The sequence below is a fragment of the Giraffa tippelskirchi genome, chromosome 13, assembly GCF_054371585.1.
Source record: "Giraffa tippelskirchi isolate mGirTip1 chromosome 13, T2T-mGirTip1v1.2.pri, whole genome shotgun sequence".
Classification (NCBI taxonomy): Eukaryota; Metazoa; Chordata; class Mammalia; order Artiodactyla; family Giraffidae; genus Giraffa; species Giraffa tippelskirchi.
In genome coordinates this window covers 95,272,282-95,336,445 of record NC_137287.1, presented here as the reverse complement: position 1 = coordinate 95,336,445, position 64,164 = coordinate 95,272,282, and the positions used below count along the sequence as shown (strand labels likewise).

The 64,164-nt window shown below is 47.7% G+C and overlaps 1 protein-coding gene and 3 long non-coding RNA genes across 7 annotated transcripts; 1 reads left to right on the top strand and 3 right to left on the bottom strand.

Annotated features, from left to right (window-relative positions):
• The first annotated feature begins 8,430 nt into the window (after positions 1-8,430).
• Positions 8,431-51,434, top strand: STK35 (serine/threonine kinase 35). 3 transcript variants are annotated; one of them, XM_081560947.1, is made up of 4 exons: positions 8,605-9,149; positions 9,742-10,342; positions 21,810-22,559; positions 46,944-51,434. In XM_081560947.1, exons 1-3 carry the CDS (start codon positions 8,844-8,846, stop codon positions 22,520-22,522), a joined length of 1,620 nt encoding a protein of 539 aa, XP_081417073.1. In that variant the 5' UTR covers positions 8,605-8,843; the 3' UTR covers positions 22,523-22,559; positions 46,944-51,434. The 3 variants fall into 3 exon arrangements, with proteins under 3 accessions (XP_081417072.1, XP_081417073.1, XP_081417074.1); XM_081560946.1 differs by lacking the exon at positions 46,944-51,434 and having other exon boundaries at positions 8,431-9,149; positions 21,810-22,707; XM_081560948.1 differs by lacking the exon at positions 8,605-9,149 and having other exon boundaries at positions 9,634-10,342.
• Positions 11,021-16,054, bottom strand: LOC145533478 (uncharacterized). Of its 2 annotated transcripts, XR_014074110.1 has the most exons (3): positions 15,815-16,044; positions 12,671-12,814; positions 12,126-12,421 (listed from the first exon to the last, which is right to left on the bottom strand). It is a non-coding gene; the product is annotated as an uncharacterized LOC145533478 (long non-coding RNA). The 2 variants fall into 2 exon arrangements; XR_014074111.1 differs by lacking the exon at positions 12,671-12,814 and having other exon boundaries at positions 11,021-12,421; positions 15,815-16,054.
• Positions 27,056-37,769, bottom strand: LOC145533476 (uncharacterized). Its single transcript, XR_014074108.1, has 4 exons — positions 37,598-37,769; positions 33,412-33,629; positions 33,006-33,236; positions 27,056-28,848 (listed from the first exon to the last, which is right to left on the bottom strand). It is a non-coding gene; the product is annotated as an uncharacterized LOC145533476 (long non-coding RNA).
• LOC145533477 (uncharacterized) lies at positions 38,721-47,978 on the bottom strand. The gene is made up of 2 exons (XR_014074109.1): positions 47,752-47,978; positions 38,721-39,247 (listed from the first exon to the last, which is right to left on the bottom strand). It is a non-coding gene; the product is annotated as an uncharacterized LOC145533477 (long non-coding RNA).
• Positions 51,435-64,164: the final 12,730 nt, after the last annotated feature.

Below are 64,164 nucleotides of genomic sequence, written 5' to 3'. Positions count from 1 at the left end.
GCTCAGCTATTTGTTGTGAATTCTTATTCTGTGGTAGCATACAAGAGATAACTCCTTCATTTGGGACTACATTATATTCAAATGTGTGGCTATATGTAACTAATCCCGTCTCTGACCTTTCTAATATTTTACTATTACAAATGACCAGAATAAAAATCCTTGTAGCTTATGTACTCTTCCACGCATGGGCATGTATTTCTATAGGATAAATCCTAGAAATGAAATCCCTGGTTCAAAGTGTATGAATTTTTAAATATATTAATAAACAATGAATTTTCAAATTCCCTTCCTAAAAGGCTGTATGCTTCACACTTTGATCATTTTGTGTACTTTGGTGCCTTCCAGTCATGTACATTTCAACTAGACTCCTCAATAGTTTAGTTTAAATGTCCCACAGTAGTTATAGAATCAAAGACTTTGCCCTGCTAGCTCATTGTATCGGAGAAGGCAATGGCACCCCACTCCAGTACTCTTGCCTGGAAAATCCCATAGACAGAGGAGCCTGGTAGGCTGCAGTCCGTGGGGTCGCTACAATTCGGACACAACTGAGCGACTTCACTTTCACTTTTCACTTTCATGCATTGGAGAAGGAAATGGCAACCCACTCCAGTGTTCTTGCCTGGAGAATCCCAGGGACAGGGGAGCCTGGTGGGCTGCCGTCTATGGGGTTGCACAGAGTCGGGCACGACTGAAGCAACTTACCAGCAGCAGCAGCAGCAGCAGTAGCTCATTGTACTCCTTTACCTTTCGAAGAATCAAAAACAACTCCTGAGAAATTAGCAGCAAATTTTCTGCAGCAAATACTCAGATGAGAGCTGAACAAAGAATTTCTATGCCATTCCCAGAAGAGAGAAGTGGAAATTCTGAGCACTGAAGTGGCTGATAGGAAGAACATTTGAAATGAGAACAATCCATTAAGTTTGGGAGACAGAGTGGCTGTATCTGCTTCCATCTTTGTTTTCTGACTCATATCCTCAATAAATAGACAAGAGGCCCCCTCTGTTGAGTCTCACTGGATGTAAAGTCTCCAGTGTAGCATCCCCAGGGTGTGATTTGGGTACCCTCTACTTGTAGCCCTCCAGATGCTTCTAGGCAATTCAAGAACAAGAGGTGGGTATTGCGGCCAGAAGCTGAACAGCGCCATCAAGCTGACAGGCTGTTTCAGTGGTGGCTAAATTCACTTTTATTTTTAATTTCAATTTTAATCTTAGTAATTAATATATATAATGTTTAAGAGTCAGTTACTGCTACAAGTTAGATACTACTACAAGGCTTAAAATAAAAATCCCTTTCTCACCACTGAGACCTATCCTATGAAGCAACAACTCACTCTGTGGTTACTTTCTGGAGGTGAGGAGCTGCCTAGGTCTTAGTTGTGGTGCTCGGGGGTGGTATCTTTTGTTGAGCTGCACAGACTCTCGAGTCAAGGTGCGTGGGCTCAGCAGTTTCAGTGCTCAGCTTAGTTGCCCCGTGGCATGTGGGATCTTAGTTCCCTGACCAGGGATTGAACCCAAGTCCCCTGCATTGCAGGGTATCCACCTGCCACCTGGGAAGTCCCTGCTTACTTCTTTATACCTGATTATGGTGTCATGTTAAGATTTTAAAATTTTAGACTTTTTCTATTTCTTACAGCTATAAAGAATAAAGATACAGTTTTACTCTTTCTCTACACACACACACACATATACACCCACGCATGCACACACTCGCACATACACATGCTCCCACTCCAATTTTCCCCAAATAATTATATCATAATTTCTGGTTAAATCAATGTACTGTTTTTACATTATAATGACAATGTAATATTATTTCCAGCTGAGTGTTATAGTTTATGATGATTACAACGTTTTTCTTAAAAATTGTTTTTATTTTCTTGGCTTTAATAATCACCTCGTGACTTATTTGTTCAAGTTTTCAATGTAATAGCTCCAATTCATCCCCAGAGTCTTTGCCAGAACTCCAGTCCTCTACAACTGCATCGTTATTATGCTCAGTCCAGGGGCAGTATAGTGTGTGCATTAGTTTTCCAAGTCTGGTTCCTGGACCAGCAGCATCAACATCAGCATCACCTAGGACCAGTGAGATGTAAATAATCAAGCCCAATCTAGGACTCACTGGTTAGTGGCTCTGGGGGTGGGGCCCAGCAATCTAGGTGATACTGAGGTGCACTCAAGCTGGAGAACCTTGGTTTGTATACCAGTTGTTAAGAGTTTAGATGGAAACAGTGATAGACTTTATTTTCTTGGGCTCCAAAATCACTGCAGATGGTGACTGCAGCCATGAAATTAAAAGACGCTTGCTCTTTGGAAGAAAAGCTTTGACCAACCTAGACAGCATATTAAAAAGCAGAGACATTATTCTGCCTGCAAAAGTCTGTTTAGTCAAAGCCATGGTTTTTCCAGTTGTCATGTATGGATGTGAGAATTGGACCATAAGGAAAGCTGAGCGCCAAAGAATTGATGCTTTTGAACTGTGGTGTTGGTGAAGACTCCTGAGATTCCCTTGGACTGCAAGGAGATCAAACCAGTCAATCCTAAAGGAAATCAACCCTGAATATTCATTGGAAGGACTGATGCTAAAGCTGAAGCTCCAATACTTGGGCCACCTAATGCGAAGAGCCGACTCACTGGAAAAAACCCTGATGCTGGGAAAGACTGAAGGCAGGAGAAGGGGACGACAGAGGATGAGATGGTTGGATGGCATCACCAACTCAATGGACATGAGTTTGAGTAAGTTCCAGGAGTTGGTGATGGACAGGGAAGCATGGTATCCTGCAGTCCATGAGGTCGCAAAGAGTTGGACAGGACTGAGCAACTGAACTAACTAACTAAGAGCTTGGATACCAAAACACAAGGCTGCTGGGGATCAGATTTCAGCCATTCAGCTTGTTTGTGATGTGACAGCTTTTGAGGTCTTGTCTTCCCATTCATAAAATGGAGTCAACAGTCTCTCCCTGTAGTTGCGAGAGGCTAGTTAGAAAGCATAACAGGCTCCAGTTTTTCTTGGTGACAGAGCTCCTTGAGCCTCAGAAATCCAGCTCTGTCAAGGGAGGGGAATTCAAGCCAACAGCATAGCTTCCCCCAGCTCTTCCCAGTGTCCCGGGCTCAGAGTACACCCTCTACCTGAGGCATCCACCTCAAGCTTCTGTCCTTCAGCACCTCCATGGTCCCCTCCCATACCCTGTATCAGCTTCTATCCCCTTAAGAACCCCCCTGAGCTGCCCTGTTACAATTGCCATTTCAGATAATTCTCCACCATGGCCCCCTGCCACTTCCTGCCCCCAACCCTCAACCCCCAAGCTTCCTCCTCACTCTCACTACCCTCTCACACAGCCCACTGGAGCAGCCTCAGCCTTCTGTCAGCTTCCATCCCTTCTACACTTCTCCACTCACCCAACCTTTCCATCTCAGGCCAGAGCCTAATGCTTTTCTCACAGAATCACTCCCCACCAACGCAGGGTCGGCTGCCCCTTGGGTATTCTCACCTCCTGAAGTACTAGGGATGAGAAGGGAGTATCATCATTCTGCTTCCCACTACTCTTCTCTATCCCCTGTGCTCCAGTTACACCAGCCTCTTCACCTGCTACAATCTCAGGGCCTTTGCACCTGCTCTTCCCCCTGACACAGAATGTTCTTCTAGTCAGTATGCATTTGGCTGATTCTTTCACTTCCACTAGGACTCTGCTCAATAGTCAACTCCTTTCCTGAAGCCTCCATTCTAACACAGAACCTACACCACCCTTTGCTCTTCCTTCACCTGCTTTATTGTCCTTTGTAGGGCTAATGTTATTTGGAATCACATAATCCCACTATGTCTTATTTTCTATGTCAGCCTGTCAAAGGCAGGGGTCTACTGGAAGGACCTAAAGCCTCCCTGCTTCTTCTCCCTTTTCCTTCATCTCTTCTGTCACTAAATATTGAGCTCTAGTCATGTCTGGCACTGTGCGAGGCTCCAGAGAACTGGAGGTAGGGCTGTTTGTTGACAGAGAAAGGCAAGGAAGAAGGTTTGCCATAATTGTTCAAGTAAATGCTTTCCTTGGGGAGGCTAAGCAGGGTAAGGTGGTGTGAAGAGCCTGAGGTGTCAGTTCAAATCCCAGTTAATCAAACTCCTCTCTTAGTCTCTTCATCTGTAAAATGGGGCTAATGATAGAAACTACCTCACAGGATGGGCATGAGAATTCTCTGTTAATTTCTGCGCTGGACAGAAAACTTTAATAAATATTGGCTACTGGTCATAATAATAATAGGTTATTCCTGTAACTTAAAAAAACCAAAGTGCAGGGAAAAACCATCAAGCCATCAACAATTTTTCAAGTAGCCTGGCCCTTCTCACAGCATGAAAAAGAGTTTACACTCATTATGGTTCTTCCAGAGCTTCAGATCTGATCTCTCTTAAAGTTCAGGTAGGAAAACTACAGGAAGGGAGACTCCACTGGGCTTGTTCAACACATGAGGCCAGTGAGGATAGGAGTGGAGCCAGAGCTGTGCCTGAGCACGATGCAGCCGTCTGCCCTTAGAAACTCTAAGTAGGACTTTCCTGGTGGTCCAGTGGTTAAGAATTTGCCAGCCAATGCAGGGGACTCAGGTTCGGTCCCTGGTCCAGGAAGATTCCACATGCTGCGGGGCAACCTAGCCTGGGCAACACAACTACTGAGTCCACATGCTGCAACTATTGAAGCCAGCATGCCCTAGAGCCCATGCTCTGCAACAAGAGAAGCTGCTGCAATGAGAAGCCTGTGTACTACAACTAGAGAAAGCCTGCCTGTAGCAACAAGGAACCAGTGCAGCCAAAAATAAAAGTTTTTAAAATAATAACAAATTATTTAATAAAAAAGAAGCTCTAAGTAAAGATATGGGTGTTCATGGTGGCACAGTATGGTTTGTTTTCTCATCTTTTAAATCAAATTTACTGCAATATAATTTACATACAGGAAAACTCCATCACCCAGAAAATTCCCTTGTGCCCCTAAGCAGTCAGTTCCCACCCAAAGATGACCACTGATATGATTTCTGCTACCATAGATCAGTTCAGCTTGCGTTTACATTAATGGAATTACACAGTATGTACTCTTCCTCTCCATCTCCATTTATAAAGTAGCTTTATTTAGGTAAAGCTGTAAACTTGATGTACAAAAACTGCACTTATTTAAAGCGGACAGTTTTTTTTTTAACATATTCCCCTCTTGAAAGTATAGTAAGATAATTTCATGGTCACGAACATATCCACCCCCTCAAAAAGTTTATCAAGTCCCTTTATATTCCATCTCTTCCTCCCTACCCCAACTATTAATCTGCTTTCTTAGTCACCATAAATTAGTTTGCATTTTCAAAAATTATATATAGAATTATCCAGTATATACACTTTTGTACCTGACTTCTTTCACTTGGCATAATTATTTTGATTCACTCATGTTGTTGTATCAATATTTCATTCCTTTTTTTTACCCAATGAACAGCATTTCTTGGTACAAGAATACAACAATCTGGTTATTCATTCAAATATTGTTGAACATTGGAATGTTTTCCAATTTGGGATTCTTAAAGAAAAAGCCACTATAAACACTCTAATGTAAGTATATTAATGAATTCTTACTGGGCTATAGTGTAAATATAAGAAACTGCTAAACTTTTTTCTCCAAAGTGGTTGTACCATTTCACATTCTCACCCACTGGCTTACATTTGACATCAATCATATTCCTGTCTCACAGCTTCTGTACTTATTTCCTCTTCCTGAAATGCCTTTCCACTAGCACAGCTAGCTTGAGGTTCCAGTTCATGTCACTGTTAAACACTTAATTGTGTCACTCTCCCCTCCACACCCTTGCCAAACTCATATGTGGAATTTACAGTCTCCTAGTACCTTTGCTGTTCATTCAGTCATGTCCAACTCTTTGCGACCCCATGGACTGCAGCCTGCCAGGTTTCCCTGTACTTCACCATGGAATTCACAATCCCCCAGTACCTTAGAATATTTGGAAATAAAGTCTTTAATGAGGTGATTAAGCTAAATGAGCCAGTTAGGGTAGGCCCGAACGCAGTATGACTGTGTCCTTTCTAGAGAAGGAAAAGATAACCAACACAGAGGAATGGTCTTATGCCTTATAGCCAGAAGGCAGCATCTACTAACTAAGGACAGAGGTTTCAGGAGAAACCAAAATGCCAACACTTTGATCCTGGACTTCTAGTCTCCACAACTGTGAGAAAATAAATTTATTAGGCCACCCAGTCAGTGGTATTTTGTTATGGCAGCCGTAGCAAACGAAACTAGAGGCTCTCCAACCACCATTTTGTAGCCACTGGAAAAGTGATTCGGGCAAGAATCATCAATGAATAGTAAAAAACAGTGGGTGAGGGTCTGCGGCAGAACAGGATAGTCTCAGAATATCTTCCCATGAGATATTTAATAACTAAAAAGGGGAAAACAGTAACTTTTCAGTGGAGTACCTTGGCAGACACCAAGTGATCAAAGTGAACATCATCAGTACTGGGATAAAACAAGGTCACGTGCCTCCTGATGTGGTCCATGCAGGACTCGACTTCTTTTGGTGCCATTCCTACCAAAAATGCATAACCTGATTCTAATCATGAGAAAATATCAGACATATCTAAATTTAGGGACATCTAGAAAACTAACTCACCAGTACTCTTCAAAAACGTTAAGGTCACAAAGACAAAGAAAAGCTGAGTAATTAACTGCTTTTCTGAAGAAACTGAAGAGGCATGGGGAATCCCTGGTGGCTCAGCGGTAATCTGCCAGCAATGTAGGAGACCCAGGTTCGATCCCTGGGTCTGGAAGATCCACAGGAAGAGGAAATGGAAACCCACTCCAGTATTCTTGCCTGGGAAATTCCATGGACAGAAGAGCCTGGTAGGTTACAGTCCATGCGGGTCACAAAGAGTCTAGCAACTAAACCACCATCACCAAAGAGGCATGACAACTTAATGTAAACATGTGATCCTGATTGGATCGTGGGAAGAGCTATATTATTGGGACAAGTGGCAACATTTAAGTATGGAAGATGTATTAAAAATCGTTTTATTGTCAAAGTTCTTGATTTTGATAGTTGTACCAAGGTTTTGCAAGACAATATTCCTATTCTTAGGAAATACACACAGAAGTATTTGGGATTAAAGGGGCAGGATGTCTGAAACATAAAGTGGTGTGGGGGGAAAAGTACACCCACGTCTATATATAATACATACACAAATACACAAGAGAATACGACAATGCAGATGTAGTAAAATATAGCAAATTATTATTCTGGTTAAAAATGTATGAGGATCTTTACCATGGTTGCAATTTATCTGTAAATTTGAAATTTTACCCCCAAAATTTATTTTAGTGATCACACCAACAAAAGTGGCCTGTCCCCAGCTCCCAGGCACTCTTTAACTCATTCTTTTCATCTATCGCACTTACATTGTCAAAATGATTGTGTATTAATTTATTTAATAATATCTAACATTTAATGTGTGCAAAGGCCCTGTGCTAAGTGCTTTAACCTTCTAAACTCAGTGACTTCTCACATACTGCTCTTCCCATTTTACAGATAAGGACGAGAGACACAAGAAAGTGTGTTAATTAATTTGCAGTCACCCATATGATTTGATGAGGCTCAGAACCTCAACTAAGGTAAAGATTGTCTTGTTCAGTGCTCTTTCCCCAGCGAGAATGCTGTGCTAAGTCACTTCAGTCTTGTCGGACTCTTTGCGACCCTATGGACCACAGACCACCAGGCTCCTCTGTCCATGGGCTTTTCCAGGCAAGAATATTGGAGTGGTTTGCCATGCCCTCCTCAATGAAGTCTTCCCCACCCAGGTATCAAACCAGCATCTCTTATGTCTCTTGCGTTGGCAGGCGGGTTCTTTATCATAGCTACCTGGGAAGCAACTTAAAAAACGGGCGCCTCACACATTATAGGCACTCCATAAATATCTGTAGATTCAGTTTACAAATACGGAGCACCTATTAGGCACCGCTAGTAAACAAGACGGAGAAGGCACTGGCGACCCACTCCAGTACTCTTGCCTGGAAAATCCCATGGACGGAGGAGCCTGGTAGGCTGCAGTCCATGCGGTCGCGAAGAGTCGGACATGACTGAGCGACTTCACTTTCACTTTTCACTTTCATGCATTGGAGAAGGAAATGGAAACCCACTCCAGTGTTCTTGCCTGGAGAATCCCAGGGACGGGGAAGCCTGGTGGGCTGCCGTCTATGGGGTCGCACAGAGTCGGACACGACTGACGCGACTTAGCAGCAGCAGCAGCAGTGAACAAGATATTTTAAAATTCCTGCCTAAACGGAGCTTACATTCAGCACTCTCCGCCCTGCATCCAATTAGCCACTTTCTATTTACATCTAAATATTTACATATTAACATTTTATATAAAATATACTTATTTAATTTGGGGCTATCAATCCTGCAGGTATGGCTCAGTCTACCCATTTTGCAGAAGAGGAAACTGAGGCTCCAAGTGGAGGCAATGGTTTGCCCAAGATCAACAGGTTTAATAGGAGACAGGGTATGGAGTCCAACCCAGTCCGGGCGGTTCCCAGGCAAGATCCATGAATCAATTAAACCGACCAATCAGTATTTATTAGGGCCTACTGCGTGCAGCTCTTCCCGCAGCGCGGCAGAAGAGAGGAGGTTGCGGTGGACAGGCGGCTGCGGAGACCAGAGGCCACAGCCGAATCGCGGGAATTTGGCGCCTATTTTTTGCTGGTTGGGTGTTCTCGCCTGTGATTGGGCCCCTGCCCCGCGTGGGTGCGCCGGGCTGCGGCTGGTCCGCTGACCCTGGCAGGACCCCGGCGGCGCAGCACTCAGCCGGCCTTCCGGGGGATGGGCCACCAGGAGCCTCCGCTGGCCCGACTGAGGGCCGGACGTGCGGCTTATATAAAAAGGTTACGTAAAGGGCTCAGCTGGCGCGAACACGTGGAGAGCCGCGGGAGCCCGGACGCCCAGCTGTCCCCCGAGAGCACTGTTGCCGTCACTCGTGCAGTAGCAGGCGCCGTCGCACGCCCGACTCGGGCCGCGGCCTCCCGCGCGGCTCCGTACCCGAGGCAGCCCTGTCCAGGGGCGGACCATCCCCAGCCGGGGGCCTTAGGAGGGAACCGCGCTGCCCGGAAGTGGAAGGGCGCCGGCCAGGTAAGCGCGCTGTCCGCGGCGTAAAAGCGAGCACCGAAGCTGAAACTACGGCTGCCGCCTCGGGCGTCTGGGAGGGCAGTTGGGCCCCAGGTTGGGCGCGCTCAGGGACGCCGAACTTTTAAGCCAACCCTGTACACCCGCAGTCCGGCGGGACTTGGGTCGGTCCGCGGGGCTCTGCTCGGGCTTAATTCAATGGACTGTTTACACCCGGGAGAACTCAGGGCGGGACGCGGGGAGGGGCATCCCAGAGGGAGCCAAGCGGCGGAAAAAGATTTCCACAGTCCGAATTGCTTCTGAAGGCGATTTTCATCAGTCGTGAAAACTGGGAGTCCTTGTTTTTCGTACTGCTACACGATAAATTAACTGAAAAGGCGGGGAACCTTCTGCTCTTTTTTCCGCCTCCCCCCTCTGAGCCAGTACCCCGTGGTTTCGTCTTTCCCGCTTTCCCCTCCCCTCCCCCGTTCGCTCTGCAGCCGTGGCTTCCGTCTTAAAGGGGCCGCAACGGCCGGAGGAGGAGGTGGGACGCCCTGAGGCCTACGCTCCAGGCCTCCTCGCCTCGGCCTGGTCGTTTAACCGATTTTTTCGCCCGCAGGTCACAATCCAAGGTCCCGCTCTTCCGCGTCCCGGGGCCGGACGGAGGGATGAGGCAGGGGGGTCCCGGGCAGCGCCGTTGCTGCTCCCCCCGCCGCCCGCAGCCATGGAAACGGGGGAGGAGGACGGCGCTCGCAGAGGTACACAAAGCCCCGAGCGGAAAAGGCGAAGCCCAGTGCCGCGGGCGCTCAGCGCGAAGCTGAGGCCGGCGGCGGCGGCCCAGGCCATGGATCCGGTGGCGGCCGAGGCCCCGGGCGAGGCCTACCTGGCGCGGCGGCGGCCGGAGGGCGGCGGCGGGTCGGCGCGGCCGCGCTACAGCCTGTTGGCGGAGATCGGGCGCGGCAGCTACGGCGTGGTGTACGAGGCAGTGGCCGGGCGCAGCGGGGCCCGGGTGGCGGTCAAGAAGATCCGCTGCGACGCCCCCGAGAACGTGGAGCTGGCGCTGGCCGAATTCTGGGCCCTGACCAGCCTCAAGCGGCGCCACCAGAATGTCGTGCAGTTTGAAGAGTGTGTCCTGCAGCGCAACGGGCTCGCCCAGCGCATGAGCCACGGCAACAAGAGCTCGCAGCTTTACCTGCGTCTGGTGGAGACCTCGCTCAAAGGTAGGAGCGCCGAGGGCCGCCCTGGCCACGCCGGGCCTGGGCCCAAGAGTCTGGTGGCCAGACCCAAACTGACCCATGGACCCCTAGAACTTGGTCCCAGTCCTGTCACCCTGGACCCGACACACCCTCCTTTCTGCGCCAGGCAGAAAGTCCGCCCTCTCCTCTCCTGATCCGAAATCAGTCTCCAGCCCGAAGGTTAGCTGGTATTTTCATAACAAGGGCTCATTAAGTGCTAACCATTGTGGTAGTAGTGCTCCTTAAATGTGAGCCATTATTATGAAACGTCTAGCACTTTGAAGGTCGGATTTGGAAGTGGAGGGGGTTGGCTTCAGAGTTAGTGGAGGAACTACCGAGCCCCCTCACAAGCTTGGGCCCCATCTCTTTCCCTCCCAAAGCAAACAAAAAGAAAACAACCTCAGCTGGACCCACCCACACCCACTCCTTGTCTGGTTCCAAAAATCCCCGCACCATCGGGCTCCACCCTGCAGACTCTGGTTCGTCTCTTTCCTCTGAGACCCCCAGCTCTTCTTCCCAGGGCACTCAAGCTAACTGGCGGTTTTTAGGCTAGGTCCTCTTGGGACCTGCAGCATAATAACCCCACAGGTGGGCCAGAACTGTCACACAACAACAAAGAGTATCTTTTTTCTCTTGTTTTACACGTTCTTAACTTTCTGAGGCTGACTTGTAAGTGGTTTTATTTCTAGAGAAGGTAGGGCTCAGTGAGGCAAAGGGGTTTTGCAGTCCTGGGGAGGGCAAGTCCTGGTTTGGGGGTTTTAACTGCAGTTAGGGGGTATGGGCATCCTGAGTGCTCACGTGTCTTTTCAGACTACAAGTAGCCCAGGGTCTGTTCCTAGTCAATGGGCTAGGAAGGCCTGAGGAGTGTTCTCAGGGGAGAGGTTACTAATCTGAGCCCCAGCTCTGCCCTAGATCTCTTACAGTGACTGGAGGTAATAACTTTAAAAGTAAATCCTCTCCTCTTTCTATAAACAGAGAAACTAAGGATTAGAGATGAACTTGAAGGTAAGTTGATGAAGGTTAATCAGCTTGTAAGGGAAGTAGGGTTGTCCTCCTGTTTTCTTTACAATTTTTCATAGCGTAAGGGATGTGATCCCAGATTTGTCTTGATTCAAGGTCTACAATGTCCTCTTCTCTGAAGATGAACTAGATCTGACCTTAGTAAGGATGGGTAGGATTTGGGGGATGGGGTCAGCTAGTGCATTTTGTTTGGAGCTTTTGCCTGATCTTAAGATTCTGCAGGCCCATCTCAAGAGAACTCCTTGGCCCACTTCAGATCAGTTTGATACCGGAGAACATGCTCAATATTACCTGGGGTCCTTTTTCAAAATAAGCTTCTACTTTTTATGCCCATCTCTGCCCCATCTGTCCTGAAAAGCCCGCTCTTTCTCCACGGTGAATATATTTTGAAAAGACTTTCTAGGAGATTGTTCCAGTTTCCCTGTATTCTACAAGCTCTTCAGTTCACTCTTAGACTGTCTTCTCTGTGGTTAATGAATGGTCTGGACTTTATCTTACACCACTCCTTGGGATGTAGCAATTTGCTTTGCCAAAGGGTCCCCTTCACCCTCAGCTCATCTGTCAGTCTTGAAACTTCAACCTGGGTTGGAAGTCTTGGCTTTGTCTCCTTACATGTACTGTTTTTTCCTCACTTGTAGAATTTGTCAACTCCACAGTAAACAGTGGCAGCCTAGCACGGGCTTTATGGGGTTTAGATTTGCTTTTAGACATGGCTTGTCGAAGCTGACTGCATGAAACATGGGACAAATTGTTTCAAACCTGTGGGGAGCAGTCCTTTATTCATTGGGTGAGGGTTCCTCTGTCATAGGGTTGCTGTGCCGCCTGGGAATGTCCACAAGTGCTCCAGATGAGACAGTCGCTGCTTCAATAAATTCAGGCTACATTGTGAACCTTCCAGTGTCATCCCCTTCAAGATTCACAAAGTTCCTGTACAAGTTTCCCGAATTTGACCATGGAACACTTTCTGTTTCCTGTGTTGTCTGCAGCGGCAAGTTGACAGAAACAGTGACATTTTCTTCTTCCCTTTGTGACTAAAACTGAGACCTAAAAGAAATGAAATATTTTGCTTTAGGCCACATACTTAATACATCCCTTTCAGTTATTTGAAGTCTTAAATATATGAGCCTCTGCTATGGGTCAGTTAATGTTCTGGGCCCAGGGAAAGAACAGTAAAGGCAGTGTATGTTGCCTCTGCTTATAGGCTGATGCTCAGAGAGTTAATTTAACAAGCAGTTAATAAGCTTGTATTTTGCTGTCAGTATTAAAGTGGAGAACAATAAGTATCCAGATTACCCCAAATTAAGTGTCCCTGACTTCAGCTTCCAAAATTTAGCAGTCCTGATATACCCTGGGGCAGATTCCTTCAGTTTGCAGATAATCTGGTTCAGCTCTGTCTGTAAACAGAATGTCCTTTGCCGTCGCCTCTTGACCAGTCTCCTGTAATTTAGAATAAATAACAGACTAAAAAGTGTTAATCTGTCTTAAAGTCTCAATGAACCAAACCCACAAACTTACTGAGGTCCGTGTAGTGGTATTTGCGGAGGAAAAAAAAAAAAGCACAACTCTTAGCCCCAAGGGAACTTAATTTGAAAAGTTTGAGGAGCTGTAGAAAACTCAAATGCTAATCAGGGTCACAGGAGGAAAAGGCAGGTTGGCTCATTAACAACAGCTTTGTACTGTGTTGTACAGATTAGCAAGAATGAGAACTAGGAGTTAGCAGGGAAGGTGGGCTTTGAAAGAAGGGAGCCTGAGAAACACATGGATAGGTAGAGAGTGCATTTTATTTCATAATTCGGCCAAATAGAGAATAGTTCGTCCCTGTCCCCAAGCCCCACTTCAGTATCAACTCTACCCGAAGACGTTTCTATAGTTTTAAAAAGTTATGTATGAATAAACCAGTGTCAGAGAAGGAGTAGAGGAATTCTTAATACAGTTCTTCATCTTGTCCAACTTTGGTAGACTTCTGTGTTTTATGTCCTTCCTTTCTCTCTGAACATAGACCAAAAGGTCCTACCCAGAGCATTATATAGAGAACAGAAGTTTGACAGTCAGTAGTGAGCCATCTTAGGTGTCTCATCTGGCCTTCTGTTTCACAGGGGAGGAAATTGAAGCCCAGAAAAGGGACAGGACTTACCCCAAGTGAGTTAGAGGTAGTATTCAAACCAGCCTGTCACAGGTTTTTTTTAAAAAAAAAAACAAATTAACAGTCTCATAAATTATTTGGTTGATGGGTTGGTGGCTTTGTTTAACTTTTAAGAACTTTTCATTAAAAAGGAATTTACAGTTTGCTTTTTATCCCCTTGTTTTCATTGCCAAAGCACCCTGTCTTTTGCACCTAAAACTAAATTCAAGGTTACTGCCACTTAGAAGATGTCAGGCAAGCCTGAGCTCACTGTCAGACTCAGAAATCTGATGCTCTCTGTAAGGTACACACTGATCCTTCTAAGAAATAGCAACAAAAAGGGCCAAAAAAAAAAGGAAAATACAGGACAAACCCTCAAGGTTCATAAAACTGAATAATTAGAAGTTTGGAAAAGCTAGGAGCCTAGCTTATCCCAGCTTGGTAAAACTTGTTCCCTTTGACCGATTATTTGATGTTTATTGTACTCAAGATACCTCGAGGGTCTTCAGGTGGATAGGAATCTTGGCCCCTGGGAGGTAGTCTTATCTGCACATTGATGCCTAGTGATGACTGTGAGCCACATATTGTTGTAGAAGAAGCTATGCAAAGTTTGATCCAAGAGGCATGCAGAAGACTTCCCCATAAGATCTTACCCTTAAGGGTGAAAGGTTAAAGATCACAAGTGATGGCTTTCCTGGAAAATAGTAGAGGTTCCCTCTGGGAGCAGAGAGGCCTGAGGAAGCAGGGGAAGGAGGTGGATGGACCTCAGTAAGCTGAGGGGGAGCCAGTGTGGGGAGGGCCCAGGATCTTAGTGGTTGTGTTGTTGGCCTGCAGACTCCTCTCAGATGTTGAGAACCCAGGGAAACCTTGGGTTCAGAGCTGGGGCCCTTCCAGGCCCCTAGAAAGCAACTCTGAATTCTCTACTGCCGCTTTGCGGCCTCAGAGTATAGAGAATCCCCCAGGTGGAGGCAGAGAGCTGACTGGTAATCTTTGGCTACTCCGACATAGATAAAAAGACGGCATTAGGGGCCCTGGAAATAAATGGGATACAGTAGAACATTGGTATTGTCAGAAGTTGTTAGTCCCAGTTTCACCCTGTTCAACAAAACGCTAAACCTCACTGATTGCTGTGTGCCCAGAGCTGTTCTGAAGGCTTTGTACCGATTAACTGATTTTGTCCTCACACCTACGTTTTGACGTGTATACAATAATCCCTCTTTTGCAGGTAGGACAGTTGAGGCACTGAGGTTAGTGAAATTGCCCGATATAAAGCAGCTAAGTAGATAGCCAAGTCAGGCTGAAAGCCCTGGCATTCTGGATCAAGTCTGCTTTCCTTCACAAAGCTGTGCTGCGCTTTGAGACAGGTGGCTTATGTCTGAGCTCTCCTATTTCTCTTGGTTGTTAAATGGGTGTAATGATATTTTACTCAAAAACTAATGACTACTATATACTTTAGATTCTGTATTAACCAGTATTTGTGGCACTGCTTATTTCTACTGGTGCCTCCCCTATGTCTCAGCTGCCAGGGACCCTCTACTTCCTTTCTGACCTCTTGATTGTCTTGGGACAGCCACGCAGACTTTTATTTTCTCCTGCTACCGGCAGACTGCTTTCCTTCTGTGTGCAGTGGGGGTTTTAGATACCGGCCCCGGGAGATAGAAGCAGCCCTTACCTGAGAGCTTTGACTAATTGGGATCGTTTTGGGTAGGGCTCTTTATAGTGTAAATAAACTGTCAAGGAGAGCTTAGGGTCCCAATAGAACATCAGTTTATTTTCAACTTGAAATTGGCTTTCAGTGGTATTTAACCAGTGGCCCTCCTCACAGACTCACAAATTTTGGATGCTTACTTAGTCGTCTTAATCTACATATTCTGCAGGCCCTATACTAGAATGTTTTGTTATTTCTCTGTTTTACGCCTTTTTAGCTAACAGCTCTCATCTTGATTCATTTCACCCAATTATTGATCATCTACTCAGAGTGTGTGAGGTACATCGCAGGAGCCCAGAGACTTGGCCTCGTTCCACTGTGGTGCCCAGTCTAAGGGAGGAGACAGACTGGCACAGCACAGCTGGTGATACTTCACTGCAGTCTGTAAGAGGCGCTCTAGGGGGACAGCTGGCAGGAATGTGGACTAAGTTGAGAGGAGGGAAGGATGAGCTATAAAAGGGAAAATCAGAGGTTGGCCTGGCAAGGCCCATTGCACATGGAGAGAGAAACAACCAGGACTACCCTGGGTTACTGGCCCATCTGCCTGGCCAGTGGGATCTGCATATTTAACAAGATTCTTGGAATGTTCCAAGTCCTAATAACTAACCTTAGATTTTCATGGTTCATCCTCTCATTTAATCCTCTCCTCTTTAGGTTAGAGTTTCTGTTGCCTAGTTTTACACACAAGAAAATCAAGATCCATCAAGTTGAGTAACTTATAGTGTTGTAGTGTTACTCAACATCAAGTTGAGTAACTTGTAGTACTAGTAGTAACTTGTAGCGGTGTAGGGTCAGAGTCTAGGTTTATATCCAGATGTTCTTTCCAGTTCTTGACCTGCTGCTTTATGACCAGCCTGCTTTATGACACATTAACATGATTAATATTGGATAGTTATCTGCTCTGGTGTCCAGGCACCTTGCAAGATGCTTTGTGCGTCACAGTTAAGCCTCACACCGCTGGTTGGGGTACGTGTCTCTTCCCAGTTTATGAGAAATGAACCGTTCATAGGGTGTTTTTTAGAAGTTGGCCTAGGGTGACATAACTATGAAAGTGTTGGAGTGGGTGAGTTTGACCCCAGGAGGGCCACTGGGCCAGAGACTTCAACATTGGTCTCTTGGCCTCTGTTGGACACTATATCTTGCTCTGGCAGCCACTCGGAGGGGGGTCAGTTCTCAAGTGCACAGTGACATTTGATTAATGAAGTACTCTGAATTGAACACAGCCTATGGTGTTGACACTGGACCCAGCCTCTTTATAGTGACACAGCTCAAGGTCGTTGAGACCGGGACCAGGGCTTGGTTTATGAGCTTATCTTGGGAGAACGCGCTGGGTGGTCCTCATCTTCGGTATCTTCTTGGGACTGATCTTCTGAGCCACTTCTTCAGTTAAAAGTTGTATATTAAATTTTTTATTTAATCCAAAATAGGGGTGGCTATGGTCATAACAAATTTTCAAGTCTCAATTCTGGCTTCCTTTATAATATTTTTTAAACATAACTTAAAAATTTTGTACCTTATTTCCTATTTCACATTAACTATGCTTATGATGTGTTACATGACCTTTCTCTTTTGGCTAAGTAAATTTTGTTGAAGGAAAGCATGACCCTGTAAGCACTCAGCTCAGTTGGCAGTGCCATCACTCATCGTTACCTGCTCGCGGACAGTCGTCCTGCCTCCTCACTTCCACTGTGCTGTGTGGGGATCAGCTCTGCATGTCTTAGTGCTTGGTGTGCCGCTTTTTTGATGCTGGTAGGTTTTTGTTTTGTCTTTTTGGTTCTCTTCTCTTAGAATAAATTCCTAGAATGAGATTCTTATGTCACATTGACTGAGCATTCTGAAGACTTGTGATAAATATTGCTGAATTATCTCAGCATACTTATCAAAATCATAATTAATCCTTTATGAAAAATGCATCAGCATGTTGTGTGATTGGCCTTGATGAATATTAAACTCCTTGGGGGTATACATAAGAGTACTTAACAAGGAGCTGTGTCCAAGTGGGAAATGGAGCATCCAGGTGTTAACTTCTGCTGCTGGCAGCAAGAGGCGGCAGGAAAGCATCACAGTTAGAAACCCAGGCTGTGGAGACTCTGAGGTCTGCCTCTGTGAGACTGCAGTGAGACTGTAGCGTCCGTTTCCTCACTTGTGAAAGGGTCTTGTGAGTAGATGCAAGTTTGGAGTGAGGAAAGGGTTGGCTTCTTCCTTCCTGTCACATGTGACAAGACACGTGATATATTGCTAAGTTCTGTTGATTCTAAATTTCCAAGACCTTTTCCCATCCCCTTCTTGCCTCCTCCCTTGCTCTCGCTTCTTCTGATGCGTCTCTTGGCCGCTGGTCTGTCTTCCATTTCTAACTCCTGCTTCTGGAGGGAACCTGGTTCTCAGATGTGTTCTTCCACATGTTGACATCTCTGAAATCAGCACTCAGTGGCAAGCCAGAGTATTGTCAGCTTGGATGTCTTACCTAAATGGTATGCCTTACTTAACATTAGTGACTTCTTAATTTCAGTAAGCAGCTTATTTTTCTAAAATACTTCAAGAACTTTTAGTCACTTGCCATTTCTTAGAGTTCACATTCTTTGTCTTCCAGACGCCATGTCTTTTGACCTGACTCCAGATCATCTCCAGCCTCATTTCTCCCCGTCTCCTACCACATCTCTTCTGTGATTACCCCAGATTATGTGGGTCCCTCGCTGCAAGTATGCAGCCCCCTGAGCTGTGTGCGCACTTTCTTCATCCTGGGAGACACAATGCATGAGCCACTTACTCTCAGCCTGCCTTTCTCTCATCCTAACCACCTTTCCCTACTCCTCAGGCAGAACTGCCTCCTATTCTTTATTCACTTAGCTGCTCTGCTTCTAGGGACTGGAATCCTTCATAAGGGCAGAGACTGCTACTTATCACATCCCTGGTGTCTGACAAGCAGTGTGTACTCTAGTATGACCATGTGCTTATACTAGAGTATAGCAGATGTAAATAAATTATTATATATAGGATGGATAAACAAGTCCCTACTGTATAGAACAGGGAACTATATTCAGTATCCTGTGATAAACTATAATGGAAAAGAATATTAAAAGAAGGTATGTGTATAACTGAGTCACTTTGCTATATGGCAGAGATTGGCACACATTGTAAATCAACTGTATTTCAATTAAAAAAGTCTTAATTTCTGGGGGATGCTTGGAAACAGGCTTATAAAATTCTGGGTATTTTGTATCCCTTTCCAACAAGTGCCTGGCTTTCCATAGCTCATGTTGATTTATTCTTATGCCGAGTTGCTGGCCCCAGGTTTCTCAATAGAGCCCATTTTGTTGGACGACTTCAACACTACTTATGCCCATGAGTAATGAGATGCGAGACACCTGCTTGGTTTTTTTTTTTAATTATATCCCTGTGAACTGTGGTACAGGTTATGTTTTGAAGTACAAAGTTTATCTTGTGGTCTTCTGGCTACTGGACTTGGAGAAGATAATAAAATGACCATGAAAGTGGCCTGCTCTAGATAGAATATGTGTTCTGGCTGTTACAGCCTGAGAAATGTGATGTAATCACCCACTTTCATTTTCTGGTCTCTGTTTCATCTCTGCCTAACATGTGAGAGGTGAATTCTCTGGCCTCCAGCACTTGGGAGTGCTGAAATCAGTGACTTGCTGGGCCTTGGCTGAAGTCCACTGGGAATGATGGTATAAGAGATGGCAAAGATGTGGTTCCCCCAAAGCACCTTATACTCTGCTGACTGTGACTTACCTCAGGAATATGTGGTGTGTCATCCTCATCTAATGGATAACAAGATGGAGGCTGAGTGGTTCAGGGACTCACCCCCGCGTTCTAGCCAACTTCCCATCATGCTCGATCTCAAAGTCACCCAGTAAACCAGGGAGCAGAATTGGGGTCTAAACCTGGACCTGACTTCCGGCCCTCTATTACTCTTCTGCTGCTGGCTTCTCGACAGAAATGCACCCAGTGGGTCCAGTGCCCTCCCTCCATCTTGCTGTGATGTGAGGTCACTGAAAAGAGGCCCAGGGAGGCAAGCTGCCTGAAGGAAAGGACCAGAATTCTGACATGCCTCTCCTATTTTTTGTGGGCAGCTGGGATTCCTGCATGAAAACACATGCTGCAGTTTCTCATAAAATAAGCCCAAGGCCCTTGCCTGTGCAGAGAAGTGCTTTTTGTCCCTGGGACAAGTCGCTGTGTCCCTCCACTTTCCATTCCGTCACACTCCCTGATGATGTGTCTGCTTCCTGTCCAGCACTGTCATCTTAACAGACAGCCTCCTCCTTAGGTGTCTCCTGACCTTAGCTCATTCTCCAGAACAAGTCCCTCAGTCTTGGGTGTCTCTACCTACCCACTCACTGACTGAGGGCACTTTTTCACCGTTTTTTTTTCTTTGCCTGGATTCTCATAACCTGAACTTAACAGTTATGTAGTCATTTTTGCAGAGTTGTTTTCTTTTTACTCCAGTTGCCATAGTACCAACTTTGTATATAAAATAATCATCCCCACCCTCTGTTACCCCACCAGAAGTCTCTGTTTTCTGATGTGGCCTTTGCAGAAGGAATCGTATGGTTTTTTAATAGTTTCCTTTCTGGCTCTACCATCAGCAAACATTTTGTGGTCTCCTTTTTATGGATCTTTACTCTGGAGTCTAGATTGATCGGGGCTCAGATCATTGCTTTATTTTGCAGTCTTTTTAGATAGAGCCTCAACCCGCTAGAGCTGATGACCTAGAAAGAGGATTAGGAGACGGGACACAACTGGTTTTTTTTTTTTTTTTTTAAAAAATCCATCTGCCCTAAACTGGTTCTACCTGTATTGCTTTTGGTTGTGAGGAATATAAACAAATTATATAATTACAGGGGCAATGTGGTCTGTCAGATGATGGTCATAAACCTGAAGCTTTTGCCTTGTCCATCTAGTCATCTTCTTGCATCAACCTAGAACTCCCAAACCACTGGCTTTTTGTAGACTGTGTGCATTGGTGATTTGGGGGCTTAGTGGGGTCTCATCTGAATCACCTGTTCTCCTTGTAATAAAGTAAATGGTAAAAGGAACCTTCTGGCAGAGACTGTGTGACGGGGTCCAGCCTTCATTTTTGGTAGAATGAAGACACCGTGTGAGGAGTCAGAGGACTTGTCATGAAAGATCCGTGTGACCACCCAGGGCAGGCCCAGCCTCCTCATCAACAGGATGAGACACCTGCCTACTTAGGCTCAAGCTCTTTGGGCTCTTGCAGTCATCAGATAGCTTCTTGCTAAGGTTTCAGTGAACTGTTACTGCTTTATAAAGGATATTGGGATTTGTTTGGATGTCAGTTACCAGCTTTCCTGGAGTTTCTGTGCTTCAAAAGGAAAGACTTTGTGGAGAAGGCAGAGCTAGAGTTTCAAGCCCACACAACTTGATTATATCTTACACCCACTTCAGACTTCCTATTTACACCTCTCTGGTCCTTTTGTTCCTGGGCTTCATTATCCATCCCATCTCAGCCTAGAGTTTCCATCTGGCTGTTCCCTGCTGATTTACTGCCTATCTCTTAGGGTCACTCAAGTCCTGCCCCTTTGGACCTTTTTATATCTGGTGACTCCTGCCCACTCTTCTTCATTGTTCATAAAACTTGACCTTGATGCCAGTGCACAACTGAGGATGCTTGCTGTTTTAAAGATCTGTTCTCTTCTTCAAGCTGAACTTCATAGAGATGGGCCTATCATGTATCTAACTGGTGCTCGGCGTGTGGGGGGCTACCAGAACACACTGAGTGGAAAGATGTCTGAAATAAAATTGTAGTGCCATTCTAGATGCGTTGATGACGAGGATCCTGTACAAAGCAGGGAGGGATGGAGGGAAGGTCTTTGGCCTCACATGGGGTGACGGACATTTGACGGTCTTCTCATGTGTTTTCACTCGCCGCAGCAGCAGCCCTGGGAAGTATGCTACCTGTTTCAGTTTAGTTCAGTCGCTCAGTCATGTCCGACTCTATGCGACCCCACGAACCGCAGCACGCCAGGCCTCGCTGTCCATCACCAACTCCCGGAGTCCACCGAAACCCATGTCCATTGAGTCAGGGATGCCATCCAACCATCTCATCCTCTGTCGTCCCCTTCTCCTCCTTCCCTCAGTCTTTCCCAGCTACCTGTTTGGACACAGTATAATGAAACACAGTGGCTCTGCAGTTGTAGATTTGAGTCTGTGAACTCTTAAGTCTCCATGAGCCTTGGGTTCATTTCATTAGATGGGGCTATTTTTTTCCTCTGATGGTGCTGGTAAAGATTAAATTGAATGTCAGGTGCCTGTATTGGTACTCTGTCTCACACATGGCCATTGACAGGTAAAGAAGCAGAAGCGGAAGCTGGGCGGGGTGAACTCCTCCTGGCTAATCAGCAGTAAGCCAGGGTTCCCTTCTCACGTTATCCCTTGACTGCCCTGTGTGAGTAGAGTTGGGTCTTCTTGTGTGGTTAGCTCCATGCCAGTTTCGCTGGTCCTCTTGGACCAGAGCAGTTGTCAGCACTGCCATTCCTCCTCTCATGTGCCACATCTCTGTAGTCTGTAAGTGCTGTGACTGCGTCCATCTCACTCAGGCTCTTTCTGGTCTTCCCTTGATTTAGGAGAAAGGATCCTGGGTTATGCTGAGGAACCCTGCTATCTCTGGTTTGTCATGGAGTTCTGTGAAGGTGGAGACCTGAATCAGTATGTCCTATCCCGGAGGCCGGACCCAGCCACCAACAAGAGCTTCATGCTGCAGCTCACAAGCGCCATTGCCTTCCTGCACAAAAACCACATCGTGCACAGGGACCTAAAGCCAGACAACATCCTCATCACAGAGCGGTCTGGCACCCCCATCCTCAAGGTGGCAGACTTTGGACTAAGCAAGGTCTGTGCTGGTCTGGCCCCCCGAGGTAAAGAGGGCAATCCAGACAACAAAAATGTGAATGTGAATAAATACTGGCTGTCCTCAGCCTGTGGCTCAGACTTCTACATGGCCCCTGAAGTCTGGGAGGGACACTACACAGCCAAGGCTGACATCTTTGCCCTGGGCATTATCATCTGGGCAATGATAGAAAGAATCACTTTCATTGACTCTGAGACCAAGAAGGAGCTCCTGGGGACCTATATCAAACAGGGGACTGAGATCGTCCCTGTTGGTGAGGCGCTGCTAGAAAACCCAAAGATGGAGTTGCATATCCCCCAGAAACGCAGGACTTCCATGTCTGAGGGGATCAAGCAGCTCTTGAAAGATATGTTAGCTGCTAACCCACAGGACCGGCCTGATGCCTTTGAACTTGAAACCAGAATGGACCAGGTCACATGTGCTGCTTAAAATTCAGGGCAAAGCATCTTGGGTGTTTTTCAGCTAGGTGAGTGTACCTCTTTTTGCTCTGCATGTGCACTTCCTGGACTGCTGGATTCCTCAGACTTGTCCCCAGGGGATGGGAGGGGAGATGGGGAATGGAATTGGAGGGAAATGCAGGGTGGAAGAGAAATAAAGTGCTCATTACCACAGATTCCTCCCAAGTCTCAATGAGGAGGCGTGGGATTATTTGAGTATGAGTTAGAAAGTCTAGAGAAGTTTTGAGTGGACACTGCATTTGAACTGAGTCTCTTTTTAAGATTTTTAGAAACACTTTTTCGCAATAAATGCTTAATGTAGAAAATGTGCAAAAGTACGATTTTTTTCAGAAGAAACACTGTCCCCAATTTGTATCCTTCCTACATACACATCCAATTCTGCGTAGTTTAGATCATGATGTTTTAGGTTTAGTTTCCTGTTCTTCCATTCAGTTGTAAGCTGAACATGTCCCCCATGTCATACTTTGAAAGCATCAGTTCAGTTCAGTCAGTTGTGTCCGACTCTTTGCAACCCCATGGACTGCTTCCCTGTCCATCATCAAATCCTGGAGCTTGCTCAAACTCATGTCCATGTAGTCGGTTATGCCATCCAGCCATCTCATCCTCTTCTGCTGTCACTCTTTCCCAGCGTCAGGGTCTTTCCAATGAGTCAGTTCTTCGTATCAGGTGACCAAAGTATTGGAGCTTCAGCTTCAGCTTCAGTCCTTCCAATGAATATTCAGGACTGCTTTCCTTTAGGATTGACTGGTTTGATATCCTTGCAGTCCAAGGGGCTCTCAAGAGTCTTCTCCAACACCACAATTCAAAAGCATCAGTTCTTCAGCACTCAGCTTTCTTTATAGTCCAACTCTCATATCCATACATGACTACTAGAAAGTAATTGATGTTCCATTATAGGTGCCATAATGTAATTATTCTCCCACTTCAGATAGCAAATGGTTTCTCCATTTTAGATACTATAAACAGTGGGTGAGTGAATTCTTATAGAGAAATCTCTGCCTATTTAACAGATTGGTAGAGGACTTTAATTTGTCAAGTACTGTGCTAGGCTTTGGAAAAATGATGATAAGCAAAATTGGAAACATGCCCCATCCTTGATAGTAGTTGAGGAGGACAGTGACCTGCAAGAGCGTGAATAGAGCTGAGGTAAAAGCATATGAAAGTGTATACCAGGAGCAGCAGTGGTAGTTCAGTTGGATCAGAGTCTGAGATGTGAGCAAAGGAAATAAAGTTAGAAATAAGATGAAATATGGGACCCTGGAATCTGACCTTGACTTGGTAGGCATTTGGTTTGGGAGCCATCTGTAAGCTGGAGCAGAACAGTGCATTAAGAACTTCAGCATGTGCATGCTGATTTGAACTCGAGTTTAGAGGACCAGTTGGACCAATTATTTGATTCATACTAGTAAGAAGATGTTGTTGAACCTAAATGGATAGCACTGAGGGTAGAGAAATGCCTGGATCTTTGGGTCAGAATTAGTAAGGCAGCTGGCCAGTGTGGAAATAATAGATACTGGGAGATTGATACATTTGCTGGCTAGTGTATTGGTCAGATTTGATTTATTTTCCTTAAAGGGAAAATAAAAGGACATTGATCACCTTGAATGCTAGCTATTTTCACATGTACCAATTTGTTTCATCTTTGCAGCCCTGTAAAAGGTTAAGTCGTTTACCCAAGATCCTACTGATTTAAGGATAGGGGCTTCCTTGGTGACTCAATGGTACAGAGCCCATCTGCCAATGAGGAGATGCAGGTTCGAACCCTGGGTCGGGAAGATCCCCTTGGAGAAGGAAATGGCAATCCACTCCAGTATTCCTGCCTGGGAAAGCCCATGGACAGAAGAGCCTGGTGGGTTACAGTCCATGGGGGGGTTGCAAAAAGTGTCAGACACTACTTAGCAACTAAACAGCAACAGCAATATCTCACTCATGCCCCCTCCTCCCCCAGCCCCTTTTTTCTTAGTATCAAGATGGCAAGCTGTCTTCGATTTTGCTGAAGCCTTGAGAGGCGGTGATAGGTAGAAGCCGATCCCTGTGGTCGTGAGCAAGGAGCCTCAGCACCTGGGACACAGAACTCTCCCTTACCTGGGTGGGTTCTTAGTCCCTTCTTTCCCTTTGTCACCCTTACATTTCTGGTTGGAGTTGGTTAATGCTGAGTCAGTGAACTTCTCAAATGAGTCACTCCAGGTTTAATTCTTCCATTCCACAAACATTTATTATCTTCCAGGTGCCAGGCCACTTTGTCCTACTGCTCAGTAAGAGAACAGCATTCTTAAAGCTAGGTTTGGGGTAGTACCATGTTCAAGCCTAAAGAGAGTTGGCCGGACAGTATTTTAATTGTATTTCATGCTGGCAATTCCCATCTCATCTTTTCCGCTTTTAAAAAACCTCTTAAAATTCAAGTTTGCCCTGGGGTACGAAGAAGGTCATTATTGGAAGAGGGACCTGAATTTGGGTTAGGGTTATGGGGTTGTCCTAACTAGTTGAAATTGTGGCTCCCATCTGGACACCCACTCTTGGGATCTGTGCTGTGTTGCAGGGCAAAGTTAAAGCTAAATAGAAGTATTGTTTCAGGTAGGAGAAATAGGTGACCTTGAGAAAAGATCGGGAACACAGTTATGGCCAAGTGTCCCAGACTCTGACAGCTAATGAGGACAGTGGTTGGTCAGTGGTGCCTGTCCTGCTCTGTTCTAGCTGAACAGTTAGAATTTGGGCTGGATCCAGGGCCCAAGTCTTTGTGACCAGGAGCTGAACCTTGTGCCAAAGGTTCAAATCACTTGTGGTATAAATGAGTATCTGGGTGGTTAGAGAATCAGAGGCTTGGGCTGGGAAGATCTGTGGAGTCCAAACTTCCCTCTCTGCCAATCGAGCTTTATATATAGATGGAGAAACTAGTTATATATATTCATTCAACATATTTATTGAGAAACTATTTGCCAGGGACTATTTCAGACACAAAAGATACATTAGTGAACAAAACAAACAAATTCTTGCAACTGTAGAACTTACATTTCCTGGAGAGATGAACAAACATAACTGTTAGCTATGGACTGGCAGGGCAGGGTGGGGGTGGAGGTGGTATAGACCAGGATAAGTGAAATTAGAATGCAGAGAGGTGAGGGATGGGGGTGTACTTCCAAGTGGAAGAGATTGGAGTGGGTCTCCTTAAAGACAGTGACTTTTGATCAAAAGTCAGAAGGAGTTGAGGGAGTAAGGCACTAGGATTTCTGGAGGAAGAAAATCTCAGAGGCAATAACCATTATAACAGCTTGAAGGCTAGACAGAGTAATCAGGGAGGTGAGTATAGGGGAAGAAGCTAGAGGGGTAATTAGGAGTCAACAGAGAGTTCTTGGACTGCAGGGAGATCAAACCAGTTAATCCTAAAGAAATCAACCCTGAATATTCACTGGAAGGATTGATGCTGAAGCTCCAGTTCTTTGGCCACCTAATGTGAAGAGCCGACTCATTAGAAAAGACCCTGATGCTGGAAAAGGTTGAAGGCAAGAAGAGAAGGGGACAACATAGGATGAGATGGTTGGATGGCATCCCTGACTCAATGGACATGAGTTTGAGCAAGCTCCAGGACAGGGAAGCCTGGTTTGTTGCAGTCCATGGGATCACAAAGAGTCAGACACGACGGAGCAACTGAACAACAGAAGAGGCATTGTAGGCCACTGTAAGGATTTTGGCTTTTAATCTTCAGTAAGATGAAAGGTCATTGATGTGTTTTCAGCTGTGTGATATCTGATCTTTTGAAAGGATCACGGTAACTACTGTGCTAAAAGTAAACTGGAGGGGGCAAGTGAGGGAATAAGATGGGAGGTTACTCTGATAACCCAGGTGAGAGATAAAGATGGCTTTGAACAGTGGAGCAGGGGAGATAATGATTGGATTTGGGGTGAATTTTGAAGTCAACCGATAGGATTTCATGTTAGATTGAACATAAGATGTGAGAGAAAGGAATTAAGGATGACTCCAACTTCTTGGCTTTGTAAACCATTGGAAGGATAGAGAGGATCAAATGAGATGGGGAAGAACAGGTTTGGCTGGAGGAATTCAGGTCTTGGTCATCTGAAAGTTTGGAATGCCTGTTCAGAATCCAAGTACAGAAGTTGAGTAGGCAGGTGGAGGAGTCTGAAGTTCAGGGGAGAGAATGGTCTAGAAGTACAAATATGGCAGTGGCCAAGGATGTTTTAAATGTTTCTTTCAAATGAATAGTTACATGCTATCCTACATAATTTATGAAAAACAACTTTCCAAAAACATTTAGTGAGTTGTTCAGTTGCCAAATTCTGTCCGACTTTGGTGACCCCGTGGACTGTAGCCCACCAGGCTCCTCTGTTCATGGGATTTCCCAGGCAAGAATACTGGAGTGCGTTGCCATTTCTTTCTTCAGAGGATCTTCCCAACCCAGGGATCGAACCTGCATCTCCTACATTGCAAGTGGATTCTTTATCGCTGAGCCACTGGGGAAAGCCCATGTTTAGTCAGTAGGGTGGCATTGTTTTATATTTTTTCAAATCAACATCTGCTTTGGTAGTCAGCTGAATTCTCATTTGCTTCTGCTGTGTGCTACATCACTCATGTAACTTCTGGAAAACTTCACCATACACTTATAAGAGAGTGAAAGTGAAAAAGACAGATAACTGAAAAGTTTGGCTTGTACTGTCAAGCAGCAGACCATATTTTGATGCCTCTTCCTGTTACCATGATGGGGAGCTGAGAAATAGGAGAGACCTAGAAGGAATTATTCAAAGTCCCAAGTGAATGGACAGAACTTGTGTGACCTGATTCCTGACCAGCTTTCTTACCAAAGCTGTGGTCATGAATCACATTCTAGCTACATAAAGGAAACCCAGTTGTCCCCAGTATCAGCATGATGAAAGAATGCCTCAGCAATCTGTAGATTTCAGAGTAATGTTTAAATTGGGGCTAAATGGTTTTAGTATTGTGCAAACTTTGAATGCAAATGCACTTTGGGTTGGAAACAATGGGATTCCTCTTAAAGGAGTGTCGCTTCCTGGACTGTCTAGAATTGAGTCCCATCTGTGCTTTTTAGGTTGTGTGACCTCAAGCAAGTTATTTTACCTCTCTGGGTCTTATCGTCTGTGAAATGGAGTAGATTATATTTATCTGACTGAGGCTGTTGGGGAGAATTGCAAGAGTCTGTGAAAGTGCCTTGTATAAACTGTCTAAATGAAACACTAAACGGTAGAGTTTTAGACACACACTTGGGCTTGAGGTGGAAGCATTGTCTTGTCTCTGAAGACGGTGGTCTTTAGTTGCCTTGCTTCTGAAGATTACCAAATAAATAGCTTTCTTTCTTGAAGCAAAGCTATAGTCAAGGCAACTCGGTCCAATAGCTTGTTCCAGAAAAATGTATCTATTTTTTTAAAGGTTATTCAATGATGGGTCCTACTACTCCCTTATTTGTCACTTTTTGAAGATATTTAATAATTCCTAATGGCCCCTTACCAGCCAGCCAAAAGCCTTACCCAAAGCAGGAAGCCAGCCAAACTAATGTTCCAGGTGCCACTGCCCACATGTTACCAGGGAGGGTGTTGAGGGATAAGGGACTCTGCATTCACGGCCAAGTTTGCTATCTGATACACAGACCTCAGTTACTAGGGCCTTTTGAAGCCAGGGCCTTGAATGACGTTATGTGGAGTGGGCAGTTCAGGCCTGCAGAAGAAACTCAGATGTTGGTAGATCTGAGGGGTCATAGAAAATGTTCTTTGTACCATATGCTATCTTGGTGGCTGCTCCACATCAGAAAGAAATTGAGCCTAATTTCTTGAAGTAATATGTGCGTGTGCTAAGTCTCTTCAGTCATGTCCTACTCTTTGTAACCCCATGGACTGTAGTCCGCCAGGCTCCTCTGTCCATGGGGTTCTCCAGGCAAGAATAGTGGGATGGATTGCCCATTTCCTGCTCTAGGGGATCTTCCCCACTCGGGGATCGAACCTGGGTCTCTGACATCTCGGGCATTGGCAGGCGGGTTCTTTACTACTAGTGCCACCTGGGAAGAGTAGTGTTGAAATAATAAATGATATATTTTTCACTGGCCTGAAGTCCTAAGATGCAGCTCTGGGCTAACATGCTGGGTATCTGGTTGGCCGCTTGACCTGGGCTTCAGGTTTCATTTCTGTTTTATGAATTTGAGTTTTTTTTAACACGGCACTCTAGTTGAACCCCTTCGCTGGAGACTCAGAAGCTTTTCCCGCTTATCTCACAGGCAGCAGCACGTGCTTACACTGAAGCTGTAGAAATCCATTCAGCTTATTTGCTTCCTTTTGGCTGGAATTAAACCCAAATTGTGTCACCTTATAGGTATCAAGTTTATCAAAAATAAGACTAAAAACTTTAAAATGGGGGGGCGGTATTTAGTGTTGTTTGTTTTAAATGACAAAGTCTTCAAAACAGAGTTCTAAGGTAGGAGTGGGGCTGTAAGTTTTTAAAAGATTTTAAGTGAGTGATTGAGAACCCAAGACTAGATTAGTGTCCAGACTGCACCCGAGAGCGACTTCCTGACCCAGCCATCAGAACTAACCCAGGGATTGACAGGCCTTTCTCTCACAGGACTGCCCTCGCTGTGGGAAGGGGCAGGAGGAGACCATGGACGACACTTAGCTTCTGGGGGTGTGAGACCTCCACTCAGAGCGTCGCTTCCTGAGTCTAGAAGGCCCAGGCTCTGATGGAGGGTAACAGTGCTAAAGATGATGATAATTAATGACCATCCCTGGGCTGGATGCTTTATGACCATTATTTCATCTACTTCTTTTCAAGTAACTTCCTGAAGCCCACAGAGCTTGTAAGGGTCAAAGCCTAGATTTGAACCTAGGTCTAAATCCATAGCTTTAGCCAATGTGTATTGCCTCATGGAATTGTGTATAAATCTCAGATGTTTTCAAAATTCAACAAACTGAGCATCCTGTAGATTGCACTTCTGCCTCCCTAGCACCACACATTCTGAGATGAGTAACCTGGTCCTGAGGTGCCTGGCACTTAGTCAGTTTCCAGTTGGGAGTTGGTTTCTTCCACTCTGAGAAAGTTCGGAGTGTGCTGGTAAACAACGAGGCAGCTCAGAGGACAGTGAGCAAGGAAGGCTTCTTGGAGTCCGTGCGACCACTGAAGAGACCACAGTCAGAAGTTTGATTCTCATACTCCAGAGCCTCATCCCTTTTAGTGTCTGGGAGAATCTTGAACAGCCCAGAGAGAAGATGGGAGGAATAGAAGAGGAAAGTGCCAGTCTCACCCTGAAGTAGATGATTAGGTCCTTGGAAAGAATAGAAGTTTTAGTTAAAGTAGAGAGATGGAGGCAGGGGTATGTAGACAGTGACTGTTAATCTTAGATCCAAGCAGTACTGGAACTGCTGAGCCTCTTTTGAGTCCCTATCTATCAATGGGGGCTCCAGCCTTGTTCCTCCCTGTCTCACTAGACTTGACAGAGCTGTGAGAGCAGAGGGGTGTGGGTTTGCTTCTCTTTTCCCCGGGAACGTAAAGCTCAGTGTTCACTGAAGACCCGGCAGCTCCAGGTACCACCAGTATGCAGTGTGCAGGCTGTCCCTTGCTTCTGGGTCTACTGGTGTTTCCTGGGAGTTTCAGTTGGGGAAGGCTGGTAGTAGTAAGGCCAGGCTGCTCCCTGGGTGCCAGCTTTTGCCCCCGCTGTTGCCATCTCTGTCTGTTGCTCCTGCTGTATCAACATGAGGAAGCTGAGCTGTCTGTTATATAACGGGATTGGTTGCCCCCAAGGATAATCTGTCCCTTGAAGCTCTGCAGGACATCAAAGCATCCATGAGGGGACAGGCCTGCCCCAGGGCTGTTGTTGCTCACATTCTCCTCCTCCCTGGCATCCTTGGCTCCTCCTAAGCTAGGCAGCATCCCTTTGGGCAAATCAAAATAGCTCTTATAATCCTCTAGCTGTGAGCCAAGCTCCTGATGGTTGAGGTGCTTTCAACTCCCATTTCCTCTTACCCCAGGGACACAAATACTCCCCCAGCAGTAGCAGCTCCTGGTTATAAAAACCTGTTTTTCAGGGGCCCTCTGACTTGTGCGGGGCAGAGGCCGCATCCTTTTATCTCCAGCCCTGAATTAAGCACTTTACATACAGTATCTTATTTATCACATCATCTGGGCAACTGTTCCCTGCCATCATTCTGCAGATGAGGAAGCTGAGAATTCACTACAGTTCTGAGAGTCAGGATTTGAAACCAGGTGCCTGACTGGAAATTCCACTGTTCCTTCCTGCCTCCTAGAGCCTCTTTAAAAGCAGCTTTAGTGTGTTTATATTTTGAGGCAGATGCTGGGTCCCCCTCCTGCCAGCTCTACACGAGAGGCCCCCAGGTGTTATGTCAGTGCTGCCCGTGGGCATCCTTCATAGTCTCACGGTCTTGGCACAGCACACTGCAGCAGGGCCACCTTCTCCTTCAGGTGCGATTACCTGCCTGTTGCTTCCCCTGACGTCACACTGACACAGCCTCAAACATGGGCAGGCGAGGCAAGACTGCGATGGTGAGGCGCCCATATAACCAGGGGCCAGGCAACGGTAGGCGGAAGCCACACAAGCAGGCAGGAAAGCAGGGGACCCAAAGCGCGCCCCGGGTGGGAGCAGCAGGAAAGCTCTGGAACCGCTGGGCTGCTGACAGGACAGTCTCCACACCAGGACGAGGAAAGGCTCTAATGTGACTCACAGGCACCCTGTTGTCTCTGATCCCTGGGGCCTGGAAGAAGCCCATTCTAAGTGAGCTTAGCTAAAGGTTGATGAAAGGATCTAAAGCAAAATGGCAGGGGTTGCATCTTCCAGCTTATTTACTGACCAGAGCGGAGGGCTTTCATGATTTCATCCCTGTTGGTGATACAGCTGTCTGCAGCCCTGTGTTGAGTGATTCTGAGGCCAAGTGAGAATCAAGGTTGGTGAGCAAGAGCCCTCCTCTTATGGCAGACACTTGCCTAGCAGTGGTCTTGATAGCATAGACCCCACTGTGGTCCTCTAAGACTCCCAAGTTAGCCACGGACTTGAGACAACACTTAATTGTAGTAGGCGTGGCTGGGGAGAAATACAGGAAGCTCGCAGAGAGCAGCGGGAAAGCTTGCTGGAGAAGGTGGTGCTTTAGGCTGGTTCTTGAAGGTAGGTTTAGGGGCACCTTGTAAGCCGGGTGGTAAGTGAGGCGATCACATCTCAGGGTGTGTCTGAAACTTGCCCTGGCACACGGTGGCCTTGTTGAGTATAGGAATTTGGCTGGTGAGGGGAGAGAGGACTGTTGTAGTGAAATCCCCAACTGGAGGGGCATTTGAGACCAGGGCCTGGAGGGAATGCCCAAGGTCTGTATTAATAAACTTGGGCAGCAGCATATAAGCTCTCAGCCCCTCTTTTCATTTCCGCTAGTGAGTCTTCTGTGATTTTACAGAATCAAAGGAAATGGAGACCTCCAGCATTTCTAGGATTCAGAGGCATGGCAGGCCTTAAAACTGCCAGCTGAGTTTAAAACAAATCAATACCATAAAATAGTGCAATGAATTTCCCAACTTTAAAGGAATTTCGCTTTCAGTTAGAGGTGCCAGGGGAAAGCTATAACTCAGCCTGCATCGTACACAGGTCAGAATTCTGTATTTTGTTTCTTTGTAAAAGAAAGTGATGTCTGGGGACTCAGGAGGAATGGATTAGAGCCACCCAGGCACACCTTAGGGCATAATGAGGAAGATGAAAATGCTTCTATTTTCCCAGACTGCACAAAGGAGCCAGATGTGGGGCCTGGGCAGGTAATCTTATAAATGGTAGATAACCTTGGCTTTTTGTCATTCTGAGGCCTGGCCCTGGAGAAGTAGTGGAAAGCAGGCAGGGTATGGTATATCATGTTGGATTTTGGTATTAACCTTCTGTTCCAATGGAAGAGTCACAGATAATGTGAGACAGTTGACTCATTCTGTGTTTATTTCCATCCTTTTGCAAAAAGGAAGCTCTTAAATATCGTGTATACCACTCTTCTGTGTTTTTTCCTTTCTGCTTTTTTCAGACATGTCTAAGACATGTCCTCCCGGAGAGTTCCAGTCTAGGGCAGAGCTAAGGCATGGACAGAAAGAGGGGAGGGCTGTCGGATCTTGGCAGAATGCATGGCCTTTCCAGCCCAGCCCAGCCTTGTACCAGACGTAAGGAGAGCTGGAAGTCACAACCAAAGACTCATTTGTTGTTAGTAACCAGATTGCAGGCTTGGATGTGATGAATGTTTGGATGGAATCGTTGGTTTGCATGGGACAGCAGAAATGAGTGTGAATATACCACACCCAAGACCAAACAACAGGGTGACTTTTACCTTCCCCCCACAAAAAAAAAAAAAAAGAATTGCTTGGGAGTTTAGGCCAGTTGCCTAACCTGAAATCCAGATGTCACCACTGATGTGATCCAGAGATCATCCTCCCTCCCCCCACCCTGAGCATCTCGGGGCATGGGCACCTACCAGGTGTATCACCGAGAGCCTTCGGAAGCACGTCACTCCAGCCCAGTGTTTTGGAAGTCCTATAGCAGGAGGGCAGCAGTCCCCAGAACTCCCGTTTCCCACCTACTCTTAGAATTTCACTGAGATGAAATGAAATGCCGTTACAGTAGTAACAGCATAGGCAGACCCAGGTGTGTCTTCAGAATCCACAGCCTCATTCTGCACGGCCTGGGTAGAGTTCAGTGGAAGGAACTGAGAGTGTTGGGGGTAAGAAGTTTTCTACTTAACAGATCCAGAATCTATCCTGTGACACCTCCCTGCTCCTTCTCCCCACCCCCCGCCACAGCCCTTCAGGAAGCTTAGATCGAGGCCTGAGAACTAGGAGGGGCTGCCGGGGTCTAATCCGGGCTCCGTCTAATATACTTACCTAGCGTGGGGCTTTGGACAGGTCACACACAGTGGGTCCTGGATGCCTCATCCAGAAAACTGGTAGTATGAAAGGACCACTGGATCCAGCCCTCTTTCCCCTCCTGGCATGTTCAGAGTTCTGCAGTGGGTGCGGTTCTAGGACTGGGGACTCCAGATTCTTGCATAGTTTCTTCCTTGTGCGTTTGTCTTGAGACTGAGGTGAGGCCCTGTGGCCTTCTGTCAGAGAGGGGGAAGGAAAGCAATTGAACTTCTCCTCAGTCTTCCCAGACCCTGGGAAAATGGGCTTCTACGCCATAGTAACAGTGACCAAGAGTCCTTCAGGGGAATAACAGATCCTGTGAGGCCACTGTGGGACAGGAGGTCACTCTTAGAAGAGGAAGGGGAAGTTGAGGGCCAGCAGGCACAGGAAAGGGAGAAGTGATGGGATTGGAGACGGGCTTCTGTCTCTTGAGTGGAATCTTAGACATAGCTTTGAACTAGACTAGGAAACTTCACTTACTTGTTCCACAGGCATGTATTAAGCAACTGCTGTGTGCCTGGCATGGGCTGTGGAGATCAAAATTTCTCCTGGCCTCAGTCCATCTAAACCTTAGACATCCGAGTCTGGGAGTCCTCACTTACAAAGTGAGGTTGCCAGCACTTGCCCATAGGTTTTTCAGGAGGAGTAAATTGAAAAATTCCTGTAAAACTAGCCTAGGGGTGCTGGGCATGCAGTAGGTACTCCACAGCTGTTGAATCCTACTGTTCTTTCATACCAGCTCTTGGCATGCATAATGCAGTAACAGAGAAGTATCTCAGAATGTGTGCAGGTTCTTGTCCCCCTCTCCGCCCCCTGCCAAAAAAAACACTGAAAATGAAACACCTTCTTGGGCTCAAGGTGACCTCCATAGACCCAGGGCCACTTTCACAGCCTTTATCTGATGGCTGAGTCTTGCTGTATTGTGTTCTTCCTCTTTGTAATCAGCTTCTGATTAGTTGACTGATGGGTCTAGCTCTTCTGGGTCTTTATTTGCATTTTCACTCTGCTGTAATTATGTTTCAAGAACACGGCATTTTGTTTTTGTATTTACTTTTGCTTTTTAGAGCTGAGAACTTGTGCAGTGTCCCGTCACATGGGTAGGCTGGTTGTTCTGACAAAGAGCATCTTTCTAGCTCTGGCATCACTTTTTTTCTTTTTTTAATAGTTACACATCGGAATCATGATTGTTGGCTATGGAATTGATTTGAGAGCCACCCAATTTGTAAATTGGGAAATACTTTGTACTGGGGCTTAAGAAAAGGAATACTGAGGACGGAGGTGAAGAGAGGTCTGGAGTCTGTTGCCTTCAGGTTTCTAAGTGCAGATACCAGAAGCAGAGGGGTGGCCCTTCCCTTAAGTTCAGCCCTTTGGCTGCCCTGTCACACCTTGGTTTGAACTCTGTATAGCCCTTGGGGTGGAGAATGGCCCCACCTGCCTTCCACAGATCTCCTTTCTGGAACCCAAGAGAGCCTGAGTCCTTTTTAGCACTTGTTTAGCAAATGCTTAAGAAGAGCTTTTGCAGCTTACTGGTGGTCTTATATGCACTGTGTTTGTTTCTGTATAGCATCAGGTCTGCTGCAGCCTGGAGCCTTTATCATCTATCAGGCGTGGTGGGGGAGGTGCCAGGGAGCGCCTTCTCTCACCTAAACTTAGCACAGGCTGTTTGCCAGATTCATCCCCTCCCCATTTACTGTCTTGTTAAATCCTCACATGGGTGGCTTCCTAGGTACTGTGTCCACCCTACTCCACAGGGCACTTGACTAGTGCCTGCCAGCTCCAGGCTACAGCTCAGGCATCCATGCCCTTTTCCATCGGGCTTCCAAAGATGTGGCAACACAGTGGTGTCTCAGTGTTCCCAGGAACTCAGAGGACCATGTGCTGGCTTTTTGTTGAGGAAGTAGTGGCAACGGTAGGATGTGTGACTTCAGATGGCCCTTGGAGAAAGGAGAGCAGACAAGGTCTTCTGAGCAGGAGTGTGAGCAAAGACAGAACACTGGGGGTCTGTGGGAGGAGCAGATCTTTGGGTTGGTCCACGCAGAGGCTCAAGTTGAAGAGGAAAGTAACGCCAGTTTGCCAAGAGCCTTGAGTGTTGGTCTAAGGAGAGTGAACTTCATCCTGCAGAAAAGGTGGCAGTGGTGTGCAGCGCTCGGGTTTTGACAGATGAGTCTGTCGCAGAGATAGAGAGGGAGATGGGATGCTGCACCCAAAAGTGCCTGTCTTCAGAAAGTACAAGACCTGCCTTGTGAGTAGAGACCCTGTGCTCCCGTTTTTGCTTTTGAATCTGATATGCTGATACACCTAGGTTTGAATCACAGCTCTGCCTCTTATCAGTGGAGTGCTTTGGGCAAGTCACCTAACTTCTCTGGGCCCCTATTTCCTTATCCATTAAATGATGTCCGTTTAACACTGATGTTTACTGTATACTGTTGGGAGGACTAAATGCACAAGAAACAAAGTGCCCAGTGCAGTTCCTCGCTCACAGCAGGAGTTCAGTAAGTGGTGGCTGCCTCTGTATAGTTCCTCATTCTGTTTGTTTTTGCCAAATCTCTTAGACTAATCATTCGTTTTTGCTTCATTTCTCACTAACAATTTGCAGTGCCCTTCTTTTCCCTAAGAGAGTGCCAAGCCTTTAGCAAGTGCCCCTTGTGAGTTCCCCTCGACACACTGGGCTTCAGACTTCTTGCTGTAACCAGAGTCCATATGGTCTCCTTTGGCCCAGACCACTCTGGGTGTGACCTTGTTTGAGCTGTGCTGTTCACAACCACAAATTGTTCCATCTCCATATGATGGAGCCTCCTCTCCCCTTTAGCTCTGACAGCTCCTTAGACATCTTCCTCCTGGCTAAGGGCCCAAGAGGCGAGGAGAACTCTCCCGGGAGCCCACCCTCTCCCCTGAGCCCTTTCTCTGCTAATCACAGCAGCCACAGCTGAACCCCAGTCTCTTTAGGGGCCAATTGAGGCTGTCGGCAGCTTTCATTTCATCCTCACACTTATTTAATAAGTTGAGGGGAGCAGAATTAGGGTATCTCCCTAACTGACTGCCAATTACCAGGGCTGTTTCTGGAGACAAAAAGTTCCCCCTTAGTTTGTCTTGAATGAGTTCCACCTGGACCTGTTCATCACCTGAGCTGGTTTAGGGAAATCCCCAACCCCCAGACCCTGACAGCCCAGTGACTTCTCCAGGCCAAAAAGACTGTGTTTAATTGGATCTGTGTCCTCAGACCCAGGTGGGTGACTCAGCACACAGATCCCCAGAGACCTCCAAACCGAAGAATCTTAGGTCTTGCCCCATGGTTCTTCTTTTCGTGCATTTGGCAAACTTTTAAATACTAGCAGCATGCTTCAGGGAATGAGAAAGGTTTAAGACAGTATTGTGGAGAAGGAAATGGCAACCCACTCCAGTACTCTTGCCTAGAGAATCCCAGGGATGGGGGAGCCTGGTGGGCGGCCATCTCTGGGGGTCACACAGAGTTGGACACGACTGAAGCAACTTAGCAGCAGCAGCAGCAAGACAGTATTGAGCAGGTCAGCAGTGGTCACACCACAGACACTGCTGTAATATGACCGAGTCTCCTTTATCTAGGAGCTTCATAGGAACCTTGTGCTGCAGTTGCATGGTACTCGTGGCTGCCCTGACTGAATTTGGGACGTTCTTGAGATAAAGATCCCTTGTGTTTGCTTCCATACACCATCTTGGCTTTAAGCTCTGCTCACTCCCTGTCTCCCTGTAGCTGTGCCCTGCTGTATACTGGGCCTGCCACTTGCTGCCATGAGAGCATGGACCCTTGTTGTGCTGCATGGGGCACAGCTTGGGCTCAGCTGACATGCGTAGAGCCCACCTCTTCTTAGTGACATTTGTCCACTTTAAGGGCATCTTGGGTTCCACTTGAAAGCCTGTAGGAGACGGGCCTCACCATCCCACTGCTCTGTGCGGAAGGGCCCCGGTGCAGAAGCTGGAGTCAGCCCCCCACCCTGACCCCCAGCGCACAGTGCCTAGTCCTCCTTTGCCTGAGACGCCCCCATGCTGCCTTCTAGCTGGAGGGTTTCCTCAATGGAGATGGAGCCTACAAAGCTCATCTTGGTTCTCAGTACTCTTTGGGTCCTGGACTCCTCAGACTCTGAATGTTGAGGATATTTCCCCAGAAAAATTCATGTGACTCACATACATTGAGATGTGTCCTGTGCCTTCAGGAGGGTTTCTGCCCATCCTTGAGGTTAGAAGGACCCCTAGTTCCAAGCCCCTCGGCACATGGAGAAAGAAACTGGGTCCCGAGAGAAGAGTAGGGGGAGCTTGATGAGACTGGGAGCCAGGTTCCCCGCCTGTACTCTTTGCCACCAGGCGGGTCAGTGTCTCAATAGACTGCCACATGGGGGTCCACTCCTGTGGTTGTGTTTGTGCTGTCACAGCCTAGGTGACAGTCTGCCTTTCAGAGACTCACGCGGCACTTGCGCTGGATGTGCATCAGTAGGTGAGGAGGATGTGAAAATGGGAGGGGTGGTTTCTTAGGCCAAGTGAAGACCTCTGGCTGCACAGGGGCTGCTGCTTAGTTCCTCACGGGGCTGCCCTGTCCTGCCGCCTGTTTCCACAGTCCATGTCCTCCCAGTGTGGAGAATGGGAGGTGCTAGGTATGAACCCACTGCCTCTTGAGCCGCTTATCAGCTAAGGGGATATTTTTTGGCAAATGGCTGGGCCTGGAAGAAGGCTACGGGGGGACTTTAAGATCTGGGAGGTCTGCAGAGTTGAGGCCAAATCCAAGTCTTCCAGTCCTCATTAACCTTTTACCATGACCGACTTAGACTGGGGACATTCTCTGAAGCCAGGCTGCTACAGCTAGCCACAGCCAGGTTTCAAGCTCCCTCTCAGTTGAAGCAGACTGTTTGCAGACCGCGGGCTGTCTTCTTCCCCATGAGGGCCGGCGTTCTGTGAGGAAGTCAGTAAGAGGGGTAGTCGTGGAGGAGCCTCCTGGTTCTGTTACTGATAGGCTGTTGTGTCAGGAAAACCCTTCCTCCCCATGTGCCCATTTCTCTCACTTGGCTCTGAGGGTGTGGGGGTACAGGGCTGGGGGAGCACAGTGTAGCGTAGGAGAAAAACAGCACCAGCAAAACCCCAGCTTGTCCCTTTGCAGCCACTGGAGACTGGAGAGGTGGCCAGCCTCCTGGGGTGGGGTGAGCATCTGTCTTTGCACCTGGCTTGTTGGATGTTTGGTTAGAACTCAACCGAAGGCAGGGGTTTCATAGCCGTATTTTTATGTTAAACTCCTGTCGTGCTGAATGAATGATTCCATGAAGTTCGTAAATTAATTTTTTATTGCCATGTGCTAACTCCCAGTTCCTATCAGTCACATAGTATTCCAGCTCCTTCTGCCCTTGGCCACCTGAGAGGCTCCAGGGAAGCACGAGACTGTCCCTGTCCCCCAGGAAGCTTGTTGTTAGGGGGTGATGAGAATATGTGCAGCGTGGTTAGTGGGGTGGTCTCTGGTCATCCTGTGCCTGCTCACCAGAGAACAGAGAAGAGTCCCTGAGGTGGCTGGGCCCCTGGGGATGCTTCCTGGAGGAGGCGTGCACCATCTGAGCTGACAGCAAGGGGCAGGGAAGGGAGCGGTGCAACCAGACTCGCAGTTCTTGAGGCCCAAAGGAAGATGGATCCTCAAAGCAGGATGGACACTGTCACCTCCAGAGAAGACTGACACGAGGCCACTTCGTCTTGTCTGGAGTTTTTGCCTGAGTGGATGAGAGATGTTGGTTTGGGGGATGTCTTTGAAGCTTGATTAGTTATCTCCTGTGTGTCTCACTGAGCCCATCACCTGGCTTCACACCTGCAAAATAGATGTTTCCACATTGTAAGTTGAGAAAACTGAGACTTGGCTGAGCTGGGGTGTAAACTTTAGATCTTTCTACTCTAAAACCCAGGCCCTTGACAGAACACTGACTGTGCCATTCTGTAACCTGTGCTCTTTGAATGGTACTCCTGCCACACTGAGGACCTGATCCTGGGCTTCTGCCTTGTTTTGGTCCCCTGGTCAGGACTCAGAGACCACAGAGGACAGCACCAAGGCCTTCTAGGTCATCTAAACCTGCTGTGAAGCTCCTGCTGGGTAAGCTTCAGTGCTCTCTGAACTTTTCCTTTCCTTGACACCGTGCCCCTTCTGGATACCTGGAGACACCGTTATCCCATTTGTAGTGTCTGTGCTTCGTTTTCTTTTACCCTGACGATAGGACCTCATATGCTGTGCGATAGGACACCTCATAAGGTGTCCACAGCACAGTCGTCCCTGGTTTTGCCCTACGCTGAGCACCACTGTTGGCTTAGCCGAGACTTAGAGAAATGATACGCCAGAAAGCTTGGCTCCCTGGCCTCAGTCCCGCTGACAGATTAGACAGTAGTCCCAGAGCCGCTGACAGCCCCCCCATTCCCCCCTTCCCCGGCCAGGGCTGGCATGTTGATATCTTTAATGAAAAGCCAGCTGTCTAGTATATGTAAAACAAGTGAAAATGACTCATTTTGAAGCTAATCCTGCTTAGAATGGAGGCTAGCCCTCTGTGACCCTGAGATTACCTTGCCTCTGAGCTTCCCCCGAATGATATGCTGGAAATGAATAACCTGAGCCTTGATGTGCTCATCCATAAAATGGGGATAATTCCTACATGATCCTTTGCCTGAACAAAAGGAAACTTTTCATATCAGGCCTTGCATGATGTCTAGTTTTTTCACAAGCATCATTAACTTCAGTGCTAAGACCACTAGGTAGGATGTTGGGAGAGCTTAGGTAAAGGGTAAATTCTTGGCTTCCCACTCAATGACACCATGATTTGAGTATGCCAGTCTGGTGACTATTTTCTGATAAATACGTGAGCGGCAGAGAGGAATACAGAGAACCAGAGTTTCAATTTGAATCCCAGTCAACCCTTTGCATCTTTTTGGATTTTATTTCAAATCCTGAAAGGTGATTTTGTTAAAGTGCTGCACTCAATATGCCAGCAAGTTTTGGAAAACTCAGCAGTGGCCACAGGACTGGAAAAGGTCAGCTTTCTTTCCAATCCAAAGAAGGGCAATGCCAAAGAATGCTCAAACTACTGCACAATTGCACTCGCTTCATGTGCTAGAAAAGTACTGCTCAAAATCCTTCAAGCTAGGCTTCAACAGTATGTGAACCGAGAACTTGCAGATGGATTTAGAAAAGGCAGAGGAACCAGAGATCAAATTGCCAACATTTGCTGGATCATAGAAAAAGCTAAAGAATTCCAGGAAAACATCTACTTCTGCTTCATTGACTACATTAAAGCCTTTGACTATGTAGATTACAACAAACTGTGAAAAATTCTTAAGAAGGTGGGAATACCAGACCACCTTACCTGCCTCCTGTGAAGCCTGTATGCAGGTCAAGAAAAAACAATTAGGACTGGACGTGGAACACCACACTGGTTCAAAAATGGAAAAGGAGTATGTCAAAGCTATATACTGTCACCCTGCTTATTAACTTATATGCAGAGTACAGCATGTGAAATACTGGACTGGATGAAGCACAAACTGGAATCAAGATTGCCAGAAGAAATATCAATAACCTTAGATATGCAGATGACACCACCCTTGTGGCAGAAAGCGAAGAGAAACTAAAGAGCCTCTTGATGAAAGTGGAAAAGGAGAGTGAAAAAGCTGGGTTAAAACTCAACATTCAAAAAATGAAGATCACAGCATCCAGTCCCATCACTTCATGGCAAATAGATGGGGAAAAAAATGGAAGCAGTGACAGACTTTATTTTCTTGGGCTCCAGAATCACTGTGGACAGTGACTGCAGCCATGAAGTTAAAAGACACTTGTTCCTTGGAAAACATGCAATGACAAACCTAGACAGCATAGTAAAAAGCAGAGACATTACTTTGCCTACAAAGGTCCATATAGTCAAAGCTATGATTTTCCAGGAGTCATGTGCAGGTATGAGAGCTGGCCATTAATAAAGACTGAGCACTGAAGAATTGATGCCTTCGAACTGTGGTGCTGGAGAAGACTCTTGAGAGTCCCTTAGACAGGAAGAAGATCAAACCAGTCAACCCTAAAGGAAATCGATTCTGAATATTCATTGTAAGGACTGATGCTGAAGCTGAAGCTCCAACACTTTGGCCACCTGATGGAAGAGCTAACTCATTGGAAAAGACCCTGATGCTGGGAAAGACTGAAGGCAGGAGAAGATGGGGACAACAGAGGATGAGATGGTTGGATGGCATCACTGACTCGATGGACATGAGTTTGATCAAACTCTGGGAATGGTGAAGGACAGGGAAGCCTGGTGTGCTGCTGACCATGGGGTCGCTAAAAGTTGGACATGACTGAGCAACTGAATAACAACCACCCTTTAGCAATCATTTAACCTTTTACAACTTGATATGTAACCTCTTGAGACTAAAAATCCCTCATCTGTAGGGAGAGCCTTTTTCATGGATAGATGTGTCTGTAGAGTAGAGTATTGTGAGGACTATGGCTCAGTGTTCCCCGCTCACCTTAGCAGCACAGAGCAAGGACTCTTGTGTTTCAGATTTCTAGGTCCCTGAAAGGTGGATTTTCAAAAATCCACCTTTAGGCCTGAGCAGGTTGAAAGGTATTGAGGATACCTTTGCCACCATCTGGCTGCCCTTGGGGCAAAGGCGTGGAAAGCTACCCTCCCCCCTCCACCACCACCCTGCCTGCCTTTGTTCTTAAATCTCCGTTTTGAAAACATAGCAAGTTCCCAAATTAAGCTTTGACTCCAGATGAGTTATAGAGAGTTCAGTGTGTGACACCCTAAGAACCAGAAAGATAACTAATAAGGTAGAGAGCTCCCTCCATGCCCCACTGCTGGGAATCCTCACCCCTCACAGCTGACCCCAGAGGGCAAATAGCTTCCCCATTTGTTAGGAGGGAAAAAGAGGTTTGGATAATGTGAATGGCTAAGGTAAAAATGCCGAGTTCTAGTGTAGCTGTGGCTCCCAGATAGTTTTCAATCCTGTGATTGCCAGACTTACACGTTTTGAAGGACAGTAGAGTTTAAAAGCTGAGAAGTGGAGGTAGGAGATGGAAGACAACTTTTTAAACCACTCCCATTTACTTGTCATTATCATTTCATCAAAGGGATGACATTTTGACCCAAGTAGGAAGGCCATACCTTTAGGATAAAGGGTAATCATCTATTCACCCGGCTGTTCCCAGTCTGTGAGCTGAGGACTAGGGGAGGGAGTTGGCTGTGTGAGCCCATTCTGTCCCCAGCCCCAAGGCTGCCTGCTCCCACCTCTGCTTTCCCCAGTTTTTGTTCTCCAGCCTGCTGATGGCCTTAATGGGAGCAGTTTGGTTCCTTGGACAGACCAGACAACTGCTTGGCTGGCAGAGAAACCTGCCAGAAGGCTGCTCACTGCCTGGTTGGCAGCACATCCCCTTTGTGCTCTGGACCCCAGACTCATGCAGAGGTACTTCAGCCAAGCCTGCCACAAGCCTTTTCTGAGTGAATCTGTTTATAGGTGAAGGGATTAAATGGGTTTTAAACTCTACTTAAGCTCTTCTTGTCTCTCTAGGGAGGGCTTTTACATGTAATAAAAGCAGGAGCTTTGGAGTGAGACGACCTAGGTTCAGCCCTTTTCTCCGCCACTTATTAGCCATGCAGATCTTCTCTATGAACTTTCATTTCCTTGTCTCTGAAACTGGGGCCACAACAGCTCCTACCTAGCATGGTGGTTGAGTGAGAGGAGACAATAGAGGTAAAACATGTGTGTCCAGTGAGTGGAAAGCAGTGTAAGAGGGTTGACAGCCTTACTAAGTTGTTACCTGTGAAAGTGGCCTACATTTATTTATATGTCGTAGAACACGCCTGGTACGTAGTCATTGCTGACCAACTAATTGCGTTACGATCATTATAGAGAAATAAGGAAGTCGAATGTGCTGAGGGAACTTAGTTCTAGAGCTAACATAAAAAAGGGGAGAAATTGCCATCACCTTCCTGGGCACCTTCCCCCCAGGAGACATCTCAAATGCGGACTGTTAGAGCCACTGACGGAGCCGGCTCCGGAAGCACTAAACGGAGGCTCGTAGTAGAAAGGCTCTGGGCTGTGAGGCTGGAGAAGAGGGGCTGAGCGCTGGTCCTGCTGCTCTGCTTGGGGCAAGTGGCTCCATCTCCGGGTCTGTTCCCTTGTTAACTCCTCACAGGTGAGCTCATCGGGCAGGTGGGAGACGGGAGTGCACTGCCGATGGCACCTCACCTGCAGTCCAACCACGTCACCAGTTTTCACTGTGCTCAGAGGGATGGCTTTGCCTACTTGGAGGGCTCTACTGTGGTCAGAAGTCAGTGTTCCAGGTGAAACGGACAAGGCAAGCTGTGACTGAAGCCGAGAATTAGGCAGTCAGGCTGCAGCCCAGGCAGTCAGGGAGCAGAGGTGTGGCACCTGCTAGGAGGAATGCTGAGGGCCCACTGGGCCGGGGCCCAAACCATTCATTGTTCTGGGAGGGCCTGCTGATGCTTTACCTCAAACCATGTGGTCTGAGCCCTTCCTGCTCAAGGCTGCAGGAAACCCCTCCCTCACCCCCACCCCCACCCTTGCTCTCTTCCAGGGAGGTTGTGGCCATGGGCTCCCGGGGGAAGGTGTACCTTCTCTCATGGGAGATGGAGAAGAATGCAAAGCCAGCATTCTCTCTGTGGAAAAAGGGCCGTATTTCTCTTGTCCCTGCCCACTGGGCAGAAGCAGGCAGACCTGTGTATTGTCCTGAGACGTCCTACCAGGAGAGCCAGTGCCAAAGCTGGAGGGAGTATGGAGGAGCCTGTGGGAAATGTCAGCCGTGTCCTGGCAAGGGACCCAGTGGTTACAGCAGTCAGTACGCTGGTGTCTCCGGCACTCTCAAAATGCTGGGCACATGGTTTGACCTTCTTCAGGCACACTCTATTCTGCTAGTTTATTATGTAAAAGAGACTTCTGGCTTCTGGATTTCCCTGCCGGCACTGCTTTTCAGCTGCCATGGGTCACCTTCCTGTTGTGACTGATGATCATCCATTTGAGGTTGTCCTCAGCTTGGGTCCAGCCAGGGGAGGGAGGAAAGCAGTGTTGAAAAGGACATCACTGATTCCAAAGATTATCTCAGCATGGCCATACCACTTCCTGGGCCTTGCTTGTATCTCACAAGGACTTAATGTCTTAGATGGTGAGGTTCCCCCCAAGCCTTCCTTCCCCCCATCTTCTGGTTGCTCCGCTTCATCCACTGGAAGCAACAGGGAGAAGGCACTAGGCCTGCTGAATGAAGCTAGAATCGGGGTGGCTGCAGGACCATCCCCGCATGTGCTTATGATGACTGTATTTTTCCAAGTCAAAAACTGGCATACAGGACCCACCAGGGGAGGTTTGTGGAGGGGGATTAATAGGCAGGGCAACAGAAGCAGCGGAAAACAGGGCTGGGGCTAAGAGGTCCCAGCTTCTCCTTCCCAGATCAGATACTTCTGCAGTGCCTTCATCATCCATTCTCACTTGGCTCCACACAGGGACCCCCAGGTCACACCTCCCCTGTGCAGTGGAGGAAGGGTCACACAGTCTAGTCTCTCATATGAAGATGTGGAAGATTCTCCACCACCCACTGTGTGTGGAGGAGCCCAGAGGAGAGCCTGGGTCTGGGCTCTGAGATCCCTCGCTACTCTAGGTACATTTCCCAGGGACCTTTCTTATTCATCAAAGGACATGGTTTTTCCCATTAAAAAGTACAGTGTGACAATGTGATGTGTACTCAATGTTAAAAATACAGAGGGAGAGAGGAGGAAGAGGAAAATCCACCCATGACAAGTACATTTTGATGTATTTTCTTGCTAGATTTCTTATACTTGGAGGTTTCTGTTTTTTACATACTTAATGATCATACTGTATGTCACAGAACTTCATAGCCTTTTTTTTCCCAATTAACCCATGGAAATGCTTCTGCCACACTTTTTGTTCAGAATGCCACACAGTTTTCTCATTTCCTCTGTAATATATCATTGAGTAGATGGATCGTTTGCTTCAATCTCTCATTTTGGGATTTGCGGTTATTGCTTCAGTTTAAATACTGCTTCTGCAGACATCTTTATTCATAAAGTCTTTTTCATATTTAGTATATTCAGTTAAACTAAATTTCCAGAAGTGGAATTTTAGGGTCTAAATACATTTGAGGCTCTGAAAACGTTGCCAAATTGCTTTCTAGAAGACTTTGTCATACTCTTCCAGTGGAGTGTGTGTCCTTGCCTTGGTTCATCCGGCTGGAAGCAGTTACGATGGCTCAGTGGCTGAGGACTGTGGCCTCTTAAGCCTGACACATTCGTAATTTCTGGTTGGGGACAAATGGCTGGGAGAGGATGGGCTCGTCAAGGAGTTGGGTCCTGCCGTAGGCCAGGTACTTCACGTTGTTAATTCCACTCAAACCTCAAAAAAGAGCCCCCATTTCACAGAAGAGGAAAGGAAGGCTGACCTGGAGAAGTAAATTGTCCAATATCACCATATCCTGCTGCCTCCAGTGAGGACTAGCCAGGCATCTCCCCGGGACCTGAGGATTACAGTGTGCTCTGAGTGTGCAGATGTCAGGTAATGGGGGGAGGAGGTGGGGCTGGGACGGCACACCGTGTTGTCAGACAGCAGCAACTCGCAGAGCCTTGAAGCCAGTGGAGGATTCAAGCACCCTGGGTAAGGCTGGTCTGATTCAGTCATTCAGATGGGCATTTGGAAACTGATGAGACCATGGCTTGCAACGGAACACTACTGACCTGGGTGGCCCGCCTGCCAGGCTTAGGCTATGCAGCTCTGTTCAGGCTCAGACTGGGAAAGTAGGGCTGGGCAGGGTGGGGACCGCCCAGAGATAATCTCTGCAGGTTGCTGTATTCTAGGCCTCCACTAGAACAGGCTCCTGAAGCATAGGCCACTAGTCTTGCCATTCCCAGATTGCTAGTAACAGTACAGCTAGGCACTGTTGTAAGCCGCTGCCTGTGGGACTCTGGCCTTCCTCATGACCTGGGCGGGTAGCCTAGTGCAGGTTCTCAGAGCCCTGAGCCTCCCTTTTCTTGTCTCTCAAATGGGATGAGAGGGTTGCTGTGAACGCTCAGGGCAGCCTGATTAGTCACAGAGGGAAGGGAGGTGGGGGGGATGAGGGCACTCTGGCTGCCACGGCTCGAGAACGGATGACTAGGATCCTGGTCATCTTCTCTGGACAGGGTGGGGAAGCCAGGAGAGAGGGACTCAAATCTGTAGCCAGGGCCTCACATGTGGGTTTCCAGCCGGAGCCTGCCTCTCAGGCAGTGAGGTGACCTGACGTGTGATGCTTAGCCTGCATCGCAGTTGATCTGGAAAGGTGGGGATAGCGTGTCCGGGACCTGGTGGCTGTAGTGAGGCTGGATTCACTCCCAAGGGTGAAACCAACTCCCGCCGCCCCTGCACAGCTCCTGAATTCATCTGGATTGGGTGCTGGCACCTAGGGAGGCATCTGGAGCTTGGAGGCACCCACACCCACTGACCCACGTCCACTCTCCCTGCCTTCTGTCTTTCAGGTTGACCCTCGGGACCCACAGTCTCATCATGTCTCGCACAGAATTCAGCAGAGGGCACAGGTGGTGGCTTGGCCGGTTGGTGATCTCCTGACAGCCGGGTCTCCAGCAATGTGAAGCTTTCGTTTGGGTTTTCCCCCCCTCTTACTTTTGCTTTATTTTTTATTTTTTGTCCCCCTCCCTTTTTTTTTAATTTAAAGGAGTAAGACTTCAGAAGAGCAGGAAGTTATGCTGTGGACAGGCACCACTTTCTTTAAAGAAACTCAACATGGACAAAGCATATGTATAAATTTCATTTTTAATTTTTATAAGGGGTTAGGGAGCTATTTTGTTTTTGTCCTTTATTTTCCCTGTCTTCTTTTTTTTTAGCCATCTCTTAGTTCTGCTTATAACACCTCACTTCCCCAGAGAAGGCCTCCCCCTCCATGGAGAATTTGGGGACCTCTCCTGGATCAGGGGCATGAGGACAGAAGGCCTCTGTGCCACCTCCCCACCAGGTGCGGGAACTGCTGGACTCCCTGGTGGGCTGCTCCTGGCTGGCCCTTGGGCCTTGGAGATGATGAGAGGCCAAGAACCACCTAGAAGGGGAAGACAGAGCTTGGCCAGGAGAACTGGAGAAAGAAGATCCCTGTTTGGAGTTTGTCTTCTTTAAGCGGTTGGAAACCCAGAGTCACACCAGGACTTACAGAGGGAATCCTTTCCCTCTACTGCCCTTCATAACCAGGGGTTCTGACGGGGGAGGGCCAGAAGGTGACCATCTCTTACTCCCCGGTAATTGAGCGACCAGCCCACCCCAGCTCTACAAGCCTACCTTTCTGTTAGTGATCTTCCTCCCAGACGATGATTCCCCGGGAAAAAAATGTTGTGCCAAACCTCTGCCTAGGATACAGCAGGGTCTTCAGCGGGCATCTGTCACTTCTGTGAAGTCAGCACCCACCACCTCCTGCCTCCTGGATCATCATCTTCCCAGATGTGCCGGCCAGATGTCCAGGGTGTCAGAGCAACCTGAGACCCAGTTGTGACCATTGCCATAAGAACAGGATGTCCTAAACTGGCTGTTATCTCCTCACAGTGCAGCGTGTGCCCTGTGAGCCAGGCCCTGTGCTGTCATATATGGTGACAATGCCAAGTGTCATCTCCCTCCCCGCAGAGACTTACTGTTAGGTGCCCACCCTCAGTGTAAATGTATCTGATGGGAAAGGATGGACCTGGCTGAGTGGGTGGACCACAGCCATCAGGTGCCTGTGGGCTTGGTGGCCATGACTCCCGACCCCACCTCCAGGGTCTGTCTGTATGACCTTTCTTCCGCTCTCCATCGACGCTCTCGCAGCGTCCCTCTTGCGCTTTTGAAGAGGTGTGTCATCTCCCCTTGCCAGGAGGAGAGCTGTTCTTGCCCCGTATCCGGAAGCCCCTTCAGCTGCTCCACAGGCTTCTCACCCCAGAACAGCAAGGCAAGGAAGGGAAAAGGAATTCTTCTGTTATGTTTATCTTTGTTGTTGTTTTCTCTCAACCAGCATAGAATGGATAGGGGGAGATGTCAGAGGGCATTTAAGTTGGTGTGTGACCAAGAGGGGGCTTCCCCCCAGAGCCACAGTCCTTCCACCCTGGGAGTTTGGAAGAGACCAGCACAGTATCAGCCCAGATTTGCAAACTCAGCAGTATGTTTGCTCACATTCTTTCCGCCTTTTCTCAAGGCTTCTTCCTCCTCCTGGGCAGATGGCTGGCTGTGGTTAGCAGGATCCCGCAAGGCGGCAGGTGGTGACCAGGCCCCTCACTCCCCTCCCTCAGCTGAAATCCTTTGTCATCGCTTGTCTCTGCTCTACTCTGACTTCTCAGACGACCTGGGTATATGCTGAGCTGCAGCTGAAAGAGCGCAGCCCCTAATTGCAGTTGGTGCCCCTTCTCCGCCCCACCTCCCTGCCCTCCCTTGGGGGCAGCTGTCTGTCTGCAAGCACATGGGGAAGCAGTCCCTGGACTTGGCACCCCCACCTCTCCCTGGCCACAGCCCACACTCTGAAATCCTAGTGAGGGTTCAAGTCTAACAGGATATTTACCTTTTGCTTATCTTTCCCTTCCGCCCTCCCTAGGTGTCTTAGCTCTGAGTAAGGTCTCAGGTGACCATACCTTTTGGGTGAGGTGGGTGGCCTCGGTCAGGTAGCAGCGTCCACATACCTTTGTCTTGCAGGACTCCCAGCCCATCCTCGCTTGGTGGCAGGACCTCCTTCCCTAGCTCCTGAGGCCCAGCTTGTTAGCCCCAAGTGCCTGTCTCCCCCTCCCCTGCTCTCCACTTCGTCTGCCTCGGGCGCCCAGCAGCCAGTGGAAGGCAGCCTGAAGTCAAGGCTGGCTCTGCCTGGGTAGCTGCCTGTCCCTCAGCCACTTGGCATCTCTTCCTGCTGGGGTCAGCCACCTTGTCTCTTCCTGCCTTTTCACCTGGGTCTCAGGCCTGGCAGCTGCCCTGGGGCACATCATCTCAGCACCACCAATTTGTTAGTCCTGTGCAAGTTCTAGAAATTTCCAGCCCTTAAAAGAACAGTCAGTTATTCTCCTGGGATCTGTGGAAAGGAGAGTCTTTGGAGGGAGGATCTGAGTTTCATTCTCCCTCAGTGAGAGGAATCAACAAGACAGATCATAGTGCCTTATTCCATTGCCCTCCCCCTCCCCAGACCGTCTGGCTTAGTACGTGGCTTCTGTATCCCTATCCATGTCCATCTGTCACTTAAACTCACTCCCACATAGAGATAGCCACGCGGGAGGATGGCTTCCCCCTGACCTCCCCATCCTTTCCTCAGAGCTGTAGCCAGTCATGTGTCCCCACCCACCACAGGGCACCACTAGCAGTTTTGCTGAGGACAGGGCTGTGCTGCAGACAGGTGTGCGCTCTGCCCTCCTCCCCAGCAGGTCCCCGCCTCTTCCCTGTAGCCAGGAGGATGCACGTCTCTTTCTTCTAGGCCTTCAAGGCCAGCTCCATCTGACCCCCTCCTGGTCACGGGGACTAAGGTCGCGGACCTTAGCCTCCTCTCATCCAGAGGTACTGGGTCAAGAGCGGAGTTCGTTCCCCTAACCCGCTGTGATTCGTGCCCCCATGGCTGCCTTTCTGAGGGAGTGTATTCAATGTTTACTTAAGAAATACCCTGTTTACAGCTGGAGGAGAAACGTGCCCACTGCTGGGTGGAGATTTGACTCTGTACGGCTCTTGGCTTCCTTTGTGGCACTGCCAGTGGTGACCCCAGAGCGAATGAAGGCAAGGGGACAGGACTGGGGCACAGGCCCCACAACCCCTCTGCCCCTGCCCCTGCGGTGCTAAGACCACTTGCCACCTTCCTCACAGCCTTCATTCCCCGCCTCTCATTCCCTTCCTCCAAGATCTCTCTCCTTAACATATCAGTTATTTCCTAGAAAACCAGTGTTTGGAGCAATAAGATTTTTTTTTTTTTGCTTGAGTCTTTTTCTAAAAAAAAGGAAAAGAGCAGACATTGTGGGAATCTTCTTTCTTTTTCTGCTGTTGCTGTTTACCTTTTTAGAAGACAGATCTAACTTGGATGGATATCTGGGTTTCAGCCTCAGGGTATCTTTAGGAAGCTTGGAGAGGTAGGCTCACGCCTCCATCCCCTAACTCTCTGCTCCTGCCGCCCAGGCTCCCAGCCCTGCCCACCAAGTGCGTGCCCACCTTTGCTCCTCTGTGCCGACCTCTCCCTGCCTGTCTTGGCTCTGCCTCTAAGTGGGGCTCTTAGGTTCTTGCCCCTTCCCCATCCTGGGCCTGGGCAGGGGGCCCAGCCACTGGAGTCTCCAAGACCTGGTGACCTGAGAAGAGCTGACTTGTGCTGCTCCAGGCTCCAGGCTCCAGACCCCTGGCTTGGGGCTGAGGCTCAGCCTTTGGGACAGTGTGGGCCATTTCTGTTCCTGCCCTGCCAGGCTTCGATGGCCAGGCCTCCTGTCTGGAGAGAAGGCATTGGGAGTGGAGCACCAGGACGTGTCATGAGGTTGGCTAATGTCAGCACGCATAGTCGAGGGTTGAGTCCGCTGCCAGTGGCTCCTGGAGTCCCTAAGACTGGGGGTTAACAGGAAGGAGACCCCTGCATCTTTTTCCCTGAGAGGCTACAGGAGGAAGGGAGTCCATTTAGGGACATTTTAAAGAAGTCTTTGTTCTCCAGGTGCCTCTTTCCATCAGAGCAGGGGAGGACGTTGAAGTGATTTACATTCATGTGGGGCCAGCTTGGGTGCGAGGGAGGTTTTAACCCAGGCACAAGATTAGTTTCAAAGACTAGTTAATCTATTTTCTTTATTTTCTTTTTTTTGCACAGAAGCTGGTAATCTAGGACCTACGTGTGAACAACTTTATATATGAATATTTTTTGTACTTGGTTTACTTGGGTTGGTATGATACATTATATTTAAGTTCCTTGAACACTGTGGATCCCCCTAATGTGTATGAATGACTGAGGCTTTGTAAATTAAAGGACGTTTGTGTGAATAAAGTTATTTGATGGGGTCAAAGAAGCCATATGTGATTTGAAAAGGAGTGCTTTGTAGTTTTGTCATCTCCTGTTCAGAGGAGCTTGTGTGGGTCCTGGTGGGTGAGCGGCAAGAGAAAAGGATGTCAGCTGCTTGGTGAGAAAATGCCTGGTGGCCTTGAGTGGTCTTCCTTCCACTCCACACCTGGGGCTGGAAGCCACACCAGGTTTGTTGGTCTCTCCCCAGGGGTCCGAGGCCTAGCCAGCTTTGCCAGCTGCCCAGACATCCAGAGGCCCTTCCTTCCAGCCCCAGCTCTCCAGCCCCAGCTCTGTGCTTCCGCAAGTTCTGCCCCTAGGGACTTTTAGTGTAGAAATGAGAGGAGTCTCCCAACCCTGGCTACAAGGGGAAGAGGACTTTCTTGGAAAGCTCAGCTGGAGATGGCCTCTGAGAGGAGCAGGGCGGAACAACCCTGTGGGGGTAGCACCCCTGTGCAGAGAGCATTGGTTGGCCTTGGGGGTTCAGGGGAAGGGAAGAAAGAGCACACAACCGATCGCCTTCTGCCTGGCCAGCAAAGAGCATGTTCCATGAAGAGTGAGGACTGGGATTAAAAGTCGGGTGCTTAGTTACCTGTGTGGTGTGGTGTGTGCCCCTCTGATGAGGAGAAAATTAAAGCCCAGAGAAACCCAGGCTGCGGGGTGAATGGTTGGTGAACGAGAAAAGCCACATGCCACGTGTTGGCTGGGACAGGTGTCAGCCGGGCTGCATGTCCCTTCCTCTACAGTGACTGTGGTGATAGCTACCTTCAGAGCAGCTGAGGGCTCCGTAAGAACATAGTCCTGGGCCCAGCACTTAGAAGGCTCTCAAAAAATGGTTCTATAGTTTCCTTTTCCCAAAGGGACAGAGTTGGGATTGTCTGGGAGTCTGCTGAACTCCAGACCCGGACTCCTGGTACTGCATGGCGTCCATAAAGCTTAAAAACCTGGAAAGAATTGGTGTTTGACATGGGACCCACCACTCAGACTTTTCCTGAGGAGATCTGGTGAGCCCAGGAGTCATGGAGCTGCAGGAGGACAGAGTCAGGGCTCTGGAATGTGGATTTAGAGGAAGAGATAAGACAGGCTCCCCACCTAATCTGAGAGTGAGCAGGCTGCATTCCAGGCCCAAGCCTTGTTGTCCAGCCGCTGCTGGGGATGAAGCGTCTAGCAAAGGACACTTCTGTGCTTAACCTGGAGCTTGAAGAAGAACAACCCGCAAGTGTTCTGTTTTTTGGTTTTTTTTTTTAATAACTACTGAGATAATTCACTCTTTTGAAGGGTACACGGCTGTGGTTTTTAGTATATTCAGTTGTGCAGCCATCACCTCTTAATTCCAGAACATTTTTATCACCTGAAAAAAGAAACCCATGCCCACCAGCTGTCATCCCTTCCCAAACACGCTCCTCACACCGCCCCTCACATCCCTCCCTGCCCCAACCTCCCCCCTCCCCCCAGCCCTAGGCAACCACTGATCTGCCTTTGTGTCTGTGGATTTCCCTCTTCGGATATTCCATATAAGTGGGATCACATAGTAGGTGGCCTTTTGTGCTGGGCTTCTTTCACTTCATAATGTTTTCAAGACTCATCCCTGTCATTTGCATATGCCAGGGTTTCCTTCCTCTTTATTGCTCAATAGTATTCCATTATATGGAAACACCACATTTTAGATTTTATCTATCCACTCACCAATTGGTTGACATTTGGATTGTTTGCAGTATCTTGGCTATTACACAGAATGCTACAATGAAGATTCATGTACAAGTTTTTACATGGACCTCTGTTTTTAATGCTCTTGGGCACATACATATCTGGTAGTAGACTGTATCAAATGGTAACAGCACAGGTTTTGAGGATCTGCCAAACTGTTCTCCAAAAGGATATACCAACACAATGCTGTAAATCAATTTTTTAAAAAAGAGGGTGCACCATTTTACATTCCCACCAGCCGTGTCCCAGGGTTTCACTTTCTCCACTTCCTTTCCCACACTTGTTACGGTCTTTTTTGCAGTCATCCTCATGGGTGTTAAGAGATGTCTACACCCCTATACCACTAATGGCGGACAAGGGAGAATAGTGAATAGCTACTTGAGATTCCCATCCAGTCACTGCTCCAGCAGGCATGGGGGCAGGGTTCAGAGAACACAAACTGGCTCTGCTGTTTGTTGGCTCCTTGACCCTGAGGCAGATCACCTTTCTGACTTGATTTTCTCATCTGCAAAGTAGTAAACATCCCCTTCATGTGAGAGTTGGCAAGCCTGAAAGTTTTCATGCCACATCCATGATGGGCACTCCAGAGTATGTATTCCTCTACCCATCTCCCAGGCGCTGTGGGTTCATTAGAACTGGGATCAAAGTGGAGGAGCTTTGAGGGGCTCACTGTGTGTCGGGTGTGGATGTGAGTGATGAGGAACCTGGGACACATCACTGGGACACGGGGTCTCTGGAGGGGGTGGATCTGAGTGCCCTTCACCCATGGAAGGAGAGGTCACACACCCAAGCCTGCACTGCCCATCCCCTCCCACCCTGCTTCCACGTGTCCCTCCAACTCCAGCCTCTGGCTCAGTCATTCGGTAAAGAGCTGCTCCAGCCACCAACTCAGTGCTTGTGAACCGGTGGCACCTGTGGGCCAGGAGCTCCACATCCAGGGGAGGAAGGACTCAGAGAAGACAGGTGTGTCATGGCATGCCTGGCCTGAGACAGATGGACATTTTGGGGGTGTGGAGTGGTTGTGGTGGAGATGTACTGGATGAGGTAAGGCCTGATGGCACACTTGGTCCAACCTGCAGTCTGACCGAGTCCCCAGCTCTCTCCAGGCCGCACCACAGTCCCCAGCCCACAGTGCCCTGACAGGCTGCAGTGGGCCCAGCACCCAGCCTTTGTTAGCTTTTCAACTTGGAGAGTTACAGCATCTTCCTGCTACCCAGGTCTTTTCGTTGTATCCCACCCTGAGGACCCAAAGGAGAGTCTGTGGCATTGAGACCCACCGCTCGATCCAGCCTTCGCATGGCAGATTTCCCTTTAAATCATTGAAATAGGTCATGGCACAAACCCTCTGATCTCCCACTGCACTCATGGGATCACCCAGACCCTCTCCTTGGCCTCTCAGGCCCTTCTCCATCATCCTCCCTAGACCCTTTTGCTACCAGCACCCCTCAGGCTCTACTGTCTAGCCATCTCAGCCTCACTGCTCTCCTAGAAGCACACACAGGACATTTCCATTTCAGGGCCTTTAACTTGCTATTCCTGCTGCCTGGAAGGCATCGCTTCATTGCTCTAGTTAGGTCTCTGCTCATGCCCTTGAGAAAGCACTCCTGGTCCCCTTATTTAAAGAAACACCCCATCACTATCTCAAGCCCTTTCTTTTTCCTTATAGCACTTAACAACTAGCAGAAAGTTTTCTGCATTACACACGTGTATAATATACAAGCATGTGTGTGAATGTATATAAATACATTAAACAGTACCCTACATGGCCCATAGTTGGTGTTCTGCTGCTGCTGCTAAGTTGCTTCAGTCGTGTCTGACTCTGTGCGACCCCATAGACGGCAGCCCACCAGGCTCCGCTGTCCCTGGGATTCTCCAGGCAAGAATACTGGAGTGGGTTGCCGTTTTCTTCTCCAGTGCATGAAAGGGAAAAGTGAAAGTGAAGTCACTCAGTTGTCCGACTCTTAGCAACCCCGTGGACTGTAGCCTACCAGGCTCCTCCGTCCATGGGATTTTCCAGGCAAGAGTACTGGAGTGGGGTGCCATTGCCTAGTTGGTGTTCACTACATGTTTATTATCGGTGCAGAAGCGAGGCGGCTGCGACGGCTCGGCGCAGAAGCGTGGCCGAGAGGAGCTAGGCCGGGCCGGGGGCCGGGAGCCGGGGGCGGCGGCCGACAGGGCCTAGGCCGGGCCGGGGCCCGGGGGCCGGGGGCGGCTGCCGACAGGGGCTAGGCCGGGCCAGGGGCTGGGGGCCGGCGTTGGCGGCGAGAGGAATTACCCAAGGCCCACAGTAAGAGAAACCCAAGTAAGACGGTAAGTGTTGCGAGAGGGCATCAGAGGGCAGACACACTGAAACTAGAATTACAAAAAACTAGCTAATCTGATCACACGGACCACAGCCTTGTCTATCTCAATGAAACTAAGCCATGCCGTATGGGGCCACCCAAGACGGATAGGTCATGGTGGAGAGGTCTGACAGAATGTGGTCCACTGGAGAAGGGCATGGCAAACCACTTCAGTATTCTTGCCTTGAGAACCCCATGAACAGTATAAAAAGGCAAAAAGATAGGACACTGAAAGATGAACTCCCCAGGTCAGTAGGTGCCCAACATACTAATGGAGATCAGTGGAGAAATAACTCCAGAAAGAATGATGGGATGGAGCCAAAGCAAAAACGATACCCAACTGTGGATGTGACTGGTGATAGACGCAAAGTCCGATGCTGTAAAGAGCAATATTGCATAGGAACCTGGAATGTAAGGTCCATGAATCAAGGCAAATTGGAAGTGGTCAAACAGGAGATGGCAAGAGTGAACGTTGACATTCTAGAAATCAGCGAACTAAGATGGACTGGAATGGGTGAATTTAACTCAGATGATCATTGTATCTACTACTGTGGGCAAGAATCCCTTAGAAGAAATGGAGTAGCCATCATGGTCAACAAAAGAGTCCAAAATGCAGTACTTGGATGCAATCTTAAAAACGATAGAATGATCTCTGTTCGTTTCCAAAGCAAACCATTCAATATCACGGTAATCCAAGTCTATGCCCCGACCAGTAACGCTGAAGAAGCTGAAGTTGAACGATTCTATGAAGACCTACAAGACCTTCTAGAACTAACACCCAAAAAAGATGTCCTTTTCATTATAGGGGACTGGAATGCAAAAGTAGGAAGTCAAGAAACACCTGGCATAACAGGCAAGTTTGGCCTTGGAGTACAGAATGAAGCAGGGCAAAGGCTAATAGAGTTTTGCCACGAGAACGCACTGGTAATAGCAAACACCCTATTCCAACAACACAAGAGAAGACTCTACACATGGACATAACCAGATGGTCAACAGCGAAATCAGATTGATTATATTCTTTGCAGCCAAAGATGGAGAAGCTCTATACAGTCAGCAAAAACAAGACCGGGAGCAGACTGTGGCTCGGATCATGAACTGCTTATTGCCAAATTCAGACTTAAATTGAAGAAAGTAGGGAAAACCACTAGACCATTCAGGTATGACCTAGATCAAATCCCTTATGACTATACAGTGGAAGTGACAAATAGATTTAAGGGACTAGACCTGATAGACAGAGTGCCTGATGAACTATGGACAGAGGTTCGTGACATTGTACACGAGACAGGGATCAAGAAAATCCCCATGGAAAAGAAATGCAAAAAAGCAAAATGGCTGTCTGAGGAGGCCTTACAGATAGCTGGGAAGAGAAGAGAAGCGAAAAGCAAAGGAGAAAAGGAAAGATATTCCCATCTGAATGCAGAGTTCCAAAGAATAGCAAGGAGAGATAAGAAAGCCTTCCTCATCAATCAGTGCAAGGAAATAGAGGAAAACAATAGATTGGGAAAGACTAGAGATCTCTTCAAGAAAATTAGAGATACCAAAGGAACATTTCATGCAAAGATGGGCTCGATAAAGGACAGAAATGGTATGGACCTAACAGAAGCAGAAGATATTAAGAAGAGGTGGCAAGAATACACAGAAGAACTGTACAAAAAAGATCTTCACGACCCAGATAATAACGATGGTGTGATCACTCACCTAGAGCCAGACATCCTGGAATGGGAAGTCAAGTGGGCCTTAGAAAGCATCACTACGAACAAAGCTAGTGGAGGTGATGGAATTCCAGTTGAGCTATTTCAAATCCTCAAAGGTGATGCTGTGAAAGTGCTGCACTCGATATGCCAGCAAATTTGGAAAACTCAGCAGTGGCCACAGGACTGGAAGAGGTCAGTCTTCGTTCCAATCCCAAAGAAAGGCAATGCCAAAGAATGCTCAAACTACCGCACAATTGCACTCATCTCACATGCTAGTAAAGTAATGCTCAAAATTCTCCAAGCCAGGCTTCAGCAATACATGAACCGTGAACTTCCAGATGTTCAAGCTGGTTTTAGAAAAGGCAGAGGAACCAGAGATCAAATTGCCAATATCCGCTGGATCATCGAAAAAGCAAGAGAGTTCCAGAAAAACATCTATTTCTGCTTTATTGACTATGCCAAAGCCTTTGACTGTGTGGATCACAATAAACTGTGGAAAATTCTGAAAGAGATGGGAATACCAGACCATCTGACCTGTCTCTTGAGAAACCTGTATGCAGGTCAGGAAGCAACCGTTAGAACTGGACATGGAACAACAGACTGATTCCAAATAGGAAAAGGAGTACGTCAACGCTGTGTATTGTCACCCTTCTTATTTAACTTCTATGCAGAGTACATCATGAGAAACGCTGGGTTGGAAGAAACACAAGCTGGAATCAAGATTGCCGGGAGAAATATCAATAACCTCAGATACGCGGATGACACCACCCTTATGGCAGAAAGTGAAGAAGAACTAAAGAGCCTCTTGATGAAGGTGAAAGAGGAGAGTGAAAAAGTTGGCTTAAAGCTCAACGTTCAGAAAACTAAGATCATGGCATCTGGTCCCATCACTTCATGGGAAATAGATGGGGAAACAGTGGAAACAGTGTCAGACTTTATTTTCGGGGGCTCCAAAATCACTGCTGATGGTGATTGCAGCCATGAAATTAAAAGACGCTTACTCCTTGGAAGGAAGGTTATGGCCAACCTAGATAGCATATTTAAAAGCAGAGACATTACTTTGCCAACAAAAGTCCATCTAGTCAAGGCTATGGTTTTTCCAGTGGTCATGTATGGATGTGAGAGTTGGACGGTGAAGAAAGCTGAGCGCCGAAGAATTGATGCTTTTGAACTGTGGTGTTGGAGAAGACTCATGAGAGTCCCTTGGACTGCAAGGAGATCCAATCAATCCATCCTAAAAGAGATCAATCCTGGGTGTTCATTGGAAGGTCCGATGTTGAAGCTGAAACTCCAATACTTTGGCCACCTCATGCGAAGAGTTGACTCATTGGAAAAGACCCTAATGCTGGGTAGGATTGGGGGCAGGAGGAGAAGGGGACGACAGAGGATGAGATGGTTGGATGGCATCACTGACTCGATGGTAGTAGACTCCGGGAGTTGGTGATGGACAGAGAGGCCTGGCGTGCTGCAGTACATGGGGTCACAAAGAGTCGGACACGACTGAGCGACTGAACTGAACTGAACTGAACATGTTTATTAGGCTTCCCAGGTGGCACTAGTGGTAAAGAACCCAGTCCGCCAATGCAAGAGACAGACGTAAGTTTGATCCCTTGGTCAGGAAGATCCCCTGGAGGAGGGCATGGCAACCCACTCCAGTATTCTTGCCTGGAGAAAACCCATAGCAGAGGAGCCTGGTGGGCTACCGTCCATGGGATCACAAAGAGTGGGACATGACTGAAGCAACTTAAGACACATGTTTATGAAGTAGATAGATGAGGGCACATCGTATCTGCAGGAACATGGCCCCATGGGAGGAACCTGCTCAGGGGCCTGCAGGGTAGGGCAGGCCCCAGCACATGAACCAGGGCTCCTGAGCCTGGCCCCCCTTGTGGCTTGGCCTGCAACTCCTGTCTGCTCCTGAGGTTTAGTCACAGTCCATCCATTCCCACCAGCGCCTGAGAAGTAGGAAAAAAGCAAGCTATTTGAGAAGGAATCACCAGTGGCAGATGATGATACTAATTTAATCTTTAAGGTTTTTCTGTCAAAGGCCAAGAGGTAAGTACTTTAGGCTTTGCAGGCCCTGGGCCCTGTCGCTGCCCCTCAGCTCCACCATGTTCCCGCACAAGCAGCCACACACAATGTGTAATCAGGTGAGTGTGGCTCTGAATCAATCAGACTTTGGTCATGGACACTGAAATTTGGATTTCACATGATTTCCGCTACAGTGTCACAAAATATTATTTTCCTTCAACTATTTAAAAATGTAAAACCACATAGCCAGAGCAGTCTACAGCTGGACCTGGGGTAGACTGCATGGCCTGGAACTGATGGGTCCAGCTCAGGCTTGTGTCCCTGGGTCACGTGTTATGCCCACAGGGGTGAATGAGAGGTCATGTAGGGTGATGGGGGAGAACCAGGCCCAGAGGCTCTGCTTCATCTCTAGCTGGTCGATTGGCTGCAGCTCTGGATGTGGGGGAGGAAAGGACAGTGCAGGGAGATGGACATATGTTCTTGAATCTAGAAAAGTATGAAATACAATTGGAACAGGAGTCCAGAAACCTGCATCCACATCCAGCATGGCCTCTTGCCAGCTGCAGGATGTGGCAAATTCTTCCTCTCTGGGTTGAATAGTATGGTGGATTCTGGGGCCAAACAGAAATGTTAGGATAATCACTTTACCACTGACAGTCTTGTAACCATGACGTATCACTCTTTGAGCCTCTGTTTTCTCATCTGTAAAATGGCAATAGTATCATTACCCACTTCATAGATTTTTCTGAGGAGTAATGATAGTGTATGTATATTCCATAGTATAGTGCCTGGCATGCAGTAAATTAGCCACAAATAATATATATTGATAATATTTTTTAAAGAGGAGAAACATCTTCTAAGGTGCTTCTCGAAAAAAGGGAGGGGGCTCAAAGTTCAAATACCAGTAAGCAATGCTCCCCTCCATGTCCTAATGCACTGAAAAGGCTCTGAGAAGTCCTGTTTCTCAAGCTTCGCGGATCATCAGTGCTTCCACATCGAATGCCGATAACATCTCTGACACCAGTGTTCTGGGAAAATGCTTTGAAGCCCACTTTGGGAGATGCTAAACAAGCGCGTCTTTGCAGCTCTTAGATCCTATTCCCTGTCCAGGGACTTTAGCCATCCCATCCTGTTTCACTTGGGCCAGAATCACTTCCCTCTTGCAAGAGACTCCAATAATTGCTTCTGCTTGGTCTACTGGTTCCTTGAGGGCAGATCAGAATATGAGGAATTTAATAACCATGGTCTGGGTGCCCTGCCAAAATGCTGCAGGGCCCCAGCTCAGACAACTCAAATGTGGTGAGAACACAGAGCAGTTCCCCCTGCGCCAGCAGACCAAAGCCACTGCCAAAGCCCTCAAATTCCTGCTCCCCATGTTGGCAGAGCCCCGCCGCCCTCCAGCTAGTGTTTACCCAGCTTGATGAGCAATTAGCGTTCTGCTGGGAGGCACCTGTAGTTAGTGGGGCCGCACACAGGCCCTGCCATGAGACTGGCTAGTTCAAACCAGCTGGCTCTGCTTCCTTAAGGACTCAATTTCCCCATATGTAAAATGGAGGTGACAGCTGCACCTGTGTCTCTGAGGTTTCAGTATGGCTGCCTGAACAGGAGACCCCAAAGAGCAGCAGCTGAAACAAACATAAAGGGGGGCATGCAGTCCAGGGCTATGGTGCTGATGATATGAAGTCAGGGTTCTCATCTCCTCTTGACTTCCTCCTGCAACACCTTCCACAAGTAGCTTCCCAGTCAGGTTCATCTTTAAGGTCACTTCCCAGTCCAGGAAGCCGGCTGGAGCTTCAGGCATTGTCTCCTCATCCCAAGTGATAGCAAAGAGGGAGGGAGGAAAACAGCTTGCCCCTCCTTCTCTGGAGGCTTCCCTGAAGTCCCATGTCACCTCTCCACTTACATCTCACTGACTAGGCAACTTAGCACAGGGCCACATCTGCTGCCAAGGAGCTGGGACAAAAAGGGGGCAGTGGACCTGTCACTAAGGTTGAGGGAAGACTGGGTACTGGGTAGGCAAGTACAGAGGATGGCTTTGGCTCATCTAATAAAGGTGAGGTATTATCATTATTTGGAGAAGGCAATGGCACCCCACTCCAGTACTCTTGCCTGGAAAATCCCATGGATGGAGGAGCCTGGTAGGCTGCAGTCCATGGGGTCGCGAAGAGTCGGACACGACTAAGCAACTTCACTTTCACTTTTCACTTTCATGCATTGGAGAAGGAAATGGAAACCCACTCCAGTGTTCTTGCCTAGAGAATCCCAGGGACGGGGGAGCCTGGTGGGCTGCCGTCTATGGGGTCACACAGAGTCGGACATGACTGAAGCAACTTAGTAGCAACAGCAGCATTATCATTATTGGGCTTCCCTGGTGGCTCAGACGGTAATGAATTCACTTGCAATGCAGGAGACACAAGAGACATGGGTTCAGTCCCTGGGTGGGGAAGATCTTCTGGAGAAGGAAATGGCAACGCACTCCAGTATTCTTACCTGGAGAATTCCACGGACAGGGGAGCCTGGTGGGTTACAGTCCATTGGGTTGCAAAGAGTCAGAACGACTGAGTGACTAACACACACACACACACTCACACACATTATCATTATTAATAACAGTGCTGCAGATCTGGGCTCAAAAAGAAGAGAAAAAAACAAGTTAGCCAGAAGAGATACAGGGCACCTTATTCAGAGCTGGGAGAGTGGCCTCCTGTGTGGTGCAATCAAGGGAACTACCCAGTGCTGGGTATTTAGTCAATACTTATGTATCCACTGCTATTCTGGGACTGAGGATAGAGAAGAGATGGCTGAAGAGGCAGTATTTTATGATAATTAAGAGTGGCGTCTGAAATACGCTTTCTGGGTAGAGTCCCAGGTCTGTCACTTCCTGTGTGATCCTGGGCAACTTACTTAACCTCTCTGAGCTTCATTGTCTTCACCTCTAAGTTAGAGAATATAATAAATACCATTGCAAGATTTTTCTGAGAGTTCAATGAATTAATACAAATAAAGTGCTTTGAACACTGAATAAAAAAGCACTGGGATCTCTTGAATGGATTGTGGAGCTCTTCAACACCTACTTGGCTTTCCTCCTGCTGCCTAGATCAGATCATTCATTGAGCAGCCACTCTGCTGGGCACTGCAGATGAAATCCATCTCAACCTGATTCCCTCATCACAGGGATGTTCCTGTGCCTCCAACTGTGCACCACGCTGACCGTCCTGAAGGTGGCTAGGCAGAGGTGTGGGGTCAGGTGAAGGGCACACAAAGGACATATTCTGAGAATTTTGGTCCAGGCAAGATGGATCCAAGGGGCTAAGAGACTTGAGGTTGGCCCCAGGCCTAGGTGGGATGCAGCCTGTCCACGTCTGTGTCTCATAGTTCTGGGCAGGCAGTCAGGCCTGTGGACAGGACCCAGGGGCCAAGTTCACCCAATTCCAACATGGAAAAGTAATCCTCTGTTTTCCTAGGTTATCAGATGAGCAGTAATCTGAGGACTAAAGGTGATCAGCCATGGATGCTGCAAAGCTGAGCTAGTGGCCTTGACCTCAGAGCCCTGCCAGTTTTCTTTTCTCAGGGCCCCAGACTCACTTCCCCGGGCAGTTTCTATGACCATTTCCCTCCACTCAACGCTATTCTTAAGATCATCACACACCCTCCCCAGCCAGCTTTGGGGAGTGGTTAAAACTGTGAGCTCTGACCACTTTGTCAGGTATTAATTAATTGTCTCTCAGTTCTAAATGTTCCTTCAATATGTGCTCTATGGTAAGAACAGAATTCCTTTAAGCACTTCTCTTTTAAGGTGACCATGAATTTAAGCTCTCAGTAGAAGACTCTGGAGGGACATGGCAGGAGGAAAAGTCTTCCAGTAATTCCCAGCTCAGGGCAGGAGGTAAATGCCAACTCCAGCTGCGGGCACAGAACCCATGTGACTGCAGCCTTGGCCCATTGATAACCTGTCCAGAGCCCTCTTGAAACCACAGCTCCTTCATAGTCTGTGCACACTTGCCTGTGGCCTGGAGTTTACAGACCCAGTAGTGGCCCCTCTGCAAGCCTATGAGCAGCCCAGGTGGTCTGAAGGCCACCTGCCCTGCTGGTGCCCAGTCTCCCATAGCCCATGACACTGTTGGCTAAAGGCCTAATGTCCACCCCAGTTCGATTCCTGGGTCAGGAAGATCTGCTGGAGAAGGGAGAGGCTACCCACTCCAGTCTTCTTGGGCTTCCCTGGTGGCTCAGCTGGTAAAGAATCTGCCTGCAATGCAGAGACCTGGGTTCGATCCCTGAGTTGGGAAGATCCCCTGGAGGAGGGAAAGGGTACCCACTCCAGTATTCTGGCCTGGAGAATTCCATGGACTGTTTAGGCCATGGGGTCACAGTCAGACATGACTGAGCAACTTGACTTTTCCCTTCCCCTACATGTATCCACTCTGGAGTGATGCCTATGACTTGCTCAGAAATTTCAGACCAACTCCAGCTGGCTAAATCATCAAACTTCTCTGCTCTCTGGTGACTCAACTACACCTTTTCCAACACGGTCTAAACACCATTCAAGTTTGTCCTTCCTTGGGAATTTATGAAAAAACTACCACTAACATTATTCTTAATGGTAAAAGACAGAATGGTTTCCCCCTAAGATCAGAACAAGAAAGGATATCCCCTCTTACCATTCAACACTGTACTGGAGTTTTTAGCCAGTGCAAAGAGGTTCTTTAAAACTTAAAAAAAAAAAAAGGCATAAGATTAGAAAGAAGTAAAACTCTTAATTAGCATGTGACATTTATGTAGAAAATCCAATGGAATCTAAAATTGAGTTTAGCAAAGTTCCAGGATACAAGATCAATATACAACAATCAATTGTATTTCCGTATACTAGCAATGAATAATTGAAAACTGAAATAGAAAAGTATGCCATCTACAGTATCATCAAAAAATATGAATGACTTAGGGATAAAACACATAAAAGACTTGT

Coding starts and splice junctions, on each gene's coding strand:
- STK35 (XM_081560947.1), top strand. CDS start 8,844: ATGGGCCACCAGGAGCCTCCGCTGGCCCGACTGAGGGCCGGACGTGCG. Junction 9,150..9,741: donor AGTGGAAGGGCGCCGGCCAG/GTAAGCGCGCTG, acceptor TTTCGCCCGCAG/GTCACAATCCAAGGTCCCGC. Junction 10,343..21,809: donor GGTGGAGACCTCGCTCAAAG/GTAGGAGCGCCG, acceptor CCCTTGATTTAG/GAGAAAGGATCCTGGGTTAT.